Genomic DNA, 50,600 nt, shown 5'->3' with positions numbered 1-50,600 from the left:
AGAATAAAACAATTGATGCAAAGTGTATTGTCAAATACTATATTAAAGTAGAAAAAGTAAATTTTTGTGTGTTAAAATAGAAATTGGGATAGAATCATATGGAAAATGTCATATTTTCTAAAACCTATTTTATCTACTGATAAAAAAAATTAAAAGTTAATAATGACATCAATTACATTTTTAAATAATATAGCATTAATTATACTTAACTAAATTAAATTTCTGAAATCATGTCCAACCTTCTTCCTTTTTCTTCTTTTTAAATATTTTTAAGGGAGAGAAAAAAAGTTCACAACAGTTGGAGTAGGGTAGATGCTAGAATAGAGTAGGGATGACAATTTTTCCCCACCCCGCTTAACCTGCCCCTCCCCGCTTCGCCCCGCACGGGTTTTCCCCGCCTCGCTGCTTCACCCCGCACGGGTTTTCCTCGCCTCGCAAAGGCAGTGGGGTAGGGATGGAGCAAGATTTTAGCCTTGCACCATGGGGCGGGGCGGGGATGGGTTTAGACTTTTTAGACCCACCCCGCCCCGCCCCTCCTCATCCCCGCCCCGCCCCGCGTTACTAAGGATTATAATTGTAAATTTTTCATACCTTAAAACCCTACTATTTAAACAAACATATTAATATTAGCATATTTTATTCTACTCAATGTGATTTTCTGCCTTTATTTTGTTATGTGTTGTACTATGAGATTTTTATTTATTTATTTATTTTTATGATTGTCATGTTAAACACTTGGATATATTATTCAATTTTTTCTAAAAGTGATTTGATTTTATAAGATAAATTTAGTTGTAATTTCAAGTATATTTTTATTAATAAAATAAGTTTCATTAAAAAAATTGTACTAGTAGTAGGGTAAATTAACAAAAAGTAGAGTTTTACGAGGTGGGGTGGGGCTTCGCGGGGCTCCAAGGGGCGGGGATAGGGTGAGAAAGTATTCCTCATCATGCGGGGAGGGGCGGGGCGGGGCGGGGATGAGGTAAGACAAAACCATGCGGGGCGGGGACGAAGACCCCATCCTTCAGCCCCGTCCCGCCCCATTGCCATCCCTAGAATAGAGGCACTAAAAAGTAACCAAGCATAGCAACTCAACGTCATTACTCACAAGTGACCTAGAAAACTAGTATATTTCTATCACAATACGAGGTTCCAAACAATTTTTTTTTCTTTTTTTCTTAGTTTTTTTCCAAAAATTAATATTGTTAAGTAGTTTGAAATTTGAACAATTCTTAAATTTAGAAAAGTGCGTAGTCTAATATGTAAATTGTAAAGAAGATCACATAATCCAATACTAAGGGGTAAAAACTAAAACGGTTTTTTTTTAATAGAATTACTACGTCCAAAAAATTTTCACAATAAATTATAAATAGTAAGTTATTATTGATTGTAATTTGAATCCACAACTTAAATTATTTTTTTGCCTACTCGTAACAGTCAATAACAACATGTCATTTAAAATTTGTTGTGAAAATATTATGAACATAACATTTCTTTTCTTTTTTTATCCCAATTATACATACAACAACAAAAATAAAATGGCAAATTACAATTTATCCACCTATGGTTTGGCTAAAATTTAAGTTGTCTATCCATAGTTTAAAATTTGACACTTTATCCACCTGAAGATTGACTGAAATTTAAGTTGTCTACATGTGGTTTGAAATCCCATGATGCAAGTGTTCTGTTGGATTCTGTTTGATCTTATTTGATCTAGTATTTTAATGTTTTTTTGTGATTTTGGAGGAGAGAGACATAAAAGTGGAGCAAAATTACATATTTAGCCCTGTTTTGAACACTGATAGGTTATCAAAATCTAACTGGGCTCTTCTCAAAAAAAAAAAAAAAAAAAAAAATCTAACTGGGTTAATCTCGAGTGGGTAAAGTGCCAAATTTCAAATCACAGTTAGGCAACTTAAATTTCAACCAAACCACATGTGAATAAGTTGTAATTTACCCAAAATAAAACTTGAATCCAAAATTTTTAGATTTTTTTTTAAGATTTAAATTTATCTTAAAGTCCCAATTACATATAATACCAAAAAAAAAAAAAAAAACTTTAGCAAGATATTTTCTCCTAAATGCAACAACTTCTTGACCGTAGGTAATATTTATTAAGCATTTTCTACTATTCATGTATGGTTAAGGCAATTGAAACACAGAATTTTTTTTTTTAATTTTTTATTTTTTAAGTGGGTTCAAATCAGACACTTCAGGTACCATAAAAAGGGAAAAGTATGTTTACAATATTTTCACAACAAATTTTAGATGAAAAGTTATTATTGTAGGCAAAAAATCAATGTTAGTGACGGGTTCATATTAGAACCAATAACAAGTTACTATCTAAGATTTGTCGTGAAACTATGTTTCAATGTTGTAGATGCATTTTTTTCCCCAAAAATTGCCACACTGTAAGGTTTTACTCGAACCATCAAATTGTTTAATGTTAAATTATTTTGATCAAATAACACTGATTTCCTCCAAATTGTCACTTTTTTATGAGTTCTTTTTTTAGTAATCTGCGTTTAAACTTGAAATAAGTAGTCAAAGTAACAACTAAATCATATTTTTAAGTCATTTTTATTTATAACCACGCATTAAATTATATATTTGAACATTTTTTGTGAACAATAATAATCTATTACTTTCAATCTATGTTGTTCCTACATAGTGCTCGTACAGTTCTAATAACAAAATGTGAACGTGTTATTTTTTCAATTTGACACAGTAAAGGGTGTTATAGTCATTTTATGAAAATAGAAGACGTTGGTCGGTTTAAGTACCAGTTTAGAAATATGTGTTGTTATAAGAGCATCATCGTCAAAGATTTCAAAAAATTTAGCATTTACCATCTCAAAAACCTACTTTATCAATTTTAACACCTGACTTTACAATACACTCAATATCAAAAAATTTATATTTTTTACCACTTCATTAAAATATTAATTTTTAATTATTTTTTATTCTCATTCACATCTGTTTCACTACCAATAAATCCACTGCCACCACCGCCCACAGCCAAAGCCACAGCTACAGCCACCACCACCAACCACAACCTCAACCTCAACCCCCAACCACCAAAATTAAAAAAAAAAAAAAAAAAAAACCCATGGTACAAACCGCAGCCAAAACCCACCACAAAACTGCCACAAAACCGCAGCCAAAGCCCACCACCCCAACAACCCCAATCTGAACCCACCAACAAACCTACCAGCAGACCCATCACGCCGAACCAAAACCAGATCGGTGAACCAAAACACATCACACACACAAACCCAGTAGATCGGTGACCCACGACCCACGCCGAACCAAAACCACCACCACAAACCACAGCAAAAAAAAAAAAAAAAAAAAAAACCTCCATTGTTGCCACCGGACCACAGTATGTTAAGGAATAAGGAGTCTTACTAGTTGATCTTCGCGGTGTTGTTCGGTATGCCTATAACATGTTTGGCAACTCCTCGGTCCATCTGCCCTTCGCTCCCTCCAGCCTTTTCTTTTACTTGTTAACAATTGCTTTGTTTGTAGCCTCGACCTGGCCATTGCTCTGGGGATATGCTGGGGTCGAATACCTATTCTTTATGCCAAGGTCACCACAATACTTGTGAAAAGCCTTATTGTCAAACTGTAATATGTTATCTGACACTAAGGACTCCGGTATTCCAAACCTTGTCCTTAGTGAAATAATCCACAACCACCAAGACAAACCTTCTATTCCCTGTCACTCTAGGGAATGGGCCACTGATGTCTAGCCCCCATTGCGTAAAAGGCCATGGATTGCTGATATGATTTAAACTTCCCGCTGGTTGGTGTATCGGTGGGGCGTGCTTTTGGCATTGTTTGCACCTTTTCACATACTCAGCAGCATCCCTCTGCATCTTGGGCCACCAAAATCCTTGCGTCATTGCTCAGTGGGCCTGATCGCCCTCCAACATGGCTGCCGCACACTCCTTCATGCAGCTTGGTTAAAAGCTCATTATCTTTGGAAGGATGGAGGCACAACAGGTAAGGTCACCCGAAAGATCTTCGATACAACCTGCGGTCCTTGGACAACCAGAATCGAGCAGCAATCCTGTGGATTTTGTCAGCTTCTTTGCCTTCGTTCGGTAAACGATCCTCGACCAGAAACTCTACAATTGGGTCCATCTAGCCAGATTCGGTTGGCAGAACAGCTAAAACTTCCACCTTTAGGTCAATACTGGGTTCCTGCACCACTTCCATTTTGATCAATCGGGGTATCTCGTTGGCTAAGGAAGATGCCAATGTTGCTAATGAGTCGGCATGCCTATTCTGCCCTCGAGTAATTTGAATTATCTTCACCTTTTGAAACCTGCTCATCATCTGATTTACAAGCTTCAAATACTCAATCATCTGAGAATCCTTGGCCTCAAAGCTTCCTTCAACCTGGCTAACCATTAGTCGAGAATTCGAATACACCTCTAGCCTGGCTACCTCTAGGCTACGTGCAGCCCTGAGCCCTGCGAGAAGTGCCTTATACTGGGCTTCGTTATTTGATGCCCTGAAACCAACCTCAACAAGTGTTCCAACTTCACTCCCTTCGGTGATATTACAACAATACCAACTCCTGCACCTATTGCATTGGATGCACCATCTACAAACACCCTCCATGGACGGACTTCCACATTGCATACAACTCCTTGGCCCCCTTCACGGGGAGTAAACTCTGCAATAAAATTGGCGAGCACTTGCCTTTGACCGAGCTTCTAGGCCATTACCGAATATCAAACGATCCAAGCCTGGTTCCCCATTTAGCTATACGGCCTGTGAAGTTGGACCTCTTGAGCAGAGATTGTAGAGGATACTTAGTCAATACATACACCGTGTGGGCTTGAAAATAGTGGGGTAACTTTCTTATTGTGTGAACTAGTGCTAGTGCAAGTTTCTCCAAAGGTAAGTACCTTGTCTTTGCATCAACTAATGTTTTACTAATGTAGTAGATCGGTTTCTGAACTCCCCCCAATCCCTCAATAATACTGCACTCACTGCATGCTCAGATACTGCAAATTACATAAAGAAATCCTCCCTCGAAATCAAACAAGACAATATCGGCGCGCCCATCAAGTACTTCTTCAGATCTTGAAAAGCCCGTTCACACTCCTCGGTCCACTGGGATCCTCTCCACTTCTTAAGCAGCTGATAGAAAGGGCGGCACCGATTAGCAGACTTCGACACAAATTGGTTCAATGCAGTCACTATCTCGGTCAATTTCTGCACCTCTTTGGGGTTGCTTGGAGGCCTGAGCCACTCTATGGCACTTATTTGATCGGGGTTCACCTCTATTCCCCAATGGGTGATCATATACCAAAGGAACTTACCGGCCCCCACACCAAAGACGCACTTATCAGCATTGAGACGCAACCTATACTGCCTAAGTATTTCAAATACCCCCGACAAATCGTCCACGTGTCTCCGATCTTCTCAGCTCTTCATGACCATATCATCTATATACACCTCCATCGTGCTCTTAATCTTATCCCTGAACATCATGGTCATCATCCTTTGATAAGTAGCCCTCAAATTTTTAAGGCCAAAAGGCATTACTGTGTAGTGATAATTGGCTTCAGGTGATATAAATGACGTCTTTTCTTGATCTTCAGCAGCCAAAGCAATCTGATGGTAGCCCTGGTAAGCATCTAGAAAACTCATCCTTGGGTGCCCATACGTAGCGTCTACTAGTTGATCGATTTTTGGCATCGGAAACGAATCTTTTGGACATGCCTGGTTGAGATCGGTGAAATCAACACAAACTCTCCATTTACCATTCTTCTTCTTTACCACCACGATGTTAAACAACCATTCTGGGAAGAAACCTCCTTGATTGCCCTCGTTTACTTTAACTTTTCAACCTCCTGCTTCACGGCTTCAACGTGTTGCTTAGCCAACCTCCTCAGCTTTTGCTTCTTTGGGGGAAACAAAGGATCTACATTGAGCTTGTGGGTAATAAACTTTGGGTCCACCCTGGGCACCTCATATGGAGTACAGGAAAAAATGTCTAAATTCTGCAATAATGTCAATAGCAAATTCGTTCGATCTTCATGTTTCATACTAGCCCCTACTTGGAAACTCCTGTTCTCGTATGGAAGTATGCTTACTTTAATTAGGTCCTCGGCATTGTCTGCTCTCTGGCCCTTTGGGGGCTCCTGTAATTGCTATGAAGGATCCTGCTCGGTGGATTCCTTATACTTAATCTTTCGGTTAACAACTGCTACCAAACATTGTCGCATTACCTACTGATCTCCTCTTACCACGGCAACACCATGGTCGGTATGAAACTTCACCTTTACAAGCAAAGTGGACAGGACCACCCCCATAGCGTGAATCCAAGGCCTGCCGAAATGGCAGTGTATGGGGAGAAGTAACTCACTACAATAAAGTTCACAATCACTTCTTTTCCCTCCGTATTCACGAAAAGGGAAATCTGGCCTTCTGGAACCTCCATCATGCCATCAAATCCTACTAGGGGGTATCGTATCTGGACAAATCCTCCGCCTTCAACCCCAACCCCTTAAATAGATTGAGGTACATCACCTCAGCACCATTTCCCTGGTCTACTAACACCCTCTTCACTATAAAGCCATTGATTCTAACAGTAACTACGAAAGCGTCATCATGCGGCTGGGTTGTTCCTTTCAGTTCTTCATCCCTGAACTCAATCTTTTCTTGAGCCAACTTCAATTTCTTTTCGGGCCGTGCTTCACATTTGGCGTTCTCCACCGAGACCACACTTAACACTCCTTTACGTCGGCTCACACTCATGCCCATTGATGCCGCGTGGATAACTTCGATTACCCCCAGTGGCGGTGGAAGTGTGTCCCTCTGAGCCTTCGGCGCCTGCCCTATAGCTCCACCTTTGGGTGCCACGATGAACTCCTTTAAATTCTCGGATTTCACAAATTGCTCTAAATGATCCTTAAATACCATGCATTGCTCAGTAGTATGCCCCTTATCACAATGGTACGTGCAATACAAGCTTTAGTTCCTTCTTGTCAAGTCACCTGACATCTTACTCGGCCACCAGAAATATAGCTCATTCTTAATCCGCTCCAGGATCTTATGAACAGGCTCCTTGAACGCCACATTGACTTCCCTGATCCGAACATTGGGTTCTTGAATTCTTAATTCCCTTCTCGGTCTTGACTAAAAACCCTTTGTTCATGAATCCTTTGCATACTGCGAATTGACAGGAGCCTTGCCTTTATTTTGTTATCGATCATCCTCCAACCTCTTGTACTCCTCAATCCGCCTTATCAGCTACCGCATGTTCTTAGGAGGCCTCATGGTTAACGAGTCTTGTAATTATGAGTCCTCTGGAAGTCCCAATCTGAAAATGCTAGCTGCTACTTTCTCATTACCTCCCCCAATCTTATTATATAACTCCAAATACCTATTAGAATAGCTCCAAAGAGTTTCCCCACCTCTCATCTTCATAGACAGCAGCGCGTCCACCGGTTGCGACACCCGACTACACATCATAAACTGAGCACCCAATTCTTGTATTAACTCTTTGAAATTATGAATTGATCCATTCTTTAACCCATTGAACCACCTTAAAGCAGTAGGCCCGAGACTAGAGAGGAATACTTTACATATAAATGCGTCATTTTGGCTGTACATTGACATCATTTGGATATAATGGCTAACATGTTCAACAAGGTCAGCCTTTCCATCATATGAAACAAATGGCAATTTGTTAAATCTCTGCGGCATCTGTGCACGTTCAATCTCATCAGAAAACGGTGATCGTGCCACCTTGCATAAAGCTCGGCTCATGGCATCCATCACCGTGCTTCAGTGCCTGCACCGCTCGGGAGAGGTTGACATTCTATTAGCAAAGTCCCGTAATCTCTCCCTTGATCAGTGAGATCCACTTTGGTAGGACGCTTCTCCACGACTATCCCCGATATTTACAGACCCTTTAGGGGATTCACCATGATTCCTTCTTCAACGCCTACCTCGTACTTCCAGCTCCAAATCCATAACTAATCTGCGTAAGCGGTCTAGTTCCTGATCTCTCTTGTCATGATGCTTCTATTCAGGAACTTCAGACGCTGACTGATACGTCTGTGAAGATCCTTCTCCCAAGCCGAAGTGCTCCCCTGGCCTGTTCATACCACCGGTCCTGTTCTCTCTTATTCCTCATTTCTCGCCAACTCGAGCCCTTGGACGAGCCCCCAGATCTGCTATTTGCAAAGCTTGCCGAATGATGATCGAACATATTCAGTCAATCAAATTTCGATGGAACTATAGCTGAGTAGGAGATCCTTACTGACGGCGCCAATTATGCGTGACCTACTTCTCAGTTAATAGGCCAACCGTACGATTGAGCTCATAATTAATTTATTGATGTGGGGGTTATGGATATCTTACAATAGGTAGTTTCTCTGGATAAAGGTTTAGGCCCAAAAGGACTACTAACCAGGCTAACCGAACACTCTTACTCTGGTATTTCCTTACTCGTTCTCTCTCTATTCTCTAGCTTTTTCCTTTTTAGTGTCTAACCCCATTTCCATTTACCTTTCCCTTATTTATAGTCTTCCTTTAGTGGGTCAACAATGATTGTTTTCCAACAATTCTCGTGCAGATGGGGCCCGTTTGGATTATCCCTGACGAGGGGGCCCCACTTTGGAAACAGGAATTCAATCATTGGAACTAACAATAGACGTCAGTAGGTGCTTGGCAATGATACTCCCCAAGGTAGTACCGATGTGTATCGGAATGGATTCGAGCATGGCTACTCCCGAAGACTACCCAATCCATGGTTCAATCTGCCGAATAACATACGTTGGGCCTACCATAGAGTTATTATCTAATCACCCCAAAAATGGGCCTACTAATAATGGGCCCATGACCGTACAGTATTTTCATTAAATATAGATCTGAAAATTTTTTTGAAATAGTTTTCTTCTCAAATAAAAAACTGTAGATTTTGAATTTTCAAAGGATGAATTAATAGTTAGGTTAAAGTTCTTTTTATTTTTATTTTTTTTTAATGTCATTCCATAAATATTTGATGCATGCATAATAAATTTGAATTATGAATATGAATCCTCTTCTAAAATTCCATGTTTTTATCCTTTACAAAACAGATCGGATTTTTATTAATCAAATCCCATTTTTTTTATCCTTTACAAAACAAATCTGATTTTTGTTCATCAAATTTCATTTTTCTCAATCTTACAAAACAAATATGATTTTTCTTTAAGAAAGGGGCATATTTATAAAACAAATTTGTTTAAATTAATTTTGTCAAGTAAAGTGTTTGTTACATGTATTACAACATATCATTCAATGTCATACAAAAATGTATATAATGGTCATTAGAGTCTAGAAGACCATACTCTATCTGGGCGGAACCTTCCCATTCCGTAACCTAGCCCCTGAACTTAGGTTTTTTGGATAAATAGACTAGTATTTTGTCTTTTGTTTTTGGTAGATTGTAACTAAGATTATAGCTTCGTAATTTTTACATAGATTGAATTAGGACCAAAGCCATGTAAAGTTATTCTACCATGATTTAATTGTATTTCCATAATCAATTAATAACATTTGAGGTATTTTTGGACATGTAATTGTATTTTATTTTTTCTTATTTTTTTGTATAAAAAAAATAAGTGCCGACTCCACACAATTACCCCAAAAGAGAGGTGCCCTAAGCACCCAAATATCTTTTTTAAGAGCACCCCTGTGGTCTCTCACAATAGGTTTTAGAAAATATGACATTTTCTATATGATTGCATCCCAATCGCTCTTATAAACCAAACAACCACCATCTTCACAAAAATCACCACCACCATCACCATTATACCCACAACCCATCACCACCACCGCTACCACCATCAAACCAAAAACCCATCAACACCACTACCATCACAATCAAACCCAAAACTCATCACCACCACCACCACCATCAAAGCCCATCAATACCATCACCACCATCAAAACCCATCAACACCACCACCACCTCAAAGACTCAAAACCCACAGCTTACCACCACCACCACCATCGCTGACGACCCACTATGATCCATCACCACACATAAAGATCACCATCACCAACGAGAATGGCGAGATCGACGGCTTGGTGGTAGAATGTCAAGATTGGAGAGGTTGAAGAAGAGAGGAGAGGTCAACTGTGAAAAGCATAAGAGAGAGAGAGAGAGGAGAATAAAAAATAAATAAATAAACCAATTTTTTTTTTTACCATTACCATTTCAAATTTGAACACAATATTGTTCATCAATGCTAAAATTTTTAGCATTTAAAACACCTGATGTGACAAGGTTTTTTGGTGTTGGATGTGCTAAATGCTAAATATTTAGCATTTGACACACTTGATGCCAATGCTCTAATTACTCTTTATTATTAAGCAAAAATGCTAATGATTTATTTCAAACATTGCCAACTTAAGGCTTAGGAGGTCTAAGGCCATCATTACAAAAAGCCCGAAAATTATAGATAAATAATTGGTTTATCATCCAATTTTCCATGGTAATTGGTACTACATTTTATGAGGTCACTAAGACAGATAGATGGTTTTATCACAATATATATGATGCTTATGATGTTCTTAAAAATATATATTTTTCAAATAGAAGCATGCATATGAGTTATTATAATTGTAAGGTAGTTTTTGTTTGACTAAACCTTTTTCCTTCATATCTAAATTTTGAACATAATTTATATAATTTTTAAAAGTTGAAGTATAACATTTATTGTTACAACGCTATTGTCAAGCCATATCAATGTACCATTCAGGTCCATTCTATCCATTTCAGTCTATTTGGTCCATTTTGATCTATTCGATCCATTTTATACTTTCCTGCTCATTCGATCAACTTCGGAGATGTCATGAGAAGAGAGGTTTATGTAGAAAAAAAAAACTGCTTCATTGACAATTAAGTCACATTTTTAGCATAATGTTGGTAGGATATTTATAAAATTACATATTTATTATATTATTAAAGTCCTGTATTTTTCTTTTCTAATATAAGTGATTTGTATTTGTTTACTTTTTAGGTCATTTAAGACGTATAGAAGAAGAACCGTTTGTAAGGAGTACTAGAAACAAATTCAAACCACATATTACATTATTTGCAAAACATCTTGTCTTACATAATAATTAAATGTAAAATGCATCATATTTCCTTGAAAAAAAAAATAATAAAAAAAAATAAAACCTTAAAAAATTTAAAATACTTTCAAAAAGCAAATATAGATAGCTTAATTTAAAAAATCTAATATATTGTATCGACTATACTTTGTTACAAAATAATTACATTATTTTAAGAAGAGTTTAAGACTAACATTTCACTTTCTCACTATCCAAGCTAAATGCATATACAGTGAATATCCAAAAATATCCATTCAAAATTAAAAATTTAAAAAAAAATCCACAGAAATAACTAAACAAAATTTAATTTCACTTTCCATCACTTTCTTATAAACCAAACAACTCAAATACAAATTAAATTTCTTTCATTTTCTCACCATCCAAACTAGGGTTGTTCATGGGTAGTTCCGGGTTAGGTTTGTGCCCAACCCATAATCAACCCGATAAGATCGGGTGGAGAAATTCCAAACCCGCCGCCGACTGCGAATAGCTACGGGTTGAGTTAAATCGGGCTTGGGTGGACGACTGTTGGCTTTGATTTCGACTGAAATACAAAGATCAAACATTGAAGTTTGATTCTTGAAGAACAAAATCAACAAATCTACAAAACAAAAGAGCAAATGTATAAACCCAAAGAACAAATCCACAAATCCAAAGAACGAAAACAACAATAGACAACAATTCCACAGATAACCAAACCTACGAGATGATAAAGAAAGATTGAACTTGAGAGATGGAGGTGAAGCCGAGCTGGCGACGTTGCAGTTAAAGAGCGAAGAGCAAAAATCGGTGAAGAGTAGAGATCGGCAAAGAGTAGAAAGATCGGGAGAGAAGAGAGTGAGAGTAGAAGAACTAAGTGTGAGTTATGAAAAACAACCTTTAATCCATTTATATCATGGTCAGGTAGGGTGGCTCTAGTTTTAGAGGAAAAGACTTACACTCAACCAACTGGAATCTGTTTTGGAAGGCATGGACCTGTCGTCAACCGCTGGAGTAATCGAATCGAGCGGCAGATGGTTCGGGTTTGATCGGCTTGGCCAAGTGGGTCGGTTTCGCAGGTTGTTTGGACAACCCCAATCCAAACTGAATGCATATAGAAGGGGAAAAAAAATCCCCCTTCATCCATCTCCCTTCTGACACTCTCAAACACTAGGAACTATCTCTTCCTCAAACAAAATTATTGAAAATCCAAGATTACAAAAATCAAAACTCGTCCTCATAGACATTCCAATCCTTCAGAGAGTAACTCCACCCCACTGTTTCTCAATGAGAGAGAGAGATTGTGGTGTGTAATGTACCTGAAAATATGAGGCAACTGTTGGAATCGAAGTCGCTAGAAAAAAGAGCAACAATGTCAATATGGTCCTCTTCAAAGACATCGAGACCTCGATGAGATCATCCCCTATAACTGAACAACCCGATCTACCAAGTAGCTAGATCTTTGACCTCCACCAACAAAATTTGCAACCAATGGTGGAGAGGAGCTCAGAGTTACCTAGGCCATAGGGTTAAATCCGAAAGGAGAACAGGGTTTGAATTTGATAAAAAAAAGATAGGCTAGGTTTTGAAAATATATTTGAACAATTTTATAAATATAATTTATTAGCATGGGCAATCGTGTCAATTGGATATTTATCATATTTTCCGCAAATAGGTAATATAAGATTACAACCATTTAATAAAGCAATAAAACCATAATATGAAAAATATTTGGTAATCTTAAGTAAAAAAAAAGGATTCAAACACCATAATGTAAATATTATCATAATGCGACTATAATATAAATTACATTATGGCTGATCAGACACACCTTTAGTGAATAGGCAAACTTGTACTTGCAGAGGAGTTGCACCATACTATTACCATTTGTCATGAGATGAATAAGTTAAAATGGTTAAAAAGTAAAAAGATTAAAAAAAAAAAATTCCCCTGTTTTTGCTATTTCAACTTTTACATAACCAAATAGTAATTGCCCGGGCACAATAACTTGGCTATTCCACCATATCTAGGTGGTCCGGGAGCAATGCTCCCTCCTTCCACATTAGGAGTGAGCCCCATTGTGGGTCCCCCGTGTGAAGCCCATCCCTCATGTGAGAGGAGAGAGCAGTGCTCTCGGACTACCTAAGTATTCCCCCATATCCAAACCATAACTGTCAAGTTTCAGTGATTTGAAGCACTTTATTACTCAACTCCTAGGAGGTAGGATAGTTTTATTTTTATCAGAGGCTAAATCAAAGATATAATAACTATAACAATTATGAGAAGATCATCACACATAAAAAATAGCATTTAACTCTTACTTCAAGACACCAGAAACTGTGTCTGGATACTATATATCCACCCAACAAGACAAAACAAATGCAGACTAGGAACTACTAATACATGACTCTGGGGAAAAATTGACTCAAAACGCATTCAAACCCCCACCCACCACCAGTACATCCATTGGGACCCTGCGTATGCAATAATGAACTTAGGGACACCTTCCACAGCATCATGGTACCAGGTGAAAACACCAAAAACAGCTGACTAGGCCATCATGCCACAATGAAACCCACCTACCCCCTCCTTATTTGGACACGGTAGTATTAGACTGACCCACCTTGGCACCTCTTTGAAGACCACAACGGACACAGGACCAGACTGAAATGAGACACCACGAAGTGCCCTGACCTGACCTGACCCAACATATACTTTGCCTTCCCCAGCAGGAATTTAGTCCCTGCAATTTTCTCTTTTTTTTTTTTGGGCAAAGAAAATGAGGTAAGTAAACACAAGGTACACATCATGACTTCCTATCTAGGCTATCCTAGATAGTAGATATTCATAGACAGAGTTGAATGGTTATACTACCTTCAGCTAAAGTTGAATCCACCTGATGGAACTTGAACCTCGTTCCCCCCAAAGCCAAAGCCAGGCTGGGAACCATCAGCTGGAGGTAATGAGTCATCCTCCTCCATCCAATATGTTTCCAGAATCTTGACTGCCTTTTCATAGATCTCATTGTTGTCATGACTCTGTAGATTTTCAATCTTCTCCAATCCCTCAGCATCATCTATCATCTGGGCATATAAGTTAACCTCTCCAGAGTTACCCAAACTCTTCTCTGCTTCCCCAACCCTCAGAATGTTTTCCAACCCTTCTAAACAAACAGTGACAATCCTTGCATCAGGGCAAACAAGAAGATCACACAATGGTTTTATACACCCTTGACTCACCAGGTACCTATCACCAATAAAAGACAAGGTTAGTCATATTATCTATCTATTGAAAAGAGAATTAAAAGGAGCAAAAAGAGAGTAAAAGATCATTACTTGAGTTGTTCATGAGTACCACCAGAAGTAGCATTTGAAATTGCCCATGCTGCCTCTTTCTTTATATCAAACTCAGCATTTTGAAGCAGATTGACCAAGGGACCAATTAAACCAGCTTCAATCACAGCCTGCATTGTTTCAAAATTGATTTAATATTACTTTCAAGTATAAACCTATGCCTCTGAAAATAACTTCTTCAGGGGAAGCCTGCATAAGATGCATAGAGAAGACATCTACTCTTTAGCTTAATAAGTTTGCCACATTAAGATTTTATCAATGATTGATGGTCCAATAACTCAAAAAACCTGAACTTTTCATAAAGAATTCAAATTGATGCAGTACTAATCTAAAAGTGAAGACTTATATATACATCCCCCTTTTTTTTATAAATAACTTACATCAACATCCCTTATTATTACACAATGAGAATCAGATTTAACATTACTTAAAAAAATATGACCTTGATGTCATTTACTATCATACCTGTATTTGTTCCCTGTTTCCAGCTGTAATGTTTGAGATAGTCCAGCAAGCTTCTTTCTTGATGCTCTTTTTATGATTATGGGTCAACAGGCTCAAAAGGCATTGCAGTGCACCATGGTTGATTATACACTGATAAAATAAGGTTAACCATTAAAATCAAAGATAAACAAACAAACAAACAAACAAACAAGAAATGCAATTGAATGATTAGCAAAAAGATCATTCATATAGGTATAGAATAACCAATCGACAGGGAAAGAGATTTTAATCAATCAACACCGCAAAGAATTACTTCTGCATCTCTTAACCTAGTTTTTTTCCCCCTTCTTATTTGAAATCACAGGCATCTGCACTGGCTGTGATTAAAGTTGACCAACGGTATAGTTTTTTTAAATCTTTATTCTAACTCTACGTTTTTAAGAGTTTCCAGTCTTGTCAAAGGTTGTCCACATTATACAACAAGAATACTTTCCAAAAGTGTTTTTGCCCCAAAAGCTTTGCACAAAAGCACAAATAATAATGCATTGAAAATTTGAATTTGATAGCAACGTTGATCATACAGAAGCTCCACTAAAAAACTAATATATTTAGAGATATAAGCTGTTATGCCCATGTAGCAATGCTTCACATACTTTTGGCAATGGCCATGGAATCCCACTAAATGGAGTTATAGAGTTCTGTAATATATTTTCCCCTTATTTCTTTGCTTCATAGATGTCAGATGACTACAATATGGCAAGAAGGGTAGATGCCCTATGTGAAAAGACAAGTCTGAGTTATTAAATATTCTCTCTATTCTACTTATTATTAGAAGGATTTTACTAATGTGTGCCATTAGGGCATACATTAGTAAACCATTTTAAGAAACTTTTTATGGAAAAATGAAAAATTGATTCACTGTTTTGATAATTTTCTCAATTCCCCATAAAAACTTTCCCAAAATGGATGATTAATGTATGCCCTAAGGGCATACATTAACTGGACCCAATGTTAATTTTTTATTTTCTAGATTTAATCTTTTACAGTTGGAACAGTATGTACCACTGTATGACAGTCAGTCTTTTTCTAAGCAAATATTTTAGCATCTTTATATTTTCTAAGCCACCATAAATAATTTCTTTGAGGAAAGGACCAAACTTATTAGAAGCCAAAACTTCTTCTCAACTTTCAAAAGCACCCCACTTATGAAATAAGTTGTTACAACATAATTAGTTTAGGTTTTTTAGTACTTCATTCTTTAGCTTTAGTTGAATTTCTATTCAACATGATAATCACCTTTTTTTTATATTTTGATTGTGCAGTATGAATGATCACTGTGGCATTGACACAAGCATAATGAAATGTAGTAATCATGTTTCATACAATTCAAAAATGACATAAACTATGTACAAACAATACTACTGGCAAGTCTAACATAGCTGGAGCACATGAACAGAATCAAAATAAGTCTTAAATTTGTTCTACCCCCCCCCCCCCCCAACCCCCCTCCCAAAAAAAAAAAAAAAAGAAACACACACACACATAAAGGAAAGCTAATTTAGGTGAAAACAAACTTATTTTCATTAAGGAAGTTGGCGCCACATTAATTTAAAAATTAAATCACATGTTGCAAATAGTTCAAAGGTAAGAAACAGAATTGAAAAGCTCTTACCTGAGTCTGAATATCATCTCCTGTCACAATATTTCCAACTGTGCGAAGAGCAGGAATAAGCACTGAAGGAGATGGATGTCTGAAACAACAGGCATATGTTTCAGATTAGTTGGCATATATCACACATAAGTGGATACAAGATGATACAAGGAGATCAACAAAATGTGAAATACTCACAGGAGGAGCTGAACAAGTCGGGCACAGACGCCTGCCTCAATAACAGCTTGGATTTTGTCATTTGTACCATCAGAGAGATAAGAGAGAGCCCAGCAGGCATCTGTCAAGACTTCTTCATCATTTGAATGGACAAGACGCTCAAGAGCAGGAAGTGCTGGCTTCACCTGCCCATCAAAATTAAAAGGTTATAAATTGCCAAAGACAGAGCTATGCTTGAAATCAGATGAACAGGATGAGAAAACTACCTGATCGAATGACGGCTGTGGCTTGCCCCTGCAGAAGTTAGACAGAGTCCAAGTAGCATTTCTCAGCATTGAAAGCTTTGCATGCTCATTCAACTGCCCCAGCAATGGAATCAAGGCTCCATGACCAAGTACAAGATCACGGCACCTAGGTGAATCCCCCGCAACATTTCCCAATGCCCACACAGCCTACAGTCACAAATACACAGGTTCCACAAGGGCTCAGATAAAGCCTCAAACAATACACAACCTATGCTTTAAAAAATTAGAAAAAATTCATTCATTCCAATATATACCTGCTCCCTAACATCATCACTAGGAGAACCCAGTAACTTAACAAAGATCGGAACTGCCCCATGGTCAATCACCACCTTCGTGTTCTCCGAAGTTCCTGATGCAATGTTTGTAAGTGCCCAAGCAGCCTCAAACTACACAACAAACCCAGAAAATAATATATATATAAAAAAAATGAGTAAGCAAAAACAACAAAAGAAGATACACATCCTCCACACAAATTGCAAACAACAAAAAAAAAATCCCATACAAACCTGAAGTTGAGGAAAGTCCTCCCTGACTAGAAACTCGACAAACCTAGGAACAACCCCAGATTGAATTACTTCCTCAATTGGAGGGCTTCTTTCTGTAATTCCATAATTTCACAAAAAATTAGTATATATATTATCAAATCACATTCATTATTTTACATAAAAAACAATCAATAAGAATACATAAATAAAAAAAATACCAATAGAAAGCAGCTTCCGAAACTGAGTAGTGGCCTCCAATTGCAAGTTGTTATCAGTAGACCAGACCCCAGAAACCATCGAAGGAAGACTCTCCAACTGTACCACAACAATCAAAACCAAAAACGCAGCGTTTTTAATCAAAACCCAGAAACCCAAAACCCCTAGAAAAGATCAAACACAGTGAAACCCTAGAAAAGCACGGATCATCATCAACAACATTGAATTGGATGAGATGTAGCAGTAGAAGAAGTTACCTTCTTTTCGACGGTGGTGGTGGCGGAGGCGTGGAGAGAGGAAGAGAAGGATTGCTGGTGAGTGGCTTGAAGGCCTTCGCGGCGCTTCTTCTGCAAGCTCTCCTCGCGCTTGCTCTTGCGGATCTCCACCATGTTGTCCTCGCGTCTCCGGCGACCCTCATCGGCGTCCACCGCCACCTTGTATCGGTTACGGCGGACCTCGGTTCTCTCGTTTGGCCTCAGCGACATGGCTACTAAGGCTTTGCTTCTGGATTCTTTCAAAAACCCTAGCGCTACTACTACTCTCTTTCTCTCTCTATAGTCTATATATATGTATCGGTGTAAATAGATATATGCGTTGTGTATGTGTGTATATATAGGTTTTGAGTGTATGCGTATATATATGGATGTAGGTGTTGAAATTGGGGATGGAGAAAGAAAAACCCTAGTAGAGAGAGAGGGATTTGAATTTTGATTGAAAGGCGTGTGGCACAAGGATGATGATGAGACACAGATTGACGGAGCTGAGAAGGTTTGTATTTATTTTTTGGGACAAGGATGATTATAAAGGCTAAATATACAAGTGCTACATTTTTAAGCTAGCACATTGAGAGCATGGGCGTAAAAAGTAAAACCGTCCTGTTGCTATTTTACCCACCAACAAGCCAAATTTTAGCCCCATCCGGATATGTGTGAATTGTGGGTTCTTAAATATAGAATCCACTGTAGCTGAGGATGTAAAACAAAAAATAATATTTTATTTTCACTTTCTCTCCAAATAAATAAATAAAATCTTATTCTCTCTCTCTCTCTCTCCAACCACCGGATCAAACCTTGCGTTGCATAAATTGGTGGTGGCTGAGCATGGTGGGTCCATGGAGGTGGCGAAGTTTGGGTTTGAGTAGATCGGCAACTCTGTTCCTTCTTTTCTTAGACCTTGCTCTATGTAAATCGATGGTGGCTAAGCATGGTGGGTCCGTGGAGGTGGCAAAGTTTGAGTCCGGGTAGATTGGCCGCTCTTTTTCTCACTTTCTCAGACCTTGCTCTGTGTAGATGTGGCTGAGCACAGGGGTGGAGCCAGGAATTTTTGTTTGGGGGGGGCCAAGTTGCAGCATTAATATATTTATCAAGACAACCCCCCACACATATATACACACGCTTTTTTTATTATATACACACTTTTTTATTTGATAAGTTATATATATACACACACTTAACAACAACAACAACAAAAAGCTTAGTACTTTCAATCAAAATTATGTTTGATGGAGATCTTTCATAAAATTAATAAAATTCATTTTTACCATTTTCATAGTGAAATTCTTAAAAAGTTTCATTTTCTATACAAATTATCAGATTTTATACTAATGTAAGAAAAAAATCATTCAATTGAATTAATGAAATTTTAAAAAACATGAATGATCCAAAACTTGGAGGAACAAGTTATGCTCCAAACATATTTGAAGTTATCTTGTTTTAACCCATTATGTGGCAACTAAAAAGACATTTCATGTGTAGTTTTAGTGACAAGATTTTTTTAATAAGTCAATGACTTGTAAATCGCCGCATAATGGGTTGAAAAATATAAATTCAAACATGTTTGGTGCCAAACTTTCAAATATTTAACAAATATAAGAGCACATTTTATAATAAAAAATAGAATTGTGAAAAATAAAGTTATGTCTCTATAACTATTAAACCAATTTTTTTTTTTAAAAGCATCATTGGACTAATTCAAATACTTGGGGGGGTCAATTCTTATTTTTGTAGACTAAATTTTGAAAACATTAAAATAATTATATATATATATTTTAAATTTTTCAAAATTTTGGGGGGCTGAGCATGGTGGGTCCATGGAGGTGGCGAAGTTTGGGTCTGGGTAGATCGGCAGTGCTATGGTTTGAGTTCATCGTTAGGTGGCTGAACTCATCTTTTTGGTGGTTGCTAGAGTGATAGAGATAGAGAAAGAGAGGAAAGAGAGAGATGTGAGAAGAGAGAGAAATGAGTTTTTTTTTTTTTTTTAATTCATTTGTTTTGGGTTGTGTTTTGAGTAAATATTATTTTAATGTGTTAAATCATATATTAAAATATGTAAATTAACTTTTTGGTGTGTTAAAGTATGATTTTTTTAGAGCATTCCATACTAATGCTCTTAATTTTTATTATTATTTTATATTAAAGCGTCTATTATTACACCCAATTTCACAACTTGCTTGAGTGTCATTTTGTGATTGGATTTAGTACTTAAACATAGGACCATCAGAAAAACTTAATAAAAAAAAAAAATTAAGTGCACCAATAACGATATGACACTTAAGCATGTTGTAGATTTAGGTGTGAAGCTAGGTGTGTCTCGACTTTCTTTGTTTTTATACATTGATATATGGGGATGGGAGCATTTTAACTTGTCAGATGATTAAAAAAAATTGAGATGAAAAAGTGGTCTAGTTGTCAAAGTGTAAAAGCTTTGACTGGGGGACCAACAACTGGGATTTTGACTTATTAGCTACCTCAGCTCAAATATTTCAATAATTTGAGTAATTCTAGTACAAAAAAAAATCACAATTTTTATCATAACTATCCTACGTTGTTTATTGTGATTAGTTGGCTTTCATATAAACCTACTACTTTTTTCCTACCATTTACTGTTTACCATGTGAATAGTTGTGATTAAAGTTGTTATTTTTTATGTGGTCCTTTCACATTGAAAAAGATAATAATGTGCTTAGATAACTCTCAAAATGAAGAGCTTGGATCGAACTTTACAACTAAGGCTATAAATGAACCAATCCATTCATAAACAGCTCGGGCTTGACTTAATAAAAAGCTCGTTCATGTTTGTTTATAAACAAGTCAAGCTAAAGTTTTAGTTTTAGGCTTATTTAATAAACGAGCCGAGCCCAAGTAAAAAATATTGTTCGTGAACAAGCTTGTGAACACCAAGGCTCAATACAAAAGTAACAAAACAAGTTGAGCCGAGACTTATTTATGAGTTTGGTAATAAAATTGATATGAGCTTGACAAGTAAACTCATATCTTTCCAAGACTTTAATTAATTATAAGTTGAGACCACTCATCTAAACCAAATAGGCTAAATAATAAACTTGATATAGGTTTGATAATATACTTATGTTGGATCTTAAGCTCAAAAACATGATATTGAGCTTGAGTTTAGGCTTGATATTAAGCTCGAACTTGGCTTGACCAATGAATCAAGCTAAGCCAAGCCAAACCGAGCTCAAACTTTTATACTTTATAACAAGCTCAAACTTGAACATTATTTGTAGGCTCATATCAAACTCAAGCCAAACTTGAACATTCTACTTTTGTTGTCGAGCCGAGCTTGAAAATTCACTACTCGACAAAACTCGGCTTGTTTACAACCCTATTTATACAACCTTAAGCTCTCACCTAATTGGATCAATCTCTCTCTCTAGTCTCAACTAAGGTTCAAACTCCTTAAAACTTTCTCATCTAATGGAAAGCTACTCAATTTAGAGAATTGACTTTGTGCTTACAACAATATCCAATGAGAAGTTTTGGGTACAAGGGGTTTAAACCTTAATCAACACTTACACTGCCTTGTTTGCAACTAGGGTTTTGAATCTATCGTCCAACTCTTACATGATTGCCATTTCTTGATGACCTTCTAGAATTGAATTCCTATGCCTCTCGGCATAATTGATAATCTCCTCATTCTCTAAGCCTCTCCCTAATTGGCTTCATTTAAATGGCACTTCCACTAGTACTTCCTAGCACCACAATATACCTTGGTGTATTGTCTTTCTTAATGGGGGTTGTGGTACTTATGGGATGGCTAAATAGAAACAAAATTCATTTCAATTCCAAAGAGCCTAACTTGCATCTACATAAGGAGTGTACTTTAAAGGCTTTAGAGTTTCATTTTCTTTCCTTCCCAAAAACTTCTTCATGGCCTTAAGTGGGTTAAATCGCCTTTAGGTTGGTGTAAACTTAATATAGATGGTTTCGCTCTACAAAATTCGGGTCTAGTAGGAGGAGGAGGCTTCTCCAAAATTCAAATGGGGTGTGGATTTGTGGGTTCTCTAGAGCAATCAAAATCACCCACCAGGCTTGATGCTGAACTTTGGGCTTTGTGGGAAGGTTTAGCTATGGTTAGAACTTAGAAGTACGCTTGGAATTTCCAAGCTTCTTGTGTAGTTAGACGCCAATGATGTACATACTCTTGTAACAAATAGTTCTGCTTTTAATAGACTAAAACCAAACCTATTGTGGCTAAATTTAGGAACATTCTCCAAATTTTATAGGAATTCAAGCCCCAACACTGCTTTTGGGAGATAAGAGCAGCTGGTTCTCTTGCAAGAATGGGTGTAATTTCTAAACATTTTGAGCTTTTGTTTCTTCTTCTTACGCTGTGTTTGTTTTGGCTTCAAATCACTTCCGGAAATGCTTTTCCATAAATGCGGGTGTTTGGTTGCGCATGGAAAATAAATTTTCTGGAAAATATTTTTAGTTGACTGTGTGTTTTAATGGCTTTGACCCGGAAATTGGTTTCAGTCAAAATTTTCACTTCAAACCATTTTCGGACTCATGTGCAAAGAGAGAGAGAGAGAGAGAGAGAGCATGAGCACACCCACAAAACCCAGATCACGCCTCACCTCAGCCAAGCTCCAGCCAGCCAAGCCAAGTTTCGATCACGCTGGCCCACTGCCGAGATCATGCGTCAGCCAAACACCCAAGACCCACAAACACCGGTCCACCCAGATCTCAGCGCACCCCTCCCTCATCACCGATCCACCTCTCCGATCGCCAGCCATGCACCGACGAGCTTCAATCTTGACAACCGACCGCAGGCCGTGCTCCACCAGGTTCTCCAACGTATTGGCTGCCACCACCGATCGCTGATCTGGTCGCCACTGACCACCAGCCCACTCTACTCCACCCCCAAACCCACCCGATCTGACCGCTACCGCCTCCATCCACTCCGATTCTCTCTTTCCAGATCTCTCTTTCCCTCAATCTCTCGCTCTTTCTTCCCCCTCTCACTGAGTTTGTGAATAAATGATGTTTTTGTTTTGATTTTTGTTTCTTGTGTTGTTTATATATTTTGATTCTATGTAATAATATTTGTTTGGATCTTAAGAAAATGTGAGAAACATGATAAAAATGAGTTTTCTAGAGTATTTTCAGCAAAACAACCAAACACTAGAAAATATTTTCCAAAGCATTTTTTGGAATGCAACCAAACACTTGAAAATATTTCCCTTTCCCGAAAATAGCATTTTTGGAAAATATTTATTTTTCGGAAAATATTTTACATGAACCAAACGCAGCCTTATTTACAATCCTCTTGCTGTAACAGATATTTTGAGTGTGCATTTGGGAAGCGCGTTTTGCGCTTCCCAAACACACATTTTGCGTTTCTTTCAAAATTTTTTTTTTTTAAACCAGCGCTTGGTGTACTGTTCATGAGACATGAACAGTGCACCAAGGCATATGAACAGTAAAAAATAGGTGAATAGTAAATCATATTTAGAAATTATTTTACTACAGTGTTTTCAGTTTTCAATTTCAACTAAAATAAGTTCTATCCAAATGAATATAATTAAACGATTTGAACCCCGTTTTGGAGTTTGTGTTGGAGCCCGGGTGGTTGGTTAGAGATAGTCATGGCCCAGCCAGCCCCTTCAACATTGACATGAGGTTTCGGACCCATTGTCTTGTTGGGTTGATTGTCTTAGGCCTGCTTGGCTGGATTGATTTTCCTAGTTCCAATCATTTTTGGACTAGACAATAATAACTCAATCTAACGATGCCCATGCCCAACTTTAATTAGTTCTTCTGCTTCTTCATCTTTACTCTCTCTCTCTACTCTCCAGTGCTTTGAATTTAAGGTTTTAACCATTTGACCAGTAATTTTTTTAACGGAATTTTCCTGTAATTAGGACATTAAATTTTTTTTTTTAATTTAATATGATCCACGCTGTTGGATCTTGGCTAGTAATTGATTTTAGGCACATGTTAATCGATAATTCTTGTTATTCAGATTTACAAAGTGATTTATGTGATTATTGAAGATTTTTTTTTCCCTCCCAAGTGTTAGATTTAGTTCCCAACATCCCATTAATTTGGTTTGACTATTCATAGGTTGCATAGTTTTTTTTTTGTTGAAAACATAGCTTGCATACTTACAACTTACAACAAATGTAGTGATTATTAGATCTGGAAGGGTTTAGTGGTGTGACTCATTCTTTCGACTTACAGTTTAACAATATAGTTAAGGGACCTATATAAAGTATTGGACAATTGATAGAAAAAAGCTAGCACCTGTGTGTGTAAAAGCTAGCATTCTCAATTCAAGTGTATACCGATAATATATTTATGATAATTCGATAGTGGGAGAGGTTATATTTGAACTCTTAACGTCTCTGTTGGAAACATCAATAAATTCAAGACTCTTGGCACTTATGATATATTAAGGGACCTATATAAAGTATTGGACAATTGATAGAAAAAAGCTAGCACCGGTGTGTGTGTGTGTAAAAGCTAGCAATCTCAATTCAAGTGTATATTGGTAGTATATTTATGATAATTTGACGGTGGGATAGGTGATATTTGAACCCTTAACGTCTTTGTTGGAAACATTAATAAATTCAAGACTCTTGGGGTGCTGATGGTATATTAAAATTATTCATATGTTTGAAAAAGAATGTTTAATCAATATATTTTGGACTATGTTAAGTCGTTAACGTGTAGGTCTGTTTAAGGGCAATTAAAATTTTCATATGCTTTTGGAAAAAAGTGGAGTTGTCTCAGGTTTTTTTTTTTTTTTTAACCCCAAAACAAACTTGCTGGACGAAAATATGGAAGTGAATGGGTTGCCGTCTGTACTAATTTAATAATATGGAACAAAACTGTAACGTGATTTGAAAAGTGAACGTGTGAGAGAATAAAAGCCATTTTTGCTTTGCCATAAGACATTAACCAACTATATTGGTTGAAATAATGTTGTATATCCCTATAAAATCAGGGCCAGGCCATTCCATTTTGATCATGCAAGGAAGCATTAGCTGCTAAATATATAATACCTTGCGTATATGTTTAGTTGGCAACCATTCAAACACAAGGATCAAAACCTTATTACATTATTGGACAAATAATTATTAAGGTGTACATTTTCCTCTGGAAAAATATATAGAACTTTATGTTGGAGTTGATCTTAGCCAAAAGGCTGAGAATGGTAACAATATATTCTTATCTCAACAAATCTCTGTTAACTTTACAAAAGTTAATTTACAAAATTAAATGAATTGTAATTACATAGTTATGATTATGAACATTTAGCTTCTCCATTGCACTTGTATAAGATGTAGACCTAACTTGTGCCTTTAGCTTAGCTAGAGGCACAAACTATCCTTTGCTTGCTTCACACTAAATTTGAGTGCTTGCTAAAAGCCTGTGGAAAGACAAACAATGGTTGCTGATCATGATTCTCTCTAGTAATGGGATTCTCCCTTGCAATGGTTGTGATGCCATGTGGGGGTGAAGATGGTGGAGTCGCGTACAGGGCCGAGGCCTCAAGCACTTCACGCTGGACATTTGCTAGCTCTTGGGATATTATTTGGGCACGCAATGCTGTCAAGTATAGACCAGCAGCAAGGAAGACTGTAGTCAATGAAAAAACTCCAGCTGCAGAGAATAAGCCTTCTCGGAGAATTAGGCAATTTGGTCTTGGCCTATTCCAATTTTTGAGATGGCCTGACTCTACACTTAATCCAATCAACAACAAAATCTCACCAACAGCAAAACAAATCCTATAAGAACCCAGATAAATTTTTGTTAGTGACAATTGATATAGATATATATTTTGACTAGTATTTGACAAATAATAATGCAAAGATTTCTTTGATGGCTGTGTCATAATCGCTGCACATGTTATATGTTCATACTGTTCCTATTTTTGAGATTCAAAATCGTTAAGAACATTATAAAAGCTAAATTAAGTTCAGTTAGTTGGATAACATTTATAGAAGTAGTTAAAAAGGGCATGTCAATTAAAAATGTATAAAATAGTGTAACTTTGGATAAAATAGAAGGATGGAAAAAAATACAAATGACGGATCCTGATTAGACAGTTAAGAATCCATAGCCAATTCAAAAATTATGGAACTAAGGCTCGTTGTTATTGTTGGTATACTGTTGGATAAGCATTTGAATGCACTTGGTTTTGAAAGCTGAAAATAAATGTTCATTTGCTGTCAAACCCAAGAAAATTGTTCTTAACATGTTGATTTTTCAGAAAAGTAAAAGCAAAATGCACATGACTTGTCATGCCAAGTTGCAAACTGAGAATAAAACTTTGTTACTGGACCACTCATCCTAGGTATGCAAATTGACATCTTTAACATGATGAAGATAGGATAATGAAAAATTATTATTACCAAGTTGTAACAAAGAAAAAGCCGGCTTGCCATGTTAGATACTTGGCAGGAGCAGAGTCAGGGTCCCATGAAACCAAAGCTGGAGGTGGAGAATTAGTGACTGCAATCAAAATGTAGGTATGTTCTATCACCATGGCAACTGCTAGTCCAACAAATGCAGCAGCAGCACACAACAATGGTGTTTTCCCACTGCCACTATATACACATTCATATTTCGCTCCTTTTCCTTTTTCATTAGTCCCCACCCATGTGACCTGCAATAAAATTCAACACAAAGTATTAAACTTTGTACTATCAAACTATATGGTTGTTCAGATCATAGTTGGCTCAAACATTAAATATATACCCCAGAACGTGTGGCTTCTGAGACGAGGCAGAGAATGAAGCAAAACAAGCCACAGAGAATGGTTAAGATCATAAGAAGGACCCCAATTTTGCTACCCAAGTCTGTGCTTCGACGGCTTGGTTCAAGGTCAGCATGTGTGACTGCCATTTTGCCTGGCATTCTGTATGTCCACAATAGCTACAATTCATGTAACCCCAAGAAGAAAGACAACATGGGGTTTGGGATTTTTTGAGTTAAAAAGAGAGAGACACATTGAGAGAATTGTAGAATTGCTTGAACCAAAGGTTGCTTGGGGTGCCAAAGATTCGAGGGGTCTGGTCTTTAATGTTAAGTATTCACACAAAGTACGATTTCTGGTTCTAAAATTTTGCTTAAAGGCTAAAGTTGTTGCTGCTCATTAAAGATAAGTCTCCGAATTGTTGCACATGAATTGGACAGACACGTGTACATCTAAAGATCCCCTTTTTCTATTTTGTCTTTTTTGGGCTCTAAGTACATTCTGGAATGATGTTAAATTGGTTATTGTACTGTTTATATGTTACTAAAGACTTTGGGGAACAGCTCTATACCACTCAAATTTTCTGAAAATTTTTCTAGCCTGACTTTGTTGCAACAATAAGTGGGAACCGATTAATACCACAGATCTCTATAGTCAAAGAAAACAACATTGAAATGTCAAAAAGTGAGCTCCATCATTTTCATAATCAAGCCATTCTGTTCCCAGCCCACCTTTCTTTTTAATGGTTCAGAAACTTTCAAGAATGTTGTCTCTAAAACAGGTCGACCATGTTGGTGATTAGTCAGATTTATTTTTATTTTTAATTTTTTTTTATTTTTGAGGGGGATTTTTATTTTTAAGTTTGTTATGAAATGGTGCTCCCATCGTATGTGGTTTTGAATCCCAATTTTGACAAACAAGCAGGCTTCAATTCATATGGTAAATAGTTTAAGTGTAGCAATAGTAGAATTATTGGCTACTCGAAATTATACATAGTTTTGGGATTCAAAGTGATAGCAAAGAGGTAATAGCATTTTTTATTGTATTCCATATCTGTGGTTCAAACCTCATCTACCATTTTTCTATTATCTACTTTAAATAAATAAAAATAATCTCTAATTTTTGGAATTCTAGTTATATGTCTATATAAAGATAATGTTGCTCCAACTACAACTTACCTCCTCAACAAATTATGAAAATGTTGTATATCTTAACATTTTTCTTTTCATCATATGGGTTGATTATCTAATCCTATTTCTAGTCACTGCACCCTCCACATAGTTGGCAGCCAACATCCATTGGTTTACTTCCCACTTCCAAGTGAAAGTAACAAGAGGATGGCCTCAAGGTCAATCTAGCTTCTTGCTTGACCAAGTTTAGTGGCTAGCCAAAATGAATGGACGATTATTGTTGCTCATAGGAATAAGATATTCTTTAATTTTAAGCCTTCAAATGTGGACAGAGCAAGGCATCAAGTTGAAAAGTGCATTTTGTGGGATGGAAGTAAAGGCAGAAGTACTATTAGCAAATTGCAAATGACAGAATTGACATATGAAGAATATTAGACGTCGGTATGTGGGTGGGGTGGTTTCCCTAAATTATTGCTAAGGTTTGAGCATGATAAATATGGTGAAGAATCTAGTGGTTGTGAATGCTCCAAAATTTGGTTGGAGTATTAATTTTCAACAAGCTCAACTTTAATCAAAATTAACCATGAACCCACGCGTTACGCATGATAATTATTTTATGGTGATTTTATTAAATTTTTTTTTTTTTTTTTACAATTTAAGCTAATTTAATAAAGAGTAATGTATTTCGTAAATCGTAATCATATTTTTATTTATTATAAGAACAATTATAAATCATAAATATAAATTTTATCGTACCAAAATGAAAACAATATAATTTTTCTCAGAAATTCAAAAAACAAGTTAACAAAAACATTCATTTTTTAATAAAAGTTATTTATAACATTTTGTGAATCATTAAAAAGAATATAAAATTTGGAAATTATTCTTTTAGTTTTAAACAAATTTTCTCAAACCTTATTTTTTCTGCCTACAATCCAAAATACCGAAAAATGTAACTAAGAAAATTAATAAAACTTAACAATGATTAATTGGACCAATTAGGAAAACGATTTGTTGTAATTTCATCCACCCAAAACATATTATCAAATAAGTAGTTATTAGCTAAATCTAATAATTAAATTTCTATATATGCATTGTAATAAAATAATAATAATAATAAAAATAAAATTGCAAAAGCTTAAATTTGTCACCCATCCGATTATTTTCGTTTAGTTAACTTTTGCTTTTCTCTAAATAAATGACATTATAATGTACTTCTAATACAACTATTAAGAGTACTTTGTCAACCAAAACATATTATCAAATAAGCAGTTATTAGCAAAATCTAATAATTAAATTTCTATATATGCATTGTAATAAAATAATAATAATAATTAAAATAAAATTGCAAAAGCTTAAATTTGTTCTCTATCCGATTATTTTCGTTTGGTTAGCCTTTGTTTTTCTCTAAATAAATGACATTATAATGTATTTCTAATACAACTATTAAGAGTACTTTGTCAACCACAAAGGATTAAAGAATAAACAAAAATTAGTAAAGTCTCATAGTTTAACATTTAAATTGAGCACTATAAAAAAATCATGCTATGTAATAAAAGAAATATCAATTTACAATAAATAACAAATTATCCAAATCATACTACGTAATAGAATAATATTATATTTTTAAATGTTATATATAATTCTTTATAACGCAATAGGATAACATTTAACAATCAAAGAGAACACAAAAAATAAATAAATAAAAAACAAAGCCAAATCACATTAACCCAAAGTAGAGTTTTAAAGAATATAAAAAAAATTATCAACACAAAACAGATATGCAAGAAAAATAAAAAATCCACCAAAAATTTGAGAGAGAGAGAGAGAGAAACAACATTTTTGTTGTAAGGGAAAACTATGCATAGAATGGAAGAGATAACGACAAATTTATAATAAGAGGGTATGAATAAAAAAAAACAAAAATAAAGGAAGATGGGGGGAAAGAGAAAGAATGATATTAATTTAGAGGGTAGTGGGGAGATGAAAAGATAAGGAAGGGAGAAAGGCTGGAGAAGTAGTGGAGAGATGAAAAGGTAAGGGAGGGAGAAAGGTTGGAAAAGTGTAAATATTAAAAAAATAAATATTAAAAACAATTATAGGAAAATTGGATAAAAAAAGAAAAAGAAGATAATGACATGAATGCTAATGTGGCTCAACTAGAGTGTGGTAATAATAAATGCTACACTTCAGCTTTTAGAAATATATAGATAGATTAGAATTAGTTTTTTTTTCCCCAATAGCTTATAGCTATTTTTTATTTTTGAACTTTTTAAAGCCTTTTTTTTCCCTGTCCAATTGAACATTTCAAACTGATTCATGTTAGAAAGTGATCTCTATAAAACCAAGTTGCCCTGAACATCCAAGCCAAATGATATTCTACTTGTCCTTTAAGAGGTAAATGCCTAAATCAGACAAACTTTTCTAATCTGGAAGTAGAAAATTCACATAAAAAGTAATTAAATAGCAAAATAAGCAAGCAGAAACGTTGACACGTTGCAGATAAATTTGTGCATGCAGTAAGCACAACATGCCTGTCTCTATTTAGTTCTCCATTCAATAACATGTACTGCAACTGTAAGAGTATCTTTGTCATGAGTCTAGTTCAGGTGTTGAGCTATATCATGCTTTTAAAGATTTGTGTTACAGGAATCCATAAAAGATAGCACCACTGACCATGACTTGCCTCATGCACCCCAAATCAAATATTTCACTATATGTCTTTTCAGAATGCCAGTGCAAACCGCAGAAATTGAATCTGATACAGTGCAGCATTACAACTATAAAGATCTCTTTTCCACAAATCAAATATAACATACTGCACTGCACAAGGGAATAGCAATCTTCTCTGGAAACTCTTAAGGAAAGATTGGATGGTCTCTTGGATGCATCTTTGATTTCTTAAAAGACAAGACAGCACAAACTTATTCCAAGAGCAAGAATATTTTTGGGGATTCTTTCTGCAACACAAAAAGATAACTCCTCCTCCACCCACTTGCTTCTAACATATTCTTTTGGTTGCCACCCATTAAAACTCGCACTTTACCATAAAAGCCTTTTCTAAGAGTTCCTTCCTCGTTGCAGTTCTTCAACTTGTAAAAAATGGCTTCTGAAAAGGCCAATGCCAATGATCTTGATGCCTGCACCAGCAGCAACCAAGCAAAAACATCAGACAAAAAGCCTAACACAAAAGGCACAACCAACACCAATTTAGGGAAAGCATTGGCACAGAGAGCACTTTCTGGGTCGCAGAATCATCGTGTTGGTAGAAGAAAATTTGCAAACAGCAGTGCTAAATCGCTTCCAAGCAGGCTAAGCAAAGTTTCTTTGGCTGAAGATTCAGTTGACTAAGGTATAGCTTTTGCACCATTTTGAATATAAAAATCTCTGTTTGTCCTCAAAGACCACAAAATGCAAAAGTTTGGTCCTTTACTGTTGTGATGTAGAAGAAGTAATGAATTGTAGAAATTTTACATGTATGTAAGCAGGTATAACTTCAATAAAGATATACTTTTGTACACTTGTCAGAGAAACAACAGGCAGAACCATATTTGACAGCTCAATTAAAGCATGAAGTTTGTAAGGATTTAGAAAAGGGCTGTAACCTTAGTGTTATGGAAAATTGCCATGTAAAGTATTGATATATCATATTCCCATTTCATACATGTATAACAATTTCTGCCATACTTTTAGTGTCAAGGGAAATTGCCATGTCCGTCCCATTCAACACAAAACCCGACCAAATGCACTTACAAGGAATTGGGACTCAGGAGCAAATATGGGACGCAACACCATGAAGATGTTATCAAGAAAGAGTATAGACACGGATTAGATAAAAAAATATAAACAACCATTCTATCTGCAGTAATTTGAACTTATACATGACAACAATAAAAATATTAGAACAAATGGAAATTTTTAGTCTTCTCTAATAATCTGAACTACAGAGTCCTGGGTCCCCAATTCCTATAGCAAAGCAAGGTTAAAGTGCAATTGTGTGCAACAGAGCATAAGCAAAGCAAAATACTGAGAAAACACATTACAGGCAACACCTATTACTTTCCACAGAGTAAAGTTTAATATGGAAATAACTAATATTGCGTCAACTGATGATTGCAAGAAAAACTCAACTTGTTCATGAAGGCCATGATTGCAAAAATAGAAGCAAAAATGTTTCATTTCAATATTTTATTTATTCAAGCAGTGTAAATGTGGAAGTCGCAGTATCATGAATGTTAAGCTAAACCTTGAAGAGTTTATACATGCAATTACAATATAGCTCACATCTTTAGTAAAGAGTGACAATTTTTTTAGTATTATTGAATCTGGAATGGAGAGAGAGAGAATGAGAGGAAAAAGATTAAAAAAAAAACACCATGCGAAGGTTTTGGACATCTGTTCAAAATTAGTTGTAATATTTTTTTGCTAAGTTAAAGCAGTTATAATCTATTGGTAAATGAGCATGTCTTACTGAATGCCAGCACATCTCTTTGTGCTTGATAGTTCTATTGTGTAAGGGTTGTACTGGCAGGGTAAACAGCTTCTTGCTGAGAGTGGTGTAACATATGGTGTTTGCATTAATGTAATTTTCTGATTCATCAAAAAGAGAAAAAAAGAAAGGTAATGGACGTTTACAAAGGTGATACTATTGCTTTGTACATCTAGTACCAGTTCCCACTTGTTGAACTACAAATACCCTAGTGCATCTTCAGGCAAATCATCATCTCCTATTAATGAACAGGCTGATCCATCGTGTCCAAAATGCCCACAGCAAGGCCCCGGACAATGCCTCCGCTTTCTAATGGTATCAATCCCATCTCTTGGCCTTCTCTCTTTAAGCTTTCCCAAAGTGATATTATCATGAGGATTCCCAATTGTAAAACTCTGAACAATTCCATCAGCATCTTCCACTTCTGGTAGAATCAACGAGTCAGATGGGCAATTATACGCAATTTCATTCATGCTATGTGTTGACCTAGAAAGATCTTTAATACGTGATAACACCATGGCCATTTGCTCACAAGCAACATCAAGCCTTTCCTCCGTTTCAATTGATTCTGTCACAAGTGTTGAAGCCATGGACTCTAATAACTGAATCCTCTCAGAATGCTCCCTTGTAGTTGCAGTCTGGAAGGGGTTGGAGCAAGATGAATTGACACTACGCCAACGGTTAGGTAGATATCGATCTGGAATGTGAAAGCAGTTATTAGTTGACAGGACACGTAGGACATGTCTACAGAGTATGCCTGAAAACTCAAACTGATGGCAGCTACAGCTGATGTGCTCTTGACAAGGAATCCATATCACGTTGCACCCTCCATCTATCTGGGTATGGTGTCTAACCTGGAAACAACCTTCATCAACCAGAAGAGACGCATACTGCGGAGCCAACACAAGCTCCTCTTGGAGTTTACTAAAGGCATAGGGAGTAAGAAGAGTGGCAGCATGAGATTCAATTGGTGAACCTGTTTTCAGGCTGACTTTCTGCAATTTCCGTTGCATCTTTTGCTTTGCTCCAACCCGGTCATTGAAATCAACAATATCAGCTACCTGAGGTGGGGAAAATTTTTTTAATGAGCTAGGCTTATTAAATAATTAAAGAATGGAAGAAAATGAAATAAACGTTACCCACTTGCTCTACAAAATGATCCAGTTGAGACTGTGCACTCATAAACCGTTGGATGAAAGCATTAATTGACTCTAACTGACATGTACCCATCATTCCTGCAAAGAAGTACCGACGCAAGAATGACAAAGCCCAAAATGATCGTAATGCATATAAGCTGATAATATGCTTATTTGCATGAAATCCATATTTATTCACCATTTCTCTCCACCCCCCTTCAAAATCTTCCACAAATTCCATATTATAGAGCCGATGAAACTCATCTTTCCAATCATCATAATGTGATCCAAGCAGTATAGAAAACCAATCTGAGAACTTTGCAATGATGTGCCAAATGCAAAAGGCATGTTTGGTTTCAGGCATTTCAATAGCAATAGCATCTTTCAACCACATGTTATGGTCAGTTAATATTGTCTGTGGGGCCTTTCCTTTCATGAAGCCCAAGAACGTCTGCATTCCAGAAATGAACTAAGCTTAGCAAAAACAAGTTCAATTTAACCAAGAATCTTATAAGATAACATGGTGGAAATCTTTTTTTTTTTTTTTTTGGGGGGGGGGGGGGGGATGGTGGGGGGAATCAAATACAACTTCATTATACCACAGATGCTGCAAAGTAACATATCAAAAAAGCATGGGATCAGACACACTCCTAAGGCAAAAAAAAAGCACAAATCTTTTTCTTATGTCTTTTAATTTTGTATTTTGCACCCCATTCAAAAGCCAGCATTAAGTTTAAATCTATTTGGAAGATAAAGGCCAAGTACATTAACTGTCTATTTTATGGCCCATTCTAAAGTTAGCCCTTTGTCAAACATTAATACTTAGGGCTTACGTGCAAAATGAGGAAATAGAGCAGGAAAAGATGATGGTCCTCAGTTTCTTCATATGTACGTCCATAAACTTCTTACCTTCAGTGCCCAGGAAAAAGAGTGCATATTTTCATCCTGTAGAAGCACACAACTGAAAAAACATGTCATTCCATGATTGTCCACTCCAAGCCAAATGCCTAATAGCATATCATAGGCATCCAGACGGTGTGTTGTGTCAAAAACCACTGCATCTCCAAATGCCTCGTACAATTGAACTGATGAAGCATAAGACCATGCAATATGCTCCAGCCTGTTATGGCAGTCTATTTTGAAGTCATACTTGAAGTTAGGATTTTCATCTTTCAGTTTCTTGCACATTGCGATAAGATCAATAGCATCACTATCTCTATCAACATTTCTAAAAGATTGTAAAAGATTTCTCACATCTATTTCTGTAAATGGTAGACAGCCCAACTTAACACCTTTCTCTAGCTCCAACAATCTTAACATTTGCCGCACTGACATTCCAGCTTTTGCAAACATGCAAATCCGACTTTTGTCATCTGGAGATATTGTACAATAGGCAGGAAGGAGACGAACTTGTTGTGGTTTTAAAAGTTCATGGTTGTGGATATTGCTAAATCCTGTAACACGCCATTCAGGGAGGTCAAAATCTGCCCGCTTAACAATGCGTAAATATGCTTGACAACCACAGCGTGATGATTTGCGATTTCTCTGCATCTTTCCATCTTCAGACGGTTTCAACTGTGGATATCCACCACGATGGCAAGTGAAATCCCTTCTTGTAACTCCCCGACCGACCCCATCCTTGCCACGAGTTCGATGACGTCTGATTGAAAAGCCACATTGCTTTGCAAAACTGCAATAAAATTCATAAGCGGCTTCCTGAGAAACAAATCTTTGGCCTATAAATGGAACAAGGTTCACAGAAGTCTGTCGTGACAAAATTGTATTGTCGGGTGTTTCCTCTATGGTGCCAATATCATCTTGAGACAAATCTGTGCCATTTTCAGAAGATTCCATCACTACACTTGTCCCTTCTGACATTCTTTCCTCTACAGATGACTGAATTTGCAGATTAAGCACCTGTGAGGACAAACATAACAGCTTAACCAAAAAAAAAAATTGCAGCTTAAGAATATGATATGCAAAAAGAAAAACAAGTCAGAGTGGCTTGCCACTTAAATTTCTTTTATACATCCTAACATTCTTTGGTATCAGAAATTGATCAAGAAAGCTCTTCAATCTTTTTTTTTTTAAGCATATATTCCAATTTTCACACACTCTGGTGGCATCAATGAATCGTGTTCTTTCAGTACACAAGCTAAAGACAAGAAGGTAGCAGCAACGTTAATGAGCTTATATGTTTCCTTAAAAAGTGTGTGCTACTCCCTTGACAAGTGAAACTTTTACTTCAATAGGACAACAAGAGTATGCTTTTAATGCATCTCACAAGGGAAATAGAGGAAGACAAGCTTTCATAAGATATGCCCCAATGTTCAACAATTCCTCAAAAACACAGGTCCCATAATTACTTCCTAACCAATCATGTCCAACATTTGATTTCCCAACAGAAAAAAGAAAAAAGAAAAAAGAAAGACCCAATGTTCAGATATGATTTAGGATCAAAACACACAATCAAACACAGCTGAAAACAGAACCCACTGAGCTTTACATTAACAAAAACTGTATCAAAGAATGCAGCTTTGGATCTCCATCTCATTTAAATCCCAATCTCATATGGGTCTCTCACAAAATAAATCAAACCCCACACATTCATTTAATCTCACAAATATGATCCATCCAATTCCAACCTCCAACAAGATCCAAATTCCAATATCATATCACCAATCCGCATAAATTTTACCCTTTTAAAAAACCCACCAAAATTTTCAAAAATAGAAGTCACAAACATGAAAAATGAGCTACATTTCCAAGTAAAAATTCATCCCCAACAACAAAAAAAAAAAAAATCCTAAAAAAAATGTACTTTCTTTAAGAGACAGTCATACTCAGCTGGATTTGATCTCAGCACCTGAAAAACTGTATTTAAAAAAAAAAAAAAAAAAAAAAACACGCATCCCCACACACACGAACATGAAGAATGAGTACATTTACTACTAAAAAAAAAAATCAAAATTATTGATAGATACAGTTATGCACACCTGGGTTTGATCTGAGCAGCTGAATAACTGTATTTTTAACTGTCAAAAAACCAATGAGAGAGTGTTGGAAACTGGCGGGGAGGAGTAAGGCGCATACTAGGGAGAACGAAGAACTGTTTTCAAGGGAGGGATAGCTATCGTGCGCCGTGTGGGTGCACCAGGTTATCGAGTGCCCACAAGTGATTTTCAGCCGTTGGATCTAAAAACTGGGTTCTTTTGGGAAACCCGTGATTTGTGGGTAAACGAACGGCTGGCACGAACCAATAAAAAGAGACCTCAGCGGCGTACGTTAGACTTAACCCTAGTTTTTTGTTTTTGTTTTTGTTGTTTTTTTAATTAACTTTTTTATTAAGAATTGGGCTGGGTATGAGATCTATGTAGAACATATATTGAAGTCTGGCCCAAAGGCCCAATCAAATCATTTGGTCCTTTTTTGTTTTTGGGCTCACATTTTTTTATCACTAGAATTTGGTCTAAGGTTGATCCTTTTTTTTTTTTTTTTTTTTTTTTTTTTTTTTTCTCAAAAAAAGGTTGATCATTTTTCTTTTTCTTTTTTGGTAAACAGGGCAATTGAGATTAACTAAGAAACATCAGATACTTGGAGCCATTCATACATGGTTCCCACAGCATCAAGGCCAACTAAGAGAGCAACATCAGCGAATGGGAAAATTACAAAATCTTGAGGAAGTACAGGCTGTTTGGATGGCCTGTTTCCGTAACTCAACTTTCAGTTTCTATAACTCATAACTCAAAAATGGTGGGACCCATAGCTTAATATCTATTTAGCGCACGATAACTCTGTTTCCATCACTCAATTCTCTGATTTTTGAGTTATGAGTTATGGAACTGAAAACACATTTTAGCTGTTTTTAGTTTCCATAACTCATAACTCAATGACATTTCTGTAAATAACACTATATGGAGGGACTCACTGTTAGTCAAAGTTGCAACTTTTGACTATCTTTTTTTTTTTTTTTCTTTATTGGGTTCGGTGCGTGTGTTCATGTTCTTTTTTTTTCTTTTTCCTTTCACACTAGTGGGTTCTTCACGTTCATCACTGGGTTCAGTTCTTCGTCCCTTTTTTTTTTTTTCTCACTAGGTTCTTTTTTTGGCTGGGTTTTTCTGGGTTCAATTCTTTCTCTTTTTTTTTTTTTTTTTTTTTTTTTTTGTTCTTTCAGTGGGTTCTTTTTTTGGTTGGGTTTTTCTGGGTTCAGATTTTTTTTTTCTTTGGGTTCGGTGAGTTTGGTTACTGGAAAAAAAAAAAAAAAAAAAAAACTGCATCGAGTGACAGTTATGGGACCCACAAATAGTGTGAAAAATATTGAGTGATGGAAAGTGAGTGATGGTGCCAAACGGGTGTGAAAAATTAAGTGATGAGTGATGAGTTATGAATGATGGAAATTGAGTGACGGAAATTGAGTGATGAAAAAAATTCATCCAAACAGCCTAAGGCACCTCTCCTAGCAAGAGTCTAAGGTTGATCTTTGTTTCTTAGTATAATTTTTTTGGGCTAAAATGTAAATTGCACCTTCTAAATTTGACTAAAATTCATTTCAATTTTCTAATTTTACTTTATTCAATTGATTTTTTTAAGTTTCAAATTTATTCAATTTAGGCTTTTAATCCAATTTTGTTAAAAAAATTGCTATTAAATATGCAATTAACTAATGAAAAAAAAAAAATCTTACATAAAAAATCTATATAAAAAAATGTTTTTATTTATTTTTTTCATGTGAGAAAAATATTTTTTAATGGCAATTTTTTAACGAAATTGGATGAATGGCTTGAATTGAATAAATTTGAAACTTAGAGGATTTAATTGAGCAAAAGTAACGTTAAATGACTGAAATGAATTTCAGTCAAACTTAAAGGGTGCAATTTGTATTTTAGCTTTATATATATATATATATATATATAAATGATATGGTAAAAATAAAAAACATCTTATAGGCTTGGAGAATTTTCGTTTTAGTTTAATAAGTTTAAATTTTGTCATTTTAATCCTTTAACTTTGACAATGCTTTTACTTTAGTCATTCTTCTATTGATGTTTTCTCTCCTAAAATGATATTGTTTCACATTTGAAGCATAAAAAAAATGATTTAAAAACAACATTGTTTTGAGAGAGTTAATGTGTTTTCAAATGGTAATGGACATGAAAGGAATAAAACAATAGTGTTGTCAAAGTTGACGGACTAAAATGTCAATTTTAAATTTAGTGGACTAAAATAACAATTCACTGAATTTATAGAGTGTAAATTGTATTTTTGCCTAAAAATATTTTTCCCCTCCCTAAAGTTTTCTTAAAGTTTGTTTTTCTATCCCTATATTATTAAGAAAAATGATATACTTACTGTAAGGACACGGTTTACAGCCCAAGCCCAAGATGTATGGGATCTTGGCCTAATGAGCCCAGTGCAATAAATTTGTAGAGAGTGAGTCAAAGAACTAGACCCTAATGAGTTGGACAACGGCTAGTATTGAATTAAATGACGATCAAACACAAATAAGAGGTTCTGATATCAATGGATTTTTAGTTCGAGGATGTCACACTTGTATAAATTGATTACAATTGGATACAAAGACAATTTAGATTGCTACAGTGTTTTCTTTCTATTTTTCCGATCCCCCCTTCTCATGGAAGGTCCCTTACATTATATAGTTCCTTTCAGATCATCTTGATCCTACACTTGTTAGTCATCTGAGCCCTTACTTGAGTATCTGTCCCATCAAACACCCTCTCTAGTTTTCTATGAGTTGTGGTGGCCAAGACAGCACTGCTTAGGGGTCTTTTCCACATAAATGCAGCAAGAAAAGTAGCTGCAGTGCATTCAATGTGGTGATAGCAGCTTTCTCTTAGATATTTTTGGGCTCCCATCCTTTTCGTATGTTTATGATGCACGTCCCTATCAATGGAGCTTTTTGGAAGGTCACCTTAATTGTTGGAGTACATATTTGAATTGTACTTATCGTATCCGAGGAGTTATTCCTCCTCGGACCAACTTCCCGTTCATATCTTGCTCACTAAACCCTAAGCCTGAATCATTCATTACTATTTGCTCCTCCTTGGATTGCTCATGCTCTCGGACTAGGCTCAAGGCCCAATATATGATTTGGGCCCTTACCCTATAATAGCCCTTCAAAACTCTGGTTTTTTTCCCTTTTGTCTGAGGAGAAAAGTGGGGTTTTGATTTTTTTTTTTTTGCGCTAATATTGTTTTGCCCTTTGATTTACACATGTGGGAGTGCCGTTTTGCGTGCCCCATTATTGCCACTGACGCTTTGGAGTTTACGAGGCGTCATTAATTGCTCTAGGCAGCGTTATGTTCCCTATATCCAATGGTGAAGCGCTAATCCAATGGTTGACATTCCTCCTTGGGTTTTGAGTGGGATAACTTCCACTCAATCTTGCCCTCTATATAAAGCATCGAGGGAAATCATTTTCTCCTTATTTCACAAGTCTTCAAAGTCTCCAAAGATTCCAAGCACTCAAACTCACATAACTCTCTATGTTACTAAGCCTTCCATACCCTTTCTTTAAGAAATCTCCGAAAATCTTCCTAAAGGTTTCAGGGATTGACATATATATTAGCTCTCGTAAGTTTCTACTTCTTTAAATTTTCTTTTTCTCCTCGGCCTTCTTTCTCTTTTTTTAAAAACTTTCTTCGTGTCATATACGTTTGCTTCGATGGGTAGATTCAAGTATTTAGTAGACTCTCAGGCCGGTATGGAGGAATTCAGGGCTAGATACCACATTTCACGGGGAGTAGCCCTGCAATATTGTGCCTCAAACCAAATTCTTACCAATAGACAAGTGGGTGAAGTCGTCATTCTAATGATCACTTTCATAGAGGGAGGAATGATGCTTCCCATGGGTAGGGTAACCAGGGATTACTTGATTAACCACAGACTAACTCCCCATCAATGCGCCCCTAACCTATTTAGGGTCTTGGGATGCATAGACGCTTTCAACGAGCAGATGGACTTGGGGCTCACGTGGCATGATGTGGTTCACATGTACGAGTGCCACAAGCTTGCTGGTGTGGGATACTATCTCAAGTCCCGGTCCGATATCGTCAGGCTGAGATTGTGCCTTCCCAAATCTAACAAGGGCATGAAGGATGACTACCTGATTGTCTCCAGGGAGTGGAATGACGGTCTTCACTGCTTCACTCGAGCGGAGATCTAGGTGGGGTACCCTAGGATTAGTCCCTTTGGCAGGGGATCTAACACTTTTAGTTTTATCCTCTTTTGCTTTTAACACTTTATCCTATTTTGATGACAACTTCCATTGGTCTGACCATGATTTCCTCCTCGGACGTTTTTGCAAATAAAAATCATGTTGCTCCGAAACTTAGCTTGGTTAACGTTCTGGCTCTTAATTATTTGCTGAGGTTCGAGGTCTTCATCAGTGAGGATAGACAATTGCGAGCCGCTCACTTAGTACTAGACTAGGAGCCTATATCAAGAATATTCTAGGAGGCGGACAGGCGATAAGGGCTGGTGACTCTAGGCTGAATCGCATAGACGTTTCTAAGCAGGGGTTTTTAGCTCAGAGAGACCTTCTGCTAGTGGTATTACCACTTCAACAAGTTTTGCTTGTGGTAGCAGCAGCTCCAAGGGAGGAAATTGCCTTTTCTCATCTATCACTCAAGGAGGAGATAGACAGATTTTGCTTTGAAGAAGGGTAGATCCAAGAGACTCCTTTAGTTAATATCTCGAACGCCGAGGCAGAGGTTGACAGACACTCGGGTGTTCACCATCCTATCCTGGTAGTTGTCTGTGTAGACAGCACATCCAAAGAAGAAGAGGACGAGATGGCACTGAACCGGGAGAACAGAAGACTAAGAGATCTCATGGCTGCAAGGAACAAAGGGACAACTTCGCAAGAAATCCCTAAGTCTCAAGTTCCTACTACTCTCCCCCCTCCTCCTCCTACGATTCCCACCGACCTCGGATTGAAGCCAATTCCTGATTTAAAGAAGAAAAGGCCAATTGAGGTGCTTGAGGAAGGTGAGGTGGGTCCTTAAAAGGGTATAAAACAACAGAAAGTGGCCAAAGATGCCCGGGATAAGAGGTCCCACTCCGTGGATAGCTGAGAAGAACAAAATAGGGCTGATGTGCGCATGACACAATGCACATGGTCTCCTCGACTGGAGGTGGATAGGACTCCCATCCCTTGGAATGCCTCAGTCCGAGAATTCCAGAAGGGTTGAGCGGGATATATTGCTGAAGCCTTGGAGCAGCCTTTACTCCTTCCGAAGGATATGGAAGCTTACATGCGCTTCAAGCAGAATAACCTCTTCCTGTCCCTGAAGAGGGACCTTGCTATGGTAAGCAATCTACATACTCGTGAATTTAAATGGCAAACTGTACTTTCGTTCTTTCTTTACTTTTTAACTCATATTATTTTTCCGTTGTCTTTGGGTAGATTGCTCAACAAGTTTTCATGGTCGAGGAGTGGGTTCATGACGCTCATAAAGAGGCCGAGGCTGAGGCTTCTCTCGTGCTGATGTTGAGAAATCATTGGGGGCCCTTAAACAGGAGTAGGTTGAGATGTCCGAGAAGCTTAAATCGATGGACCAGGCTCGCCTAAGTGCTGAGGCTGGTCTAAAAATCATGAAAAGGCAGGCTAAGGATCAGTGCCAAAAGCTGCACTTGACTGAGATAGATCTGGCCATTCAAAGGCATTTGGTCCTAGATCTTAAGTTTAAGTTGTAGAAGGCCAAGGGGGCAGCTCAACTGGCCAAGGAAGCAGTCGAGGCTGAGAAGCAGGCTTCATATTTACTTGGCGTAGAGGAGACGCAGATAACACTTCCTGAGGAGCTTTCAGAGGTATGCAGGAATTACTGCAACGTGACATGAGATAGGGCCCTTAGTGTTGCAGGAGTCCCTGCAGACTCTGTTTGGAGGTAGCCCGGGAGTGTATACTACCATCTGGATATCCGCGAAGTCCCTGGTGCCATCTCCTCTCCCCTTGCCCTTGCTCTAGAGACTTCCGAGCAACCCTCGGCTAACCAAGATGCTCTCCCTCTCCTTCTCCCAGAGGCTTCGAAGGGATCCAGCCAAGCTGGTGATTAAGTCCAGGGGGCTAAGGGGGAGAAAGACAAGGGTATGGGCAAGGGAAAAAGCCCTCCGCAGAAGTCAAGGATGCTGCCAAGGACAGGGAAGCTGCAGCCAAGGCGAAGGAAGCAAAGGCCAAGACCCAAGAAGTTGATCCTAAGGCCAAGGATGCTCCTACTTCCCAGCCGAGCCAGAAAGAAGATCCTTCTACTCCTAATGTTGAAGTCTAGCACCTAGGATTCTCTTTGTAATTTCTTTTGTAGTAGGTTTTTTTTTTTTTTTATTTTTTATTTTTTTATTTTTAATGACATTCTGTCAATGTGTATAATGTACTTTCTCTTTCATTTAATGAGAACGTTTTTCTCTTCATCTTTTGCATTTTTGTTCTTTGTGCTTCGAGTACCACTATTATAAATAGCATTGAACTTTTGTTATTTTACCTTTAGTAAAAACTGATAATGATACACCGTTAATAATTTGAGGAGTTGGCTATAATACTGGGTTCATCTTAACAGTTAGTGAGAAACAAAAAAGATATCGTAATGTGTTCATTTCACCTATATATGTGGTCCGAGAGATCAGACATAACTTAGGATCTGTTTACCACTTATAAAAGAATGAATAAATGTCATTGAGTGTTAATTTCACCTAAGTATGTGTTCCGAGAGGCCTGACATAGCTTAGAATCTATTTAACACTTATAAAGATGTCATTGAGTGCTAATTTCACCCAAGTATATAGTTCGAGAGACCTGAAATAAATTAGGATCTGTTTAACACTTATAAAGATGCCATTGAGTGTTGATTTTACCCAAGTATGTGGTCCGAGGGACTTGGCATAACTTAGGATCTGTTTAACACTTATAAAGATGCCATTGAGTGTTAATTTTACCCAAGTATGTGGTCCAAGGGACCTGGCATTACTTAGGATCTGTTTAACACTTATAAAGATGCCATCGAGTGTTAATTTTACTAAAGTATGTGGTCCGAGAGACTTGGCATAACTTAGGATCTGTTTAACACTTATAAAGAATGAATAATGAGAAATAAAATGCCTTTGATAAATGAACATATTGACAAAAGAGACTTTCATTAATAATAATACCTTTTCAGGTTGTTTAAATTCCACAGCCGTGGTATTACATGTTCATCCAGGTCTTCAAGAAAGTATTCTCCTATGCCAGCTACTGAGGTGATGCGGTAAAGCCCTTCCCAGTTAGGCCCAAGCTTTCCCTATTTTGGATTCTTTGCCGTATCTAGAACTTTTCTCAACACCAAGTCACCTGGCATTAATGGCCTCAGCTTTATGTCGGCATCATAACTTTGCTTGAGTTTGTATTGGTAGTATGCCAGTTGAACCTTTGCACTTTCTCTTTTTTCTTCAACAAAGTCTAGGCTCTTTTCTAATAACTCATTGTTACTGCTTGAATTGAATGAGGTGGTCCTTAATGTTGGAAAGCTAGTTTCTAAAGGAATGACAGCTTTGGCTCCATAAGTCATTGAAAAGAGGGTCTCTCTTGTTGACCTGTGAGGTGTAATTCTATACATCCATAGGACATGGGACAACTCTTCTACCCATATTCCCTTCGCATCATCCAGCCTTTTCTTGAGTTTGTTCACTATGACCTTGTTAACAGCCTTAGCCTGTCCATTTTCTTGAGGATAAGCTGGAGTGAAATACCTGTTTGTGATTCCAAGATCACAACAGTATCTCTTGAAGGATTTGCTGTCGAATTGAAGGCCATTGTCCGAGATAAGGGTACGAGGGACCTTGAACCGTGTGATAATGTTTTTCCAAACAAATTTCTTGGCATCTACGTCTCTAATATTTGCCAAAGGTTCAGTTTCAACCCACTTGGTGAAGTAGTCCGTGCTGACTAGCAAATATCTCTTGTTTCCTACTGCTTTAGGGAAAGGCCTAACGATATCTAAGCCCTATTGAGCAAATGGCCAAGCGCTGGATAGGGGGTTAAGGACTCCTCCTGGCTGATGTATATTTGGTGCAAATCTTTGGCAACGATCACACTTCCTCACATATTCCTGTGCTTCTTTTTGCATATTTGGCCATCAATAGCCTTGAGTGATGGCTTTGTGAGACAAAGACCTTCCTCTTATATGACTTCCACAAATCTCTTCATGTAACTCCTCAAGGAGTAGCTCCGATGCTTCAGGGTGAATGCAGAGTAGGTATGGCCCAGAAAAAGAGCGCTTATATAGTTTTTGGTCCTCGGATAGCCAGAAACAAGGTGCCTTTCTCCGTACTTTGTCCACCTCTGATTTATCCTCCGGCAAGATCTCTTTCAGGAATAGTACTATGGGATCCATTCAGCTAGGCTCTACTCTGACTTGTTGAACATGGACCACATTTCCCTTAACCTCTGTGGGTTTGCACAAGTTTTCTATAAGAATAACCCGAGGTAAGCTCTGCGCCGAGGAGGTTGCGAGCGCGGTTAGAGAATCAATATGTGTGTTTCCACTTCTAGGGACGTGTAGTAGGTTGAATGATTCAAATCTTGATTGCAAATGCCTAACTTGACTTAAGTACCCTTGCATTCTCTCATCTCTTGCTTCTAATTTGCCCTTCACTTGGCCGACGACCAGTCTTGAGTCTGAGAACATCTTTACTGCCTTTCCCTCTATTTTTTGAACCATGGACATTCCTTTCAACAAAGTTTCATATTCGACCTCATTATTTGTAACTGAGAAACCTAGTATTAGTGACTTTTCAATAATGATTTGTTCAGGAGAAACCAGAACTAACCCTACTCCGGAGCCCCTTTGATTTGCTACATCGTCAACATATACCTTCCAGAATGAAGGTTCTTGTAGGGAGATTGTGCCAACTGGTTTTCCATCCATGTTTTGTGTCGCTGCCACCTCTCCTAATAGGGGTTCAGCGAACTAGGCCACCAGGTCTGCCAGTACTTGACCATTGACAGAGGTACGAGGCATGTACTTGATGTCAAAAGCCCTTAGAATTGTGCCCCATTTAGCAATCCTTTCTGTGTAGTCGGCACTTCGAAGTATAGCCCTGAGTGGAAGTTGAGTTAGGACGACGACTGTATGTGCTTGGAAGTAATGGGGAAGCTTTTATGTACCATGCACTACCGCCAAGATGGCTTTCTCCAATGGTAGATAGCGAATCTCGACCTCATGTAGTGACTTTCTCACATAGTAGACTGGCCATTGTACGCCACTCTCAACTCGTATCAATACCTAACTCACAGCATGAGGGGCCACAACAATATAAGCAAACAGAACTTCATCCATCTCAGAACTAGACATGATAGGTGGATGAGAGAGATATTCGTTAAGCTGCTAGAAGGCCAAAGCGCACTTCTCGGTCCACTCAAATTCCTTTCATTTATTCATCAACATGAAGAAGGGTCTGTATCTATCTGCTGACTGAGAGATAAACCGGTTCAAGGTAGCAATCATTCCGATTAACTTCTTAACTTCTTTGGGATTCCGAGGTGGTTGTAGATTGTTTATCGCCTTAACTTGGTCAGGATTAACCTCGATTCCCTAGTAAGTCACCATATAGCCCAGAAACTTGCTTGATCCCACACCAAAAGAGCACTTGGAAGTGTTAAGGCATAACTTGTGTTTCCTCAGAATTTCAAAAATATTTCCGAGGTCTCCCACATGCTTAGACACGACCTTGCTCTTCACCACCATGTCATCTATATAGACCTTAATATTTTTGCCCACCTGGGGTTCAAATATCTTAGTCATCATCCTTTGATAGGTGGATCTCGCATTTTTCAAGCTAAAGGGCATCACCTTGTAATGGTAATTTCTAATGGGAGTGACAAAAGCTATCTTCTCTTGATCATCTAGGGCTAGTAGTATTTGATGGTATCCTTGAAAGGCATCTAAAAATCTCATCCGAGGATGGCCTACAGTGGCATCTACTAGCTGGTCTATTCGAGGCATAGGGAAGGGATCTTTTGGGCAAGCCTTGTTTAAATCCGTGAAATCCACACATACTCGCCATTTCCCATTCTTTTTCTTCACTACCACAGTATTGGCCAACCACTCAGGGTAGAAAACTTCCTTGATAGCCCCTGCCTGTTTAAGCTTTGTCACCTCATCTTTAATAGCAACAGAATGATCTCTAGATGAGTGCCGATGAGATTGTTTTTTAGGGGTAACAGCTGGATTGACATTCAAATGGTGGCAAATGAAGTTTAGGTCTACCCTTGGAGCTTCGTAGGCATTCCACGCGAATACATCAACGTTTTTTCTATGGAACTCAATTAGCTTTTCCTTCTCCTGGGGAGGCAGTTGGGAATCGACCTGAAAGAACTTATCCGGATCATCGCCAACAACAACCTTTTCTAGATCTTCGTACTTTGCTTCCTCGGTTGATTCATTATCGGGCAATACCAGAGTTTTTGATTTCTATAAGCCCCTTTTAACAGAGGCCGATGACTCAGCTTTGGGTTGATGTAAGATGGCAGCCACCATGCACTGCCTAGCCATGGACTGATTCCCTACAATCTCTTTAACTTGCCTCTCTAATGGATATTTCACCTTTTGGTGCAAGGTAGAAGAGACGGCTCCTAAGGCATGAAGCCAAGGTCTAGCCATAATAGCTATGTAGGGTGAATAAGCGTCTACCACAATGAAGTCCACCTCCACTACGTCCGAACCAGTCTGTATGGGTAGTCTAATCTGATCTCTTGGAGTAACAGTCTTCCCCTCGAAACTTACTAGAGGGGAATCGTAGGCCGTTAAGTCCTCAGGTTGATTCATTATCGGGCAATACCAGAGTTTTTGATTGCTATAAGCCCCTTTTAACAGAGGCCGATGACTCAGCTTTGGGCTGATGTAAGATGGCAGCCACCATGCACTGCCTAGCCATGGACTGATTCCCTACAATCTCTTTAAATTGCCTCTCTAATGGATATTTTACCTTTTGGTGCAAGGTAGAAGAGACGGCTCATAAGGCATGAAGCCAAGGTCTAGCCATAATAGCTATGTAGGGTGAATAAGCGTCTACCACAATGAAGTCCACCTCCACCACGTCCGAACCAGTCTGTATGGGTAGTCTAATCTGATCTCTTGGAGTAACAGTCTTCCCCTCGAAGCTTACTAGAGGGGAATCGTAGGCCGTTAAGTCCTTAGGTTTCAAATTCAGCCCTTTGTATAGGTCGGGGTACATTATCTTGATAGTACTACCCTGGTCTACCAACACTCTCTTCACATCATACCCCCTATCCTGAGTGTGACCGCCAAAGTATCGTCATGGGGTTGGATGGTTCCGATCTTATTCTCGTCCGAAAAGCCTAGAACCGATGGGATCTCTATTCTGGCTTTTTTTGGCCTCGAAATGTCTTCTTCGTAAATAGGCGAGCCACAGACATCACTCTGGAGGGACAAGAACTAGTCCTACCAGGAGCGGCAAAGATGACACTGATCATTCCTAAAGGAGGTTTTGAAGAAGCATCACTTCGGGGATCCGAACCTGTCTGCTCCGCCTGGCCACTGGAATGGTGTAGCAGCTGCTTTAACTTCCCTTCACGGACCAGCTGGTCCATATGGTCCCACAAATTCCTGCAATCTTCTGTAGTGTGCCTTTGGTCCTGATGGTATTGGCAATAAAGGTTTTGATGGCATCTTATGGGGTTTCCAGCCATCTTGTTCGGCCATTTGAAGAACAGCTCGTTCTTAATCATCTTCAAAACCTGATGCACCAGTTCTCGGAATACTGCATTAACTGTCTCGGTGTTGGCAGACCCTGATTGTCCAGTAAAATCTCTCCAAGGTTGGTTATTATTGAATCGGTCCGACTTGAAATCCTTCCTCTCCTAAGGGATAACTTTTGCTTTACCTTTTCCTTGCTGTTGGTCTTCCTCCACCCTTTTGTACTTATCAATTTGGTCCATGAGTTAGATCACACTAGTAACAGGTTTACGAGTTAGAAACTTCCTTAAATCGCGCTCAGTCGGGAGGCTGACCTTAAAAGTGCTGATGGCCACATCATCAAAGTCACCATCTATCTCATTATACATCTCCCAGTATCTGTCTGAGTACGTTTTTAAGGTTTCCCCCTCTTGCATGAACAAGGACAATAGTGAGTCCAAGGGCTGAGGTACTCTACTACACGTGATAAAACAAGAGCCAAAGGCCTGAGTGAGTTCCTTAAAGGAGTCTATGGAATTGGCCCTCAGACCATCGAACCATCTCATCGCCACAGGTCCCAAACTGGAGGGAAATACTTTGCACATCAAAGCCTCGTCCTTAGAGTGGACAGCCATCCTCTGGTTAAACTAGCTCACATGTTCTACAGGGTCCGTTTGACCATTATAAATGATGAACGTGGGCTGATGGAACCACCAAGGAAGTTTTGCCCTCTCTATCTTGGGCGTGAAAAGTGATTTAGAGATTTGATTCAATGCCTTGCTCATAGCGTTGTTTCCTAAGCCTTTATGAGGCGGGCTCTTGTATCTTCACCTGTAGTGGTGCTCTTCATCGTAGGAGAAAGACTCACTTGGTGGAGTTCTTGACCATTGCCTGTAACTAGCATCCTCTTCATCATTGAAGGAGACGTCAGAACTGGAAGGGGTTCGTTTCCGTTATGCATGGTGCAGCTTCTTCTTTAAATCGTCAATCTCCCTTTGCATGGCTCTTTCATTTTGCTCTTGAGAGACATGACTCCCAACCCGAGAATGACTTTTACTAGCATGTGTGGTGTGTGTGCTACCTTCTCGATCTCGCTTGTGTTCAAGGTTAAGGAAATCATCCTGTTGCCTAGAACCCATGGATTCTTCTTGATGAGGACTTGATCCTACCATATTTAGACGTTGTACTCACTATCACACAAGTTTTTCCCACAGACGGCACCAATTGTAAGGACACGGTTTACAGCCTAAACCCAAGATGTATGGGATCTTGGCCCAATGAGCCCAGTACAACAAATTTGTAGAGAGTGGGTTAAAGAACTAGGCCCTAATGAGTTGGACAACAGCTAGTACTGAATTGAATGATGATAAAAAACAAATAAGAGGTTCTGATATCAATGGACTTTCAGTCCGAGGAGGTCACACTTGTATAAATTGATTACAATTGGATACAAAGACAATTTAGATTGCTACAGTGTTCTCTTTCTATTTTTCTGATCCCCCTCCTCATGGAAGGTCCCTTACATTATATAGTTCCCTTCACATCATCTTGATCCTACACTTGTTGGTCATTTGAGCCTTTACTTGAGTATCTGTCCCATCAGACACCCTCTCTGGCTTTCTGTGAGTTGTGGTGGCCAAGGCAGCACTGTTTAGGGGTGTTCTTCACATAAATGCAGCCAGAAAAGTAGCTGCAGTGCATTCAATGCGGTGGTAACAGCTTTCCCTTAGATATTTTTGGGTTCCCCTCCTTTTCGTATGTTCATGATGCACGTCCCTATCAATGGAGCTTCTTGGAAGGTCACCTTAATTGTTGGAGTACATATCTGAATTGTACTTATCGTATCCAAGGAGTTATTCCTTCTCGGACCAACTTCCCGTTCATATCTTGCTCACTAAACCTTGAACCTGAATCATTCATTACTATTTGTTCCTCCTTGGACTACTAATGCTCTCTGACTAGGCCCAAGGCCCAATATATGATTTGGGCCCTTAGCCCTACACTTACTATTTTTATCTTGCATGTTAACTCCACCCTCTTTATCATCTATCTTGCATGTTTAAGTAAGTGGTACTATTTTTAGAAGGAGAAAATTTCATGTGTTTAGCCCCGACCATTACATTTAAATATAAAATTAAAAAAAAAAGGACACAAATGAGTTGAATAGGTACGAAACTATCAGTCACACATGAAATTAAAGATTTTTTTAGAGATTATGGAAAGAATATTAAGATGAGTAAATAATTAAGTTCAGACATCATTAAAATTCCTAATTTTTAAAATAACACATTGCATATGAAAATAGGACCATCGGATTAAAAGATCAAGTCACATCAAGTTTAAGCGTACAAGAGACATTCTTGTAATTGGAGTTAAAAACATGTGGTTGTGAATAATTAATTAAGTATGGTTCTCAAAAAG

General features: G+C 37.7%; 5 protein-coding genes across 6 annotated transcripts; all 5 read right to left on the bottom strand.

The window, feature by feature from the left end:
- Window positions 1-7,317: 7,317 nt before the first annotated feature.
- On the bottom strand, window positions 7,318-7,800 carry LOC126690244 (uncharacterized). The gene has a single exon (XM_050385367.1). It carries the CDS (start codon window positions 7,798-7,800, stop codon window positions 7,318-7,320), a length of 483 nt encoding a protein of 160 aa, XP_050241324.1.
- Window positions 7,801-13,406: 5,606 nt separating this feature from the next.
- Window positions 13,407-18,535, bottom strand: LOC126688948 (importin subunit alpha-2-like). The gene is made up of 11 exons (XM_050383894.1): window positions 17,998-18,535; window positions 17,743-17,839; window positions 17,546-17,637; window positions 17,294-17,425; window positions 17,001-17,186; window positions 16,756-16,919; window positions 16,579-16,657; window positions 14,928-15,056; window positions 14,445-14,572; window positions 13,984-14,355; window positions 13,407-13,864 (listed from the first exon to the last, which is right to left on the bottom strand). The coding sequence occupies exons 1-10, from the start codon at window positions 18,223-18,225 to the stop codon at window positions 13,986-13,988; spliced, it is 1,605 nt and encodes a 534-aa protein (XP_050239851.1). The 5' UTR covers window positions 18,226-18,535; the 3' UTR covers window positions 13,407-13,864; window positions 13,984-13,985.
- A 6,539-nt stretch (window positions 18,536-25,074) lies between these two features.
- LOC126688947 (uncharacterized) lies at window positions 25,075-27,117 on the bottom strand. Its single transcript, XM_050383893.1, has 3 exons — window positions 26,743-27,117; window positions 26,397-26,650; window positions 25,075-25,769 (listed from the first exon to the last, which is right to left on the bottom strand). Exons 1-3 carry the CDS (start codon window positions 26,899-26,901, stop codon window positions 25,382-25,384), a joined length of 801 nt encoding a protein of 266 aa, XP_050239850.1. The 5' UTR covers window positions 26,902-27,117; the 3' UTR covers window positions 25,075-25,381.
- A 5,220-nt stretch (window positions 27,118-32,337) lies between these two features.
- Window positions 32,338-36,740, bottom strand: LOC126688946 (protein FAR1-RELATED SEQUENCE 11-like). Of its 2 annotated transcripts, none has more exons than XM_050383892.1 (4): window positions 36,492-36,740; window positions 34,405-35,433; window positions 33,503-33,946; window positions 32,338-33,420 (listed from the first exon to the last, which is right to left on the bottom strand). In XM_050383892.1, the coding sequence occupies exons 2-4, from the start codon at window positions 35,371-35,373 to the stop codon at window positions 32,557-32,559; spliced, it is 2,277 nt and encodes a 758-aa protein (XP_050239849.1). In that variant the 5' UTR covers window positions 35,374-35,433; window positions 36,492-36,740; the 3' UTR covers window positions 32,338-32,556. The 2 variants fall into 2 exon arrangements, with proteins under 2 accessions (XP_050239849.1, XP_050239848.1); XM_050383891.1 differs by having other exon boundaries at window positions 34,405-35,412.
- Window positions 36,741-47,860: 11,120 nt separating this feature from the next.
- On the bottom strand, window positions 47,861-48,442 carry LOC126690243 (uncharacterized). The gene is made up of 2 exons (XM_050385366.1): window positions 48,388-48,442; window positions 47,861-48,294 (listed from the first exon to the last, which is right to left on the bottom strand). The coding sequence occupies exons 1-2, from the start codon at window positions 48,440-48,442 to the stop codon at window positions 47,861-47,863; spliced, it is 489 nt and encodes a 162-aa protein (XP_050241323.1).
- Between the last annotated feature and the right edge of the window lie 2,158 nt (window positions 48,443-50,600).

Source organism: Quercus robur, chromosome 6, assembly GCF_932294415.1.
Source record: "Quercus robur chromosome 6, dhQueRobu3.1, whole genome shotgun sequence".
Classification (NCBI taxonomy): domain Eukaryota; kingdom Viridiplantae; phylum Streptophyta; class Magnoliopsida; order Fagales; family Fagaceae; genus Quercus; species Quercus robur.
The sequence above is the reverse complement of the archived record's forward strand: the minus strand, read 5'-3'. Positions and strand labels throughout refer to the sequence as shown.

Coding starts and splice junctions, on each gene's coding strand:
- LOC126690244 (XM_050385367.1), bottom strand. CDS start 7,800: ATGGATGCCATGAGCCGAGCTTTATGCAAGGTGGCACGATCACCGTTT.
- LOC126688948 (XM_050383894.1), bottom strand. CDS start 18,225: ATGTCGCTGAGGCCAAACGAGAGAACCGAGGTCCGCCGTAACCGATAC. Junction 17,840..17,997: donor CCACCACCGTCGAAAAGAAG/GTAACTTCTTCT, acceptor GTTGTGGTACAG/TTGGAGAGTCTTCCTTCGAT. Junction 17,638..17,742: donor TCGGAAGCTGCTTTCTATTG/GTATTTTTTTTA, acceptor ATGGAATTACAG/AAAGAAGCCCTCCAATTGAG.
- LOC126688947 (XM_050383893.1), bottom strand. CDS start 26,901: ATGCCAGGCAAAATGGCAGTCACACATGCTGACCTTGAACCAAGCCGT. Junction 26,651..26,742: donor CAGAAGCCACACGTTCTGGG/GTATATATTTAA, acceptor ATTTTATTGCAG/GTCACATGGGTGGGGACTAA. Junction 25,770..26,396: donor TTTTTCTTTGTTACAACTTG/GTAATAATAATT, acceptor GGGTTCTTATAG/GATTTGTTTTGCTGTTGGTG.
- LOC126688946 (XM_050383892.1), bottom strand. CDS start 35,373: ATGTCAGAAGGGACAAGTGTAGTGATGGAATCTTCTGAAAATGGCACA. Junction 33,947..34,404: donor CTTTTTCCTGGGCACTGAAG/GTAAGAAGTTTA, acceptor TCTGGAATGCAG/ACGTTCTTGGGCTTCATGAA. Junction 33,421..33,502: donor TGGATCATTTTGTAGAGCAA/GTGGGTAACGTT, acceptor TCCCCACCTCAG/GTAGCTGATATTGTTGATTT.
- LOC126690243 (XM_050385366.1), bottom strand. CDS start 48,442: ATGGACCAAATTGATAAGTACAAAAGGGTGGAGGAAGACCAACAGCAA. Junction 48,295..48,387: donor AGACCAACAGCAAGGAAAAG/GTAAAGCAAAAG, acceptor CTGGACAATCAG/GGTCTGCCAACACCGAGACA.